We start from the raw sequence: 55,000 nt of genomic DNA, 5'->3' as shown, positions 1-55,000 counted from the left end.
GCTCTCTCTCTCTGAAGCTCCCTGTTAAACCTCTTTAAAATGTCATTAAATTATTCATTCTCATTGCTTCGAAGCTGTGCTGAATTCATCATTCATTGAGTATGCCAAGAGACACTAGAAAAATATTTGCCAATAGTTTTCCAAGTCAGTGAGGCTTTTCATCTGCTCGTGGCTGATTACTGAATTTAGGATAATCATTTGAGATAAATGTCTCAATTTTCGGATGCAAAGTGTCAGATATGGTAATTTGTAGAAAATTCAGTTTGGTGACATCAGCAAGCTAGAATGGAACTTGTTTTCCATCTTCAAACTCTAAAATCATTCAAATGCACACACCTGTCTGACCTTAGTTTTTACCTTCATTTCTCATGAGTGAAATTTCTCATTCAGTATCCTTAGTTGTAAATAAAACAAACTTTCCACCCTTTAGAAGCACTTCATACACATTTCACTGCATGACATGTTTGGTGTCTCTGAAACCTTCTGGGATCTTGACTAGAATTTAAAGTAGCAGTTTGACATTTTGCACTTTTTTTTTTGCCAGGATTTAACTGAGAAGATTTATGCCACTGTCATATACGTCTATTTATGTATGAAGCTACAGAAAAACCAAGAAATGGTTAGCTTAGCTTAGCACAAAACTGGAAACAAGGGGGAAACAGCTAGCCTGGTAAGACCTTTGAACAGAGAAGGTGAATAAATGCTGCACAAAATGTCAAACTATTCCTTTAAAGTAAGCTTAGCTTCCACTATGCTTTAATGATGCGTGACTGTACAACATGACTTTGAAAACTGGACCCACCAAAGGATTGTGGGATAGAAGATGCTGACATTTGCTAAATGCTCTCTCTCTCTCTGATCCACTGTCTTATTTCAAAAAATACATTTTTCCCATTCAAGATTTCTGGGGAAGTTTTCCCTTATTTGAATTGAGGGTCTATGGAGAAAGAATGGCACAGATTGTAAACCCTTCTAAGATAAATGACTTAACTCTTGACTTTTCTCTTCTGACAAGGTTGCTTTACACCCTGGGAGACCTCTGCAATTCCTGCAACATACTAAAAACTGCCAGCACCTGAGTTTCTACAGTAATTTTTTGTGACATTGCAAATATGGATTGGGCCATTCACCTTGTGCTCTTCCTGCAGCACTCCTGCCTGAATTTATCATACTATATGTCATATTCAGGGGTAAATTCTCCAGGAGGAAACCAGATACAACAAAGAACAAGGCTGTGCAGGAAATACTGATACTCTTATGAGTATCAGTGTCATGTTAGAATGATATCTCCTATTCAGCCACTACCACTACGTTACTGAAATGCTGCTCTCCTTCTTCTTTCACTCACCTGTTTTTTCCAGTGCACATCTCCCCATTCACCTCCATTGGAAGGATGGTCACGTTGGGGCCTCCGCTTTGATTTTTCATCAAACGTTCAATTAAGTATCTGTAAAAAGTCAATGCTGTTGCCAGTTGACATTTCAAATCAAGCATTGTGAATAACTGTGCTTTACAAGTGAGTGTGAGAGTTTTCTGGCATGTCGACTGTGCCAAATAAACAGAAAATAACGCACAAAATAGAGATTTTCCAGCTATAACTCAAGATGTATACTTATTTTCACATCTTGATTTTTTTTTTTTTTTAAATAGCATCTTAAGATCCAGTATTAGAGTGTCAACAAATCTGGAAACAAAAATGAAATTGAAAAAACTGTGGACTGTAGATTAACTGTACAATAAAACATTCTTCACGTGTCTGTGCATGTGTTTATTTGCAGAGTTGTGCATTCATTGTGTTTTAAACTGCACATTTCTCAGAGGTGTGTTTTATGAAATCTGAACTCAGTCTTAAGCAGGTGTCACATCGTTTACCAAGAGCCCATCACAATAATGACAGAAAAGTAGTTTTATCACTCACAATCCTCATCTGCTGCTTGAATTGTCTACTGCATATTCATAGATTTAATATCAATACTTTATATCCTCTGAAGTGCAATTTTGTATCATCCAGAGTCCAGTCTTTAAACAGCTGACATTTAAATAGAATTTTTTTAATATATTTTATAGATTATTTGTTTTCATCATAAGTGACAGTCACAGCTGTGAAGGGCAGCAGGTCTGTGTGGCAATTATAGGGAAGGAAGGAAGAAGGAAAAATCAATAAAGGATATTCCTGGACTATTTCAAGTGATGTCCAACTGACATCATCATCAACGTCATCGTCATCACCAGCAAATGTCAAGTGTTTGAAGGCGTGTTTCTTGATGCATAGTTGCACTGTAGATTACAAGTATCAGATGCTCATGTTCCAGCTGACAATAAGAGAGTGTGTGTAAACCACTGGTGTGTTAAAAGTCACACATTATGGTGGTTCAAATTCCCTTCATAGAAATATAAAATTAAGTGGATTAGTTAATTAGAGGAGCTGCTGTTTTCTGTCTGGATACAATCTATACATACAAACACTGGTGCCAAAGTTTGCAAGATTTGATAACAGAACCAAAAGACCTGAACATGCAGAAAACAAATCCTGTGTTGGTGATTCTAACTACAATAAATTCCCTCTGACTTGCTTTATGGAGTCCTTGATAATAATCGAGCCTCATGAAACCCCTGCCCACCCCCACCTGAGTGTTGCTATCCATGACTCATAACAATATCAGTTTCAGTTTCCATGGCTACAAAATCAAACAACAAAAATTTTCAATGGAAATTTCTAGTCCTAAAGACTTTTTAGGACAACATGTCAATAAACCAATAATTGTCTCTTTCCTCTCTCCACCCTCTCCTCCAGCCTATTGCCTTTCCACTTCCTCTTATACTCTGCTTCATATCTAGCCTCTTATCTCCTCTTGTCCCCACCTTAAACCTCTGACACTAATGGCTTGCTCTGGAAATTGATTTCCGGCAGGTTAATATGACCAACTTTTTTGAGAGCCTGAGGTGCTGCGTTGATTTCGTATCCTGGAGATTAAATTATGTAACTGAACTTTACACACTATCCTCTGCATCCCCCAGGCTCTTTTCTACCAAATTAGCTTTAGTTTTGAGTGGAACTACTGTAATCAAAGATGCATCATTAATGGAAGCTGTTGCACAGGGCACGGCAGAGGTAGTAGCAAGATGGCAGATCACATTGTTTACCTGAGAGCTTTTGTTTTATTATGACAGATGCTTGTTTTCATCCAAGCATGGACAAACTATTAATGACGATTTCTCACTTTCTCCATTGTTGCCTTCTCTCCATCCTCTCTTTCCAAACTGTAGGATATGACACACCCACTGATGTTGCTGTGGTTTCCACTTCAGGTCAAGGAAAACCAGCTATTTTTTTTTACTCAGTGTATATAGAACTGGAGGCTTCAGGTTTCCACATCACACTAGTGGAAGTAACACACTGGCTTCTTAACTAGTTGTAATGTCACATGAGTTTACATGTGTTAAACTGAGATTTAAGGAGAGCACAGAAGAACTTTTCCTCTTGTAGCAGATGAATGTGAAAACAGCCTTCTGCTGTCAAAACACTAAAGAGTAAAGAAACAAGAAGTACGATGCATTTCTGGATATAATTTTTATATCCTTTTGTTGTTACATATTTTTTTCATTGAAATCCTTGTTGTTGTATTATTTCTTGTTTTCCAGTGTTACAGTTTCTTCTTTATTCATCGTATACACTACTGCTGCAGAGTATAAATGTACAATAAATACAAAGCCTCAGCTGTGTGCACATTTATATGTGACAATGTGTTTTTTATTTATTCTTTATTTCAGGTAGTTTTTCATTTCTTGTTAGGACAACCTCAACCTCCTACTCATCCCCTTGCACTCTTGCCCTCACCATATACTCGTTCATCTCCTCTTGTCCCTGTGAGTCTTTCATAATCCCTTTTGTCCCTCTCCTCAACGTTCTCCTCCCCCGGCTTCTCCATCCACTTCTAAAACCCACAGAGTAGCTTTTACAGCCTGCTTTCTTAGAAACTAACAATCATTTCTCACATCTAGATGTTCTATAGCTCCCATCTCTGCTTTGCAGTGCTCTATGCGAGCTCATTATTAACACTCCTGCATCACCCACTCCTTACCCTCCTCCTTCAAACCTACTATCTTTTGTCATCCATTTCATTCGACAAACCATAAACTACGCAAAGATCATAACTGGAAATTTTTACTGAGATGACAAAAATATATACATGAAGATAGCTGGTATATTTTTCTCCTCTCCTCCTGGCATCCCTTCACTTCAGTTTCTCACTGCAGATTCTGAAGTAATTCTTATGAATACACAGCCAGGTTAAACACAGTATAATGTGTCAAAAAGGGTTGAAATGTGAAAACCAGGCAGAGGGCCAGAGCACCAGTTGGTGAGAAATAACAGGTGAAATCATGGCATATTGATTACCTCTGAGACTATTCTCACAAGAAATACAATGGAATCAGCAACACCCCTGTGCTTCAGCATCTTTGCTGAGTCATGTAACAATGTCTGAAAGCCTCCAACAATTTTTTGTAACAATCCAACAATCATGCCCACTTTTTTACAGTGACTGGTCAGGTCTGTGGAGGAGTAGAAGTATCCAAGATTTGTGATATTCATATTGGTACAGACATTCAAGCCTCCCGCTGAATAAACTGTAACTTTGCCAATCCCTTAATTTTTCATTTAGCTCCATCATCAGGTCAAAAAATATATTTGTCCAATACCTGCAAAACTAATGACATCTCCATCAGCCTTAAATTTTAACATGCTAACATGCTAAACTAAGATGATGAACAAGGAAAATAAACATCACCATTTTAACATGCTTAAATACATTAGTATTTAGGTCAAAGCACCTCTCTGCAGAGGTACAGTGTCATAGACCAGCTAGCATAGCTGTTAACCTTTACCACACCTACACCACAGCTGAGCAGCACATTCTATAGGGTCATACATTCAGCCCTGAACAACAAAACCTTCACAAATGTACAAATGTGTTATCTCAGTCAACCAATTACACATCCACAGAATTATGGCTAATGTGATCATCATGTTAAACATTGAACCCAGGTCCAACTGAAAGTTAATTAATTCATTGAGTCATTATCTATACTGTTTATCCATTAGGGGTTGTGGAGAGGCTGGAGTCTATCCCAGTTGACATTGGGTGAGATGTGAGTATTGTATGTAATGTATGTAATTTCTGCTATTTCTGATCTGCTGAGATTCAATTACTTGGTTCATTATGGGTACAATGTACCATTTATGTTGAACAAATTGTATGCACAAGTATGACTCATGACACTGCTATTGTTGGTGTTGTTGGAGGAGGGGTTAATTACTTTAGCGCTCAAAGAAGACACGCTCAGGGATTTAGCTTGAATTTTCATTCTGAGACTGGGGGAAGTAAAAACGTATAACATCTTTACATTTCTGCTACCCTAAAAGAACCCTAACTCATCCTAGACCAAATGCAGTGAATCAACTGTTCTACCTTTTTCCCTAAAGGAAACTGGAAAATCTATTCCACCTGCTTCACAAGTCTTTTCAGACAATCTATCTATTAGTTCAAGGGGAATTCAGCTCGGTAGATCTTGAACACTTTGGCACTGACATACTTACCCTCCCTTTGCTGCTGCCTCTGCTCAACTGTTACCTCAGTGCAAGTCTCCGTGAAAAGCATCTCTTCTCTGTAATTAAAAAGCCTAATTAAAACCAGAGGGATGATCTTCTTCCGAGTCCCGTCTGCCCACTCAGAGCAGAGAGAAGGAAGGGGAGAGGCTGAGAGATGCAGCCGTGAGAAACCTCTCATGGCGAGGCTGTCGGCAGCGTGACAGACTGACAATCCACTGGGAGGCTGAGCCGAGGCGGGACCGAGTTGATAGCTGCCATCATGACTGCTTCTGTATTCACTGCAGCAGCCTCTTTATATCCCAACAAACCAAATTAAGCACTTCATGTGGGCAACATCATCTGGAAAGGAAGTTTGTAATGAGTAAATCATGCCTAGAATCCAGCTGTGGCCCTGGGCACTGCAGCCCCTACAGGCCCAATCAGTCAAAACCACGTCTGTACATCAGACCTGTCACACTCCTCCAGCTGAACTGCTGTGTTTGTGAGTTGCAAGTTCAGCATCAAACCTCATTCCTTTACTTGCCAAGAGCTGTGTCCAGCAGTGGAAAACAATGGCAATGTTAACTTTTGTTTTGCTTCTAGTTCTATCACTTCTGCTGAAGTTAGAATGCTAACCAGCTGGCCCTGGCCCAGCTGTTTTGTCTTGTCTTTCTGCTAGCAACTCACTGTAGGATCCAGACTGCTCTGAAGCTATAATGCTGCTGTATATATGCTGTGTATTCTAACCTCTTGTACTGTGAAAGCAAAAATAGCTGACGAGACGGCCAAGAAACAGCTCCCAGTCTGGAGAAGAAAATGAATAAGCATACTTTGTAAAATGATATACTATTGCTTTAAAATTTATAATTGCAGACCTGATAAGTTACTGAAAGAACTATTAATTAATTATGATAACTTCTATAATTACTCGTCCTTGTTTGCTGAAGGCATACTAGAAAGTGGAAAACTCGTGATCATTTATTAATGACTTTATTAGCATATCTAACTGCATCGCTGATGGCTTACTGAAAATTGAGCCATTACACTTTATTAAATGACTTACAAACATTTATAATGACAGTTTTAAAAGACTCAGTCAGAGAGTGGTATTAAAATGTACTTTAAACTGAATTCTCAACATTATTTTACTGATGATGTTGAGGAGGAGCATCCTCATTCACAGAGGGAGCAAATTTACTGAACATCTTTGTGAAATATTAATGTCTGAACTGCACTGCTTGATGCAGCTCTTAAGTAATTTGGGAAAGCATTTTGTCCCAAGGTGCATGCATTCACATAAACACACACACACTGGTGGTATCTTTTTGTATTTTTCCCTTGATGTTTTATGAGTGGATAAAACTATGTTGTTTCTGTTGACATTTAGATTTTGTGATAGATGTAGTTATGTCTTGTCTTGTTGTATCTTTTGATAAGAACCGTTATTAAAGGCTTTTGTTGTGTCCCTATAAAATCTAAATTAAAACTTAAAACATCTGTTTTTCTTCTTCCGACTGCCAACTTCCAGAAATCCTAGACCTAGATAATTCAGAATCTCAGTGTAAATAATTTTTGGGTTTGCACGTTCCAGGGGTTTAGGTGATCAGCCATAGCTCTGTTTCATGCTCATTCACAGAGATCTTAAAAAATCTACATTCAAACAGTGAAAATATACCAAACTGTAAGAAATAATGTGGAGTTTGTTTTCCACCAGCAGAGAAAGTGGAAGTGCCATAACATCATAACAATTATCTCTAAACAGTATAATTAGGTTACGAAAAAAGCAATGCTTATGCAACAGCAAACGAAGGGGGTTTGCTGTGGCAAGCAACTGCTGACAGATTTAAGTGTTTACCTGTTAACTGTTCTATCAATATCACATTATGTTGGTGAAATTAATGAGGCACTGGCTTTGCACTATGTAATTAGGGCTGGACCTCAGTTTGGGTAACTGTTGCAACAAGATGTGGCACAAAAAAGTGATGAAGATAATGCATCATTGATATTTTCAACACAGTTTACTGAGGATTAGACTTGGAAAGGTGTGATTATCTGCACATTCATGGTGTGAAAAGAATTTTTGTCCACATAATCTTGTTTATTTAGGAGCACTTTAATTGGTATCTGGGTCCCAATAATGCAGCCAGTGACACTTGGAAACCCTGAAATAAAAGATTATTACAGAAATCTATTCAGTGGTCTTATGTTTTCACAGATGGGCTTAGCCAACCTGCATTCAGAAGCGTACGTGTTCTGCCTCTCCAGTGTTATTAAATAAGAGAGTACTACTCTTTTATACTGCTTTCTGAAAATATCAATTTAAATGAAAATACGTAACAAAATTTACATGGGAAAGAGATTTATTTATGGGATTCAAACCACTTTGAATCCCATAAATAAATCAAGAAATTCATCTCCGATGCACAAAAATCAAAACCTCATGGTAATGTCTCCCAGCTAAGTTTGAGAGAACTGCCAGCCAGCTCAGTATGTAACATTTGTACTATTGTTATTAATTTTAAGCATGTTTCATATTTGTGATTCACGTTGGTGACTGATGCTGTCATGAGAGTATTGCCTGAGGAGAACATACCTGTAAATATAAAACTTTACCTTAAGTTACCTTCACTGTACAAAATTCGCTCACCTCCAGTTCCCCCTGTAAAGCACACGGTCCGCATCGTCCACACCTCTCCATCGAAGATCTCACCCCTCTGTGTTTTTTTTCTCACCCTTTCAGCATAAATTGCACTGCATATATATATAGTGCAAGCTGCTAGTTCCCATCTGAAATCTCACCCAATTCACACTCACGTCGAGTGCTGCAAAGCCATTGTAGCTGATTATCCATTGTCAACAGGAATTTAATTTTCATGAGCTTTACTTAATTAACCATGTAAGTAGTTTAAAGTGGAAAGTCTGACCTGAATACTCTCAAATCATTCCTGGCATGAAGCAGGCTATTGACAGGATGTTATTGCTGCCATTTGTTTCAGGAATGATGGTGTTGCATTGCTGGAAGTGTAATGTTTGTATTCACAAATAATTCCACAGCAACAGAGATGAAATCCCCTGCACACTTTCAGCTGCACAGGTTGATTAAAGATCAGCAAAGGCAGAAGCAACGACAGAAGAGTTTGTTATTGTGTGTGTGTGTGTGTGTGTGTGTGTGTGTGTGTTTATGAGTTTGTATGTACACTCATCAATAAAATGAGTCAGCATCCTTTGGGGTTTATTACCCTCATCTCTTTTTTGGCTTGGCTGCAGAGGTGATTAGGAAAGACTCCTCCTAGAACACAGTCAGTCCACGTGTGTGTGTGTATGTGTGTGTGTTTGTATGAACACATATCTACTCTGAAGGGTTGTTGTTTGTCCACACAGGGACAACATTATTGTATCTGCCAGGAAAACTCTAGAGCTTACTGAAACATCTGCCTCTCTCACTATTTCTGTCCATCACCATTTTCCCTGAGTGCTCTCTCTCTCTCTCTCTTTCTCTCTCTCTCTCTCCCTCTCTCATTTTTGTTTGCTCTCCACTCTCACCCCTCAGAGACCATGTAATGCTTGTTCTGTAGAAAATGACTGTACACCTGACAACTGCAGCTGATGTTTCTAGTCTGTAATCGTAAAACCAAATGCCACGTTGGTGGAAAGGCTCTCCCACTCAGCTCAAAAAATGCAACATATACATCAAACACATTTTATGACTGAGGCAGGAAGTAGTTATTTACTGTAAGTAATGGAGCAAAGAAAAGGACTCTTATTTTCTACTGCTTTTTATGATTTAATGGCAGGTCTGACTGGTGAAAAAATCTGTATCTACATGTATTTCATGTCTTTTTATTCTTCTTCCATATGTCTGAAATGAATGACTGATTGGCATTAGCTGATATCTTTTGCCACTTGGGAGCAGCACAGCAAGGTGTAAAGACAGCACTGACATATTATCACCTTATGAAGTTTATATAGCAAAAGGGTTAGCAAAAAAAACATTTCTCCAGAGTCATGTTTGTGTCCACTTGATGAATGCAAGTCCAATATTCATTCTCATTGTAGCTCTGTTTTAGTCACCAACTCTGGAAAATATGAGAGAAATATCTCAGTCTTTAGCTGCTAGGTGCTAATTGTGTCTGTGTGCTGTTTGATACTAGGCAGGAAGCATGTAGTGAATTTCTAGAAAAAAAAATTCCACTGAAAACAGCTGCTGTGACAGGTAATGAGGTTGATGAGAGCAGTTAGATTGTAATTAAAGGCTTTGGTCCTGTGACAAGTTCCCCTGATTCAGTCTCATCCCTGCAAGCAGTTTTTGTATTCAGCAGTGCAATCTCTCATCATTATCATCATCAATCATCATTTATGTATTCAAAACACTGGAAGTTGAATGTGAAATACAATTACTGACCTTTCAGTTTGGCTGCTGGCCGGAAAAAGGCTGAAAAACTCATATATCTTATAAATATATGCAAATATGAACCATTGTGCCCTCTGACTACATAAACAAGCCCATTTATCCTGTTTTTTGCACATTAAAAATAAATGAGGGCAATTTGCTTGTTGACCTGGAGGTCACTAATGTACAAACAATTTTATAAAAATGTGCTCAAAATAAATATAATCATTATATAACGGTAAGAAGTAGTGGTCAACATTTTTGCCAGTATCAGAGAAGAACAACCTGACTTCCTGACCTCCAGTTTGTGACATTTTTGCATTAAATTGGGCACATTGTTGGACTTCTGAATTTACAGAAATTTTTAAAGGCTGGAACACGAGGGACACAGGCAGTGGATATTCAGAGACTGTACATATTAATCATATTAATCAAAATGAATCATACACAGGGCAAAAGGTGTTCACTAAGTCCCACCTCTGGCTGGATTTAATCTTACTTCATGTTGTGTTAGATGTTATGGTCATGCAGTATATGATTAGAAAGAGAATGGAACATGCTACTAGAATTACACTATATAGTATACAATGTCATGCAACAAAAAATAATAGTATAATGAAAAATGTATGAGAAAATTCAGCAGTGATTTGAGACACAAGATTTTGATTAACATTTAAATGAAACAACAGTCTTTTCCCAACAGGGGTTTAACTCTAATTCTTACACCTGCCATTCATCCCAACCACCTCCTTATTGACTCCTTTGAAATAGATAAATGCAGCCACTTTATTCACTTTAAAGAATGTTTTCTCTGAACAGATCCAGCCAGTGATTATGTTTGTCACATCAACATAACTGAGTATTCAGTAATATCTAAAAGTAACTTCTAGGAAGACAGGGTTAGATTATTATGTACATGTATTATGTATATTTTGAGGGTGAGTAAGGGTGAGTGCAGCGGTGCATTGTGGTTGACAACAAAATGATACAAGGCGATCCTCACAACAAGAAAAACTAATGAAAAACACATGGAAAGGAAGAGAAAGTGACTAAAGTAATAACAGTTAGATGAAGAACTGTGAGATGTTGAAATTGACTTCTCTACCTGGTGGAATTATCTACCAGGCCCTCTATCTCTCCTCAGTGTCAGCTCCAATCAGCCACAGGACAGACTGACATGTTGACAGATCTGTCAAAATGAGATGATGTGTTGGCAGTGCTTCCTTTGAGCTTTAGCAGAAAACACTATCTGCGAATGTGAGGAACTTGCTGCTGCTGCTGCTGCTGCTGTGTGAGTGTGTGTGTTAAAATAAATATTAAAAAATCTGACATATGTGTATCAAGTGACACACCCCATGACATATATGTACACATAAAGAAAAGCATGGCCTCATACTAGTAGAAGAAAAAAGATGGCAGAGTGTTGTTTCCATGGATACTCAAACATAAAATTCAAAAGGGGTGTTGCTGGAGTGTATGACCCATGTTGGTATGTCTCATTATCTGGAGAGTTTTGGGTTCACAGAGCAGTGAACAGTGTTATCATTAGATATCACAAAGGGACACTGTGCCACAGTGGAGAAGTGCTGGGAATGTAGAGTTAAATAAAACAAACAGTGGAGAGCAGAGGATTTATATACTGTGGGACTCCATTCAAACTGTGTGGAGCTGAGCCAGCCAATTAAATTGGCCTTATTATCTCTGACGACTCTGCCAAAGTGACTCTAATGCAGGTTATAGGTTAGGCTGTGCAGATCTGAATACTAGTGGAAGATTTTGCTCATATGCAGGATACAGTTTGCAAGTGAAGACATCATGTACATGATTAGATTTATCATTATAACCAGAGTGTTGTTTTCTTTCAGGCAATTCAGATGTCTAATGTACAGCATGTTCCTGCAGCTTTAGTGGACTGAGTGGCAAAGCAGAGGCTTTGCAGAGCTTTATATTGAGTTTCAGTTAGTATTTATCTCTTTTGGTTCACTCCCACCACTCTCATACCTTCATTTTTGGCTGCAGCAGGTAGCTCATACAAAAAGCCCTGACAAAAAAAAAAAAAAAAAAAAACACTGTTCAGTACCAAACGGCAGACAGACAGAGTTAGAAACTAGCTGGTGAACATAATGGAGAATTTAGCAAGTAAAGAGCCAGATAGTTCCCTGAAAAGTTGGTGGAGACCAAACACAGAGCTACAAGAGAGTGAATATTGAACTTGCATTCATCAGTTGTCAAACTCCAAATGAATGATAATGTTGCTCCATAACTGCTGCATGAGTAAAATGGCTATTATTTCACCATCACATTTGCCCTCCATAGCTTACTCTACCAAATCCAACAGGCCAAAAGTCTAGCCCTTGAATAAAAGTACTTTTCACCACTACCCGCTACTCTGTGACAGACTGCATTAATGCAGAGGAGATAAGTACAAAATGTGAATTTCTTTTCAGGCACTATCTTCTGTTCTTGGTTTGTGTTCCTGCACCCTGCTACAGCATTGATGTGTCTGTGTCTGTGCACATTCATTATCCAGAAAAGCCTCTCACAATGGCTAAGATAAAGGCACTAAAATAGTTCAATTAGTTGAAAAATACACTTTTTGGCACAGCTGAACTGAATAGTTCATTGTGTGACCTTGTTGAAAGGATGTCCTTAGAAAAATATGTGATTCTTTTCAGAGAGGGGAAACACTGTCCAAACTGCTTCCCTCTTTGCTCTTCTGAAACTAATGTGGAAACACTGTCAAGTTTCTAGAAAACACAGTTCCTTCCAGTGACCTGTGCTGCCACATCACAGATTGCTGAGAGAAAGTATTAATTCACAACTCAGCCCCCCTTATTTCTTGTTTGCTGTTGTAGAAGAATTATGTTGCTTTCCTTGTGTTAGAGACTTAGTACTAAACACTCATTTGTCACATAATCTGTTCAGTTTTGCTCTGTCAGTGTGTCTCTAAGAATTGTATGTTATATACCATATAATACTGTGGATGATTTTACTGAAATTCACTCACCTTGTTATCAGAGCTTTTTTCTAGGACTGCTCTTATGCAGTCATGCTCATGTATGTATAACACCACCCCACTCACACCAAAGGTGTGACATACGACTTGCAATTTCATACTGAAAAATCAGTGTGAAGGAATATCTATAATCAGCTGTACCTTTTTTTTTCCTGTGCAAAGACTGAAATCTCTGGACTATACCTTCAAGCACATGTATTTATTTATCTAATTATCTTTATTTACATGCAATGACCATCAGAGGGGGCTGGAATCAGCATTCAAGTCTATTACACATAGATTATTTAACCAACAAGCAACATCACTGAGCCCAGCCACATTGCAGGAGAACAATCTCAATTTTTTCTGTCTGTGGGAGTTCATACTGTATTCCCTTGACAGGTGTGTGAGATTCCATGATATGCCACGCTTTATATCCAAACAGTGTGCTTTATTTACGAGACCAGTGAATATTGACATTTACCCACAAACAATTACTCACGTTAGTGTCTGATTCTTTTTAAACTTAAAAAAATATCAAGACTGCTTGTGCATTTGCTTACATGCACTGCAACAACCTGAAATGTTATAGTTCTTTTACTGGTCTCTATAGCTGGTCTTGAGTCAAGAAATATTAACAGTATGTCATTTCATACAGTGGCTCTGGCCTGCGCCTATGAGGTAGGCATGTTCGATGAACCATCCCATGTAATTAAGGGGATCCTGACTCACATTCAGTCCCTGGAGACTTAGCTTAACATTAAAGGCCCTACACACCCATGGCACAATCAAAGGTGTTTTCACTTGTGCAGGCTGATTAGACCTCTTCTTAGGACCGTGTGGGTATGTGCAGAGTGTCCTAAACTGGCATCTCTCTCTCACTTTCCTGTCAGCCGTTTTAAGATAAACAGCTCAGGAAGATTAACAGCTCAGTGCTGCTGTGGTAATGGCTGTTTAATAAGCTGCACAAGGGTTTGTCAAGTTCAATGATCAATGCTTTGTTGATCATCTTAAAGTGAGCTTAGAGCTCCAATTTGGGATTGGCAACAGCTGACAGAGGTGCAGAATGATGGCTTTGAATGGAAAATGCATCACACTGTTATGCTTATAATTTTTCAGGGTAAAAAAAAAACAAACAAACAAGTGTACAGTACCTTTGAATGATGCCCTGTAGCTGATTAATAATACTTAAAACTGTTTTAAGTATAATTATCACTGAAGGTTTACCTGCAGAAACTACAGTCATTTAATATTACTACATACAGTATAGGTGTCTAATACAGTTTGATTGCAAACAGCAATTAAATTTCATACATGCTAACGTTACTTATCCAGCTGCTCGTTGATTATCTGGGACGCAGTTAATTTCTCACGACCTGTAAGCTAACTTTGTAAGTCTTGGTTAGCCATTTTCTTTTTATAGCTACCAGCATTTCTCCATTGAATCCCATGGAGAGACAGATATCAAGACATGTACAAAGTTACCTCTAAAAAGTAACTTTTCTGGTTTTCAGCATCCCCTGCAATCATTACAGTACACTGTCTTATACAGTTAGTAAACTGGCATGAAGCAGAGACACAGATAAAAGGTACAAATGTTTTCCTTTTATTAAAAGGCCACGCAAGGAAGGGCTTTTGTGGGGTGAAGGCAGTAGGCAGGCAGTGGTCTGTAAATGGCAGGAAAACAAAAAACAACAGGGAGCAGTAAGAGGTTGGGGTTATTGCAGGGCAGGTGGGAGTGGCTGGGTCTGAAATGACAAGACAGTTAATGAGAAAGGAGAAGGCAGGCAGACAGACAATAAATGACTAACCAATGAAGTGTGACAGTAAATGATAGATGATGACAGATACTTTGTCATTGCACTGAGAAACAATACAACAAATCTTCAGCAACATTCCCATATAGCAGCATATCGAAAAATATATTAAGATATACTAAATAAATCTTAAAATATACTAAATGAAAAACTAAACAACAGCTTATTATAGATGTGCTGTCAGTCATATATTTTGCAGCTATGAGTAGCTCCTCCATGACCTTCATGCATTGTACTGTTAGCTAGGGCTAGCACCCTTTATTCGAAATTCCAATGTTCGATTGTGTAGTGAAAAGCTCGTGTTTGAGCTGTACTGACCTGTTTGAAATGTAGGCTGCTGTCTCTATAAGCTAATCAGACCAATGTGATGTTAGACAGGCTGTTAAGGTTAAAAAAAAAGTAATGAAAATAATGACACGTTGTGGTGTTTTTGGGGGAACGGGTGTGAGCGCACAGGAGAGAAGGACACGTTCAAATTAATTTGAACAAATTGTGGGTCATTTCGAATTTTTCGAAAGTGACAGCCCTATCAACAGCACACTGGAAGACGTATAGTTTGTGGTACAGAATAAGACATTTTGACTTGTCATTGAGGGAGAGGCCCAGGTGTTACTAATAACATTAACGATGCCTCTGTTCTGTGTAAGTGCCCCAATAAGCCATGATAGTGTGACAGTGAGCCAGCATGCGCAATACCAGACAATGACAGTGAAGCAAAATGGGACTCAGCCATCGTTATTTTTTATCATTTACACCTGTGATTTCTCTATTGTGACCTAAGTCTAACTAGCCAAAACAGCCTGTTGGATTTTTTTTTTTTTTCAGGCCTTTTTGTATTACACTTCTACAAACAATACAGCGTGTACACATGCTGTACACACAAGACTTCATGAATATTTAACACTGTAGGCAACTGCTTTGGTGTATAAAGCTTTTCTCTGTTACTATTATCTGTTCACTTCACAAATTGACATGTGCTGAAAGAATTCACTTGATGACATTTGTCTTTGTATAATCAGAATGATTCATGTTTATGAAGCGCGCAACAGCACTTCACATTTGCAGACGCAGCTAGCCTGCAGCGGTAACAGAAAGGCAGGAGTCATTTCTGTCTGGGTTTTTCCAGCCATAATTGGTGACAATACATAGTAGTGAAGTGGAGGAAAAAGCAGATGCCTCATTATAACCTCTCTAGAGAGCTGCAAATGAAGTTTGAGGCACACAGGAGACGAACCAGGCTGCATTTACTGAAAGGAAACTTTGTCATGCAGGTTGAAATAAGCATGTACATTTGGCAAGGGTGATGCATTTATCTGTATGTGAATGCAAAGGCGAAGGCTGTGTTCAAACTGAATTCAGCCCTGTGTGAAAAAATGCAGGTGAATGGGTTCGGTTCGGTGATGCAGCGGGGGTGCCAACGCAGATGGCCCCAGCAAAAAAAGTTGGGGGCAGTAATGAGCCCATTACAGTTAAGTGCACCACAGAGGCGTAGAAGGCACTGTATTACAAAACTTACTTGAAAAAGTGAAATAAAGGTGAGATTTATGCTTTTATCAAAAGTGTATGTTTGAGGTTTGCAAGACAAAGGATAAGGTTGGTTTTGCTGGCTGGCTGTTTCAATGCCAGTCAGTTTGCAGTCCAAATCCCCATTAGCTACTCCACATTCTTATTGTATCCAACCGAACAATGTGGATTTTAAACTGCAAAAATATCTATAGACATTATATCAATAGGAATTATACTGGAAAGGTCTTGTATAATTGGGTCTTCTTCCCTATATTTGCTTTTTGTGTTTAATTGAAAATGTAGCATTATTGGAGGTAATTAACATGTCCACGAATATGTAAGAAATTAGACCCACCCACTGACTCATTATGGCTCTTTTCCATTTGCCTCAGTGCTTGTCCCAGTGATCCACTGGCCACTGCTGTATTTCAATCAGTGTTAAGAGAAATGAATGAATTTTCTTCCGTGATGAATATGATGCTATTTAGTGAACTGTTTTCTGACTGAAGCAACAGCTGAATGCTTGATGAGGCACTGATATTCAGTTTCATACAACATAACAAAGTTTAAAGCTTAGATGGCGCAGACATTAGACTGCAGTTAATTTTTATCAAAAGCTACATACTGGGATCTAAGAATTGTTTAGAACAACATAATTGTCTCATTCTGTGGGTGAGATGAGAATTACAAGGTCGTGCCTCAATTTACCTTGTATGCCACCTGGCAAAAGATTTCCACTTATCTGCTCCACTCTGTGTTATTCACCAGTAAAGGGCGCCTCAGCTCAACAAAGGAGGGTATATTTGTAATTTAGTGCACCAGAGTGGCGTCGTAGGAGACATTTATAAACGCTGTCTCAAAGGAAAGGATAACTGATTATCATTCTTTAACCTTGGTAAGAGAGACAGAGGCATGATCAGAGGGCAATGAATTTGAGACAGAGGGAAAGAAGGTGCTTAGTAGAGGACATTAAATGGCCATGGAAGTTGAAAGAGTGGCAATGACAACCCACAAATTCAGGATAAGATGTGTTTACAGTATGTTTTTTTTTAAAACCCATTAACAATTAATCAACAGAATATCCATGACAAATGATAAAACAGAAAATGGAAGGTTTATATAAAATGAAGAGTAAAATGGCAATGAAAGTGCAAGTGGACTGTAGCTGCACTGTGCTGAGACACATAGCACTCACTAATTAACTCTGTAGTGATAAAGATAGATTACACTCTATATATGTTAACTTTACATTTTTACTGTACATAGCCAAAATGATGCAGACACCTGAACATTACACGGTGAAGACCATGGTGTGAGGACCCCTGGGATTCTCTTGAGGTTTGATCTCGTACTAAGCTGCATCTGTGTTTGCTCTGCAGGTAGCTCATTAGCGTGATCTGGAAAACCTGTGGCATTCAGTGTGTTCTTGGTTACATAAGTCCTGGTTGCAGTGTAACCACTGTCTCTCTGCTCCTCTCCACAGGCTCCTGGCTTAGTGATGTTGCCCTAGTTTGTCTGTATCTGACTTAACTGATTTCCACACCCAATGTTGGTGTCTGTTTTTAACCGTGGTGTGTGTCCCCTTTGTTGTGGCCACGTGAGCCAGGTCATAACACATGGGTTATAATATGTTCCCAAAACATCCTCCACTCCTCTGTGAGGGCTTTCCACAAAATGATGGCTGCTGGGATTTGCTCCAATTCAGCAACAAGAGAGCTAGAGAGGTCCATTTTGACTAGTCACAGAAGGAAAAGCACAGGTGTTACTAATAACATTAACGATGGCTTTGTCCTCTTCAAGTGCCAAAGGAAGATGTGACACTGTGACAGTGAGCTAGCATGCACAATGGAAGGACAATGAAACAGACGCAGCAATTCAGGAATCATTCATTTCTCTTCTTTCTTCCTTTTCTTTCTTTTTCCCCCCCTGTGTTTTTTATTTACCACAACCTGTCAAAATGTCATGCCAGAGTGATGGGATTGAGGTCAGGGCACCGTGCAGGCCAGGCAAGTCCCTCCACTGATTCATACCTTTATTTATGTGCTCCATGCACAAGAGCATGTCATGTTGTTTCAGAGTTGGAGGGACATTATTGTCTAAAATATTATATTCTGTGGGCTATGGTTTGACATTTTGGGAAACACACCATCTGTCCATTCAATATGAAGCTACAGCCAGCAGCTGTCAGCTTACCATAAAGACTGAAAAAAATGGGGAGGGAGCTAGCTTGGCTCTGTCTGGTAACAAAAATGTGCTTATCGTCATCAATACAACACCTCTAAACCTCACAAATCAACATGTTAAATCTTGTTTGGTAAATCTGTATAAAAACTGCAGTGTACAAACAACAAGTTGTGGTGTTAGCAGGCCTTATGCACCAGGCTATTCTAAAAATTGCAAACTATTCCTTTGAGACTTCCATAAACCATTAAGACAGCCTCAAACTAAAAGTATGTGGGCAAAGGGTGTCCAATGCATACTATGTATGTTTTATCCAGTCCAGTATCATTGGATTAAAGTTGTTTATGCTGCAAGGCAGAAAATAAAGGTGAAACTTTGGAATTTGTCATATAAACTAATTCAGGGATTTTCAGAAAATGTCCTGTTTTGATGTACTTCTCTGGTAAATGTTCAGTGTAGCTGTCGGACCTATTAAATAGCTGTAAAAACAACACTAAGATCACAACAAAAACATGTCATGTCTGCTGGTTGTGAAGGCCTTCTGCTTAGGCCTCATTAGGATTATTTAAAAAAAAAATCACCACCAGGCACTTGATTGTTGTTGTGGATAATAATCAGATTACTCTGTGCATAGAAATGGCTGCCAGGCTGCTTGCCAGGCACTCTGTTCCTATTATCTTATTGGCCCAGATGGATATGCCAGTTGGCCAATGGCAGACTGCCTCAAACTGACACATCTAAGCCTTTTTTTTTTTTAAGTCTGTGACTTTCTCCCTTATGCCTTCTCGATGTGTTTTTTCAGACGTGCAAGACATTTTTCCAAAACCATTTTGAAAATCATTTCTCAGACCGACCATGCTGCTAAATTCTGAAATCCCTCAGGGGTCTGTGTGAAGTGTGGTCACTGTCAACCAACGCCTGGTGACAACCCCAACATTAAACTGAATTATGTAATGACCACTAATGAAATGATGAGTTCATAATAAGCTGATATTAATTAACAGCATCCTTCCTGCTCTGTGGACAGTGAGCTCAGGTCTGGGAGGAAGATGCACACTCTCTTAAAGGTTATTAATTAAATCATTAAGTGGTATTGAGCTGGAAACTAATGAGTTACAGGATGCACAGGGAGCGTAGTTCGCATGAGAGTGTGTGTGTGGGTGTGTGATCTAGAGTCAATGAAAAGTCAGGTAGGATACTAAAAGCTGCCAAGTTTTAAGTGTGACAAAATGAACAAGGATGCCAGATGTGTCAGTAGCTGCGATACTGAGCAGATATTTTCCATTTCAAAGAATAAAAAAAAAAGAAATTACAGATGATAATAACAACGAAGTGATAATGATAGCAACTCTGTATGGAGAATTATAAAATACAGACACTGGATGAAGGCCTGGATGTGTATGTGTGTCTGTGTGTGTTTGTGTGTGGGCAGCTTAGTGAGTACTTGCAGTCAAGCTCGCCTGGCTGTTTGAAGCTCTGTCACCGGGTTCACTGTTGTGAGCGAATGACAGACTGACATCAAAGACATAGCACGAAAAGCTGTGGTGAATAATGGCAGAAAGTGAGAGAATCAGGGGCAAATGTGAAGAGATGGAGGCCAGATTGAAGATGATGAATGCTTCAGAAGAGGTGAGAATGGACTGGTTATAGGCAGCAAGAAAGATAGATGACAATATGGCTCAAACAGTGGGGAGAAGGTGAAGAAAAGTGACAGATGAGTGCAAAAAAATGAGTTGTACCATCTCGAGAGAAAAACTATGATATGATGTGTCCAGCACAGACAGTGTTACAGTCATCTACTCTCTGTATCTGTAATCTGTCCTCCCATTTTCTTGTTGACCACAGCTAAGTCTTTACACCCAAACGTAATAATCTAATACATCATTAGCTGTCTGAGGGTCTGCACGGCAAAATGCAGGTGTTTGGCTGCCTTTGGATTGATTCAGTACATCTGTTGTCAGGAAAATGAAGAGTTGGTTCGCTACATGCTTTGTTGTACGAACTTTCTCACCTTTGGGCTTGGGAAAGATCAAGCCATCCCATGTCAAAAGGGTCAAGTGTAAGAAAAGTCATTGATGTGAGGGTCAAAGTCAAGAGTTGTGCATTCTAGTTTGTAGTATTCTAGTTTAGACCTCAGCTACTTTACTAAACTTTATCTTGAAGTGGAGAGTTAGCCATTTTATTTGTTATTAGAAAAGTTTTCTGATGATTTCAAAGGTAGCTGAGGCAACAGGTAGCGGTGTGAAGACTTATCAAAGTGTTCCATCGGCTGAGTGAGAATGGCTGTCCTCTAACAGGGAACAATAAGCGAACTGTGCTTGTGGTACGCTCTCGTACCATTGTGAGGACTTATCAAATTGTCCCCTCTGCTGAGTGAGACTGGCTGTCCTCTAACAGGGAACGTTGAGTGGAGTCTGCTCACATATGCCTTTCAGGATTCTCTTTTACCTGTGACTGGAATTATTACCCCCCCACACACCCACCTTTTCATCCTTTTTTTGTTGTTGTCCCTTTTCCCTTTTGGCTCCACTCAAGTGTCTGAATATATAAAGATGAGAGGCAGAGAGCTGAAGTGATGGAGAGAATACTAAAAAGCACAACAGTACTTCCACACAGTAATGCTATGAATACAGAGAAGGGTGGATGAGATACACTAGATAGGTATTACTAGATGATGTTGTTGATGTGGACATGAATGATGAAAAGGGGGATGGTGGAGGGATGGAGAGATGGTGTAACACTGTGTAACAGTGTTGAGATAAAATGTGGAAAGTTCTGCTTTGTCTCTCAAACTGTTCCTCTGTCTCTTCCTGTCTCTCTGTCCATGTATCTGTCTTTCTCTGACTCTCTTGTTTTCCCAAACGGTAGTCATATGGTTGCCCACAGTACAAACAGTTCTAATCTATAATCTCTGTTATGGTTGCTGTTGTTGTGAAAAAGGGATGGCAACGGGTACATAAAATTGTCAGAGGAGAAGAAATGTTATCATCATACTTAAAAAAATGTCCCAGCCAAACACAGGTATCCCACCATTTAAGGGAGGTTTGCACACAGAGCAATTGATCTAGCTCAGTCGCAATCAATATATCAACAGGTCCTTATAAACAAAATGAGCTATCATGCTTGTTTGTAACCCCTACAGTCGACACATAAGCATCAAGGCTTGGTTGTGCTTGCTCAGTAGTTGGGAGTTGACCATTGACCCTTATGAAGTCAGAAAGGAGTGGTGACAAAACCAAAAATCAACACAAAACAATAAATTCAACCTAATTCTTGAAAAACCAGTATACTCAAATATCATCTATGTCTTGATATTTTTGGATAATCCCAACTCGTTTCAAAGTCTGTGTTTGACACTAACACATCCATCCTTTAACAAAAAATGAATACAATTTCTAGTGGTTCTCTGAGAGCAAATACAATCCAGTAGACTCTACAAATAGCAAAGAACATTTAGTGAATAAAACATGCTTTTGTTGCCAGGAGCTGAGAAAAACAAATTGACAGTGAACAGTCTGAAGATAAGTTCAGTATGAACATTTTGCACTGGTAGAGAAGAGTGGCGTTACATTCCCCATAAAATGCTCATTTGTTTATGCAAATTAGTTGTATATAAACAACATTTTAGGAGACAATGTTTGGTTATACTTGATAATTTTCTATGGCTGTGCTCTGAAAAAACTGTGTCTATAAATTATTCAAAACTACTGAAAGTACTGCTGTCATGCAGAGTTGGATTATTTTTCTTTCCTTTTTTCTTGGTAGACACAGGGGAGCATGTGCAGTTAGAAATGAGCTGAACCAGGAATTGATGATTGCTTGGTTGTTGCACAGAGGAGGATTAATTGGAAAGACAGACAGATGTGGGCTACCAGGCGACGGAAGGGGCTTGTGATGCCCGTCACTGAATGTGTTGAAGGCTACAGTTATTGGTATCGGAAGTAATTAAAACTGAATAATCTCTTGCAGATTACAAAAGATCCCCTCCGTCTTGTGTGGAGCTTTAAAACAAGACTGACGATTCTCAAAAACAGAAATGTTGCTGTTATAGCCACACAAGGTCACAAGGTCCCTGCAATTACAACGCCATAGGAACTCACAAGATGAGTCACTCTGAAGCCGTCATCATGTTGTCTGCCTTCAGGCAACTCTCAGCAAACTGGCTTGCTGGTGAAACTGATTTGGACAGCTTCTGCTGCAACAAAGGACATATTTGTGGAATAAAACTGTGTGCATAGGCTTGCTCATCTAATTTTTCACACCCCAGCCTCCACCATGTGCCTGACTCTCACATAAAACCTCACACAAAAATATCACACATATAGTTGTTGATGTTTGTTTACCTTTTAAAGCAATAGAGCAATGGAGTAGCTAAGCAATGGAGTCAAAAAAAACAAACAAAAAAAAAAAAACAGGGAAAATCTTCAGTTTCTCTCAGTTGTCTTTAACTGCTTCATTGTTGGTGTAATTTTGGTTTCCAAGGATATTGCTGCCTCCTTCTTTATGTGCTGCCTACTGGCTTTGATGCATAAACAAACAAACCTGCACAATCTGCAGTGAGTTCACACAAAATGTTTTAGAGAGAAATAAAAGAAAGTGGTCATGCTACTCTGGGGAGGCTTCAAAGTTACAACAGATATCAGCAGACAGGCAAACAGACTTTTTTTTGTCACTTTTGGGATTGGCAAAGAAAAAATAAAAAACAAAAGGCTGTGAGTTTTACAGGGTGAAATTCAAAACATTTATCAAGGAAACAGGCTTCATCAGGGGCCCCATTATTTCAAAGACAGAAAGCTGCAGCGCAATGACACCTACAGTATGTGCAGTTTAATGAAAAAGCAAACCATAACTCACAGCAAGTAACTTCAAGGTGACCACCTCTCCCTGGATTGTTATATATATATATATATATATATATATATAATATATATATATATATATATATATATATATTGTGTAATTTAGAAGGGAAGCTCTAAATCACGGTCTTATGTCAAAACACACATTTTGCATTTCGCAGCCTCTCGGCTATGGTCGTGTGTCTTCATTTGTTTTGAGACAGGAAGGATCTGACCTCAAGGTGTACTCAAAGGAACGATGCAGGGTGAATAGTATCATAACCTCCCATCAGATTCATTAGATTACATCCATTCATTCATTGGCTGTGAGAGCACTATACTTTTAAAGGTGCCCTCTGTGATCCAGATGTAAACAAAAAGTAACCCCATTTCAAAAAAAGAATGAAGTGGAACATTTTGTTTTTCACTTTTTCTACAGTAATACACACCAAACAAGGTTGTTGAGAGTGGTGACAGTGAAGTAAGACAGTAAAGTTATGAGCTGTAAATTCAAAGCAACAAGCTGAAAGATGCTAAAAGGCTCTGTACAGCTGAGGGATGCTAATTCTCCGTCGCTATGAGCAACCCTTTTGATGTGATTTGATTCACTGTTAAGATAAAAGTATTGATTCGTGCAGCTTTAAGTCTTAATAATCTTTGTAAATATAGCTGAGATTTCTGTAGCTAAAGTGAGCTGAATTGAACATAGCAGAATTAAACTGTGGTAAACTGAGACGAACAGACTGGAACTGCAAATGAATGAAACTCTATTGAAGTGAATAGTTTATGAACTGAGCTGAAGAGGAGCGAAGAGGAGAACAGTGACGAACGCTGTCTTGCTTCAATATTCCTGGAAGAACTACATTGATGGAAAGGGGAGGAAGAGCAACATGTGACCTGTGGTTTGCTCCTCCGGCTATTCCCGCTTTGTTTGACAATATTTACTCCACAGAAAGACAAAGACTCTATACAGGCCGATGTATTCGGCTTCCCCCTGGGGAAAAAAATAAGTACCTGTGTGTCATTTGTTGGAGGAATTGCAGAGGAGGTATTCCTACATATGACTTTAACATACACCATGATCACAGGAAATGCAGGAGTATTATGAATAACATTAGGTTTACATTTGGTAAAAACGGTCTGCGAGGCTGTTATTGAGAATGGTGGTGCAAAAACTGGAGGTATAGGGGGTTGAACATAACATGTATTCAGTGAGCAACACCAAACATGAAGCCTAAATCAATTATTTGGCTTAGCTGTCATATTTTGTTTATTTTCTAGGAGCCATTTAGATGAAATATAACATCCCTTGATTTATTACTTAGCATTCAACATCCTCTCCTTTTACTGTTCACATTACGCTGTCAAAGCCTTACTCATAACGCTTGTCACATACTTTATCTTCAGTGACTATCAGTGTCAAAAAGTTTTGTCACCCTCCTCTCTGAAGAGTGTAATTTATTCCATCAAAGTGACGATCCATAAATCTGTTGAAGGAGGGGAGGAGGTAGTAAGAGCAGCCCGAGGCTAAGAGACAAAGACAGACAGAGACTTCCAAAAGGATTTTAATATCATGGGAATTGCTAATTTTTAAAGAAAATGCTTATCTTCAATGCGCTAAGAGCTACTGTAGTAGAGCATGACAGGTCTATAATGCTACACTATTAATTGTTATTACTTTAATGGAAATCAACTGTTAAAAAAAAAATTTGCCTGAATTTGAAGACAATTTACTCTTTTAACAATCTTTTAATTTTAGGAAAAAGTTGATTATGTCTATGAATGCTTTTTACCCTGAGCAGCATCTGATTCAGTCTTACACTGTTTGTAAGATGTGTCTGAATGATAGACTGTGACTGTAGATAATTGCAGTGTGGAAAGAGAGGTGGGTGGGGGGATCAACTGTATATTCGTTCTCTCTCCTCTTTTTTATGTGTCTCCTTGTTTTCTTATACTGTCTTATACCCTTCTTCTGTGTGAAAGTTGGTGAAAAAAAAAAATTATACTTCATAAAAAGGGACTTAATTTTGATGTAATCAAAATTAAAGCTGCAAACAGGACTACAAAAATGGGTCCTAATTAATGTAAGCTGCAATTGTTAGTATTTGTCAAACCCTTTATGCACTGAGTATATCACATTCACAAAAGCATGGTCTTCACTGCGGTTGCGGGGGTTTGAGTGACTCAGCAAAAATCTCTAAAATCTTTTGTTGTGTTGTTGTCCAGCTGTCATTCTCCAGATGAGAGAAGCGAGGAGCTGATAAAAATGCTAATAATCATCTGGCACTCCATCAGTTATTACTGTGCACTCACTGCAGTAACCTTTATAAGCAGCAGCGAGCAGCTTTGTTACTTTTTTGCCCTGGGTTTTGCATACAGGCTGAATGCGGCTGGGGTATCGCTTGTTGGTGCCACAGCCTGACAAGAAAATACTACAATCTCTTCTGCCAGCACAGTTTACCATATTGCATTAGTCATAAATGTGATTTACCTAACCTTAACTGCACAGATATTGTAGAAAGCCAGAAATGTAAAGTGGTTGGCACAGAATGTAATCCAGGGTTTAGCAGAATCATCAAACACTGAGGTTCTTGTCTGGCAATAGTGTTGTCTCTGCATTTTTTAGGGTAAAACATTCCTTACTTATATTGATTTATATTTCAATTTATACTCCTAAAATGATGCCAGAATTGAACATCATAGAAAGATAAGGTAGTAAAAAGAGTGCCCTCTGTGGTAAAGATACAGATGGAACATTATCATTATGTCATATTCTAGAGCAGGTCTCTGTCAGTGAGACTAAATGTGATTTTAAGTAGTAGTCATCACTTTACTAATGCCCAAACTCACACCCCTCATTTGTGTTATTAACTTGTGACCATTGTTCCTCTCAGTCTTTGTCTAGGTTTCAGATTCAGTCACATTTTTCAATGTTCCTCTTGACATCCACAATAAATCTGCGCTTTTCACAGTGTGAGATCTGCTATTTCAGAAGTTCAGATATCAAGTGCTGTGCTGTGCACCAGACCTTTTTTTTAAATAGCAGACAAATGCAGCTAATTGTCATTTGAGCTGAAATTGTTTGTTCTTTGTCTTGCCTGTTGTCTGTCCTGTTCCTGACATAAAAGGAAAATTATCCACCGTCTAAGCATCCATTGTGATGCTTTGTAGTCGCTCAGAACAAACATGATTCAAATTGAGCCTTTGTTCTGGATGCAAAAAAAAAACGCTCACTTGCGATAACATCACAGAAACCATGCAGTGCTCTGATTCACATGCCTCATGCCTTAAGATGGTTACATAAAGCTCCCCAGATGAAACATATTTCATCAAATACACTATGACAAATAGGTACAGCCAGATAGAATGAATAAATATTTGTCTTGTATAAATAGATTTGAGTCTGAGTAAGGAGATCTATGACAAGAAAACACTGTGAGGCCATTAGGAGAATATTTCTGTTAAAGCAGTGATGCATGTGTCTGTTTCTGTGTTTGGTAACAGACACCAGTCACAGGACGGCTGTGCCTCGCTGAATATTTTCCAGTACTGTTGACGGGTTTAATGATTTACTTATTGTTGTGCATAAAAGTTATCACAGCAGAAAATGTGTTTCTTTTAGGGTGAGGTGAAGAGTGTGCACTTTGAAGTGCCAGGGAAAATGTTTTACTCTTTGAATGCAGTTGCTTGTTTAATGGTAGGTGTATTGTGCTGCTGCCAGTGGAGTTTCCAGCCAAATCTGCTACAAATTTAAACTAAATTTCCAAAAAATCAGCAAAAGAAAATGTGAATGAATGCATGTTCCCATTCATTACTCTTATTTGAAAATTTTAAAAGCGTCAAACCCCAAACAAAAGTGATAGAATTATGATGTTTATGATGTTTTCATCATAAATTATCCTTATGTCCTTAGGTGAAGCCTTCAGTTTGTTTGCTTTGTTTCAGGTTTGTTTGCAATTTAAAAAATGTTTTAATGAAGGCTCTGGTAGGTTTTCTGCCAGTCTGTTTCAGTATGGGTCCCGCGACGATCCCTGTAGTTCACAATCTATAAGTCTATAAACTGTGACTTTACACGATACATTTCATGATCAGCACCTTAAACCCGTAAACAACCAGGGGATAAGTGTCTCACTTTCTTTGCATTCTGTCTTAACCCCCCTTAAGACATGCAGTCTTTTTCTTTTCTTTTCAAAAAAGAAAAAATCGAATCATTTTGATTCTACACCTTCATATTCTATTTGCACAGGCAAGGTGAGGCACTGTGAATTTTATGTTTATAGTCACTAAAAGAAACAGATCCAATATGCTGTAACTGCAGGGTTAATGACCACCTGTGGAGGCTGCAAAGGTGTTGCCTCTCTGAGATGGAATGATCATCCTCACCATGGCAACAGTACAAAGCCCCTACTTCACCCGAGATACACAAATGTGGTGGCAGTGTTTCAGAGGAATAACAATGATATTACAAAGAGTGTGAATTTTACTTTTCCAACACATCCAGCATCAACAGCTTTTCTCTCTTTAAAGCACTTATCTCTGTAGTCATGAGTGAAAATGAGGTAAGAACTAAATAATCCCAGAGCACATATTGAAAATATAAGTAAGCCACAATAAATCTTGGAATACTAAAGTAACTCAGAGCTGTTTTTAAGCTGTTTTTATTTTCCCTTAATTTAGTACTAGATCACATAGCTTTTTCCATAAAACTTCCATTTAAAATGGTCCTATAAAGTGTTACCACAGGTTCACATGTTTAAAGTCTTCTTCATGCTATTCTGATGGAAAAAACATTTTAATTTGGCCTTAACATTGGGAGTTTTTAACTGTAGGTTGTAAGCTCCCCTGAGGTTGCTAAAACCCCCAAATTCCCAGAAACATTACTGAAGCCACGACCTTATTTTTCCTGAAAAGCAACTGCAGCCGTGTTCTTTCCTAAAGTGACTCCGACATAAAACGCAAAGGGACAAACTCCACAGTTCTTACTGGTAGTGTAAAAATGCATCCTAAAGCATCAGTTAAAGTTTATATGCAGAAGTTAGACAAATTAAACTTTTTAAAAATTCCCTCTTGTATAGATGTGAAAAATAAAAACAAATGTATCCTTCAAATATTAACAACCATCGGTGCCCTGCTCGTGTTAACAAAGACTCACACCAGTGAATCATATACCTATCAGCACAAAACACAGCCGAGCTGGGAGGTTGACCTTACTCAAGCATATGCCTAAGGAAAACATTTGGGCCACAGATGTAAACCTACTCAGTGTGATATCAAACTCAGAACTGAAAGGCAATATTTTTTTATGTGAGAACCAAACAGCAGGGCAGCAGAAGTAAAGTATCATCACAACCCAACTAAAAGAAACCCTGGTGTTGGCTGTTTGGTCTCTGTGCACTTAAAGTGATAAAATTCTCTCTCCTTATGAGCCGCAAGAAAGCTCTCTCTATTCTCCCTGATATAATTAGCTGACTTTTTTAATTGTGTGGGTTTTGTTGATCAAAACGACTGCAAAAAAAACAAACTTACAACGATGACATTGAGCACTAGTAATGCTTGTGTTGAACAGTTTTCCTCCAAACGGGCCTCCGGCACTTTTAGTAAATGATCTTTGCCCATTTCGTGCCTCTCTGCAACTGTAATGAGACAAGCAGGGACATTATCTTGATTAAAATCAATCCCTATTGGATTACACCGCGCTGCGTTCCCTCGCTCGGCTTCACTCATTAGAATACAGCACAGAAAAACAGGAATCAGAACTGTGGAGGCTCTACAAAGTGTTACACGTACATGCATGGACAACTTGACAGATAATCCCTGGACTCCTCCTCACCACCCATTACTGTCCTCAGATTTACTGAGGCTACTTGTTGCTGTCATGGTGTTTACTTACCCAACAGGTTTTACATTCTTTTGTATCATCACTGTATTGCTGGTTATTTTGTAAGTGATAATAAGTTATAATGTAAATGATAGAGTATACGTCCTGGGCATTGTCATTTTGTATGGAGTGTGGAAGGAAAGAAGAAAAAGCATGAAGGAAAGATTAAGAGAAAAGAGCAAAGGGGAGAAGAAAGGGATGAAAAAAGAAGTGAAGGAAGTTTAAAAAGGAAAGGATCAAGGGCAGAAGGATGGCTGGAAGAAAAAGAAAGGGGAAGAGAAAATGAAGCTAAGGAAGAAATAAACAAAAATGATAAGGAAAGGGGGGGAAGTACAAGACAGGAGGGGGAAAGAAAGAAAGAGGGGAGGAAGGAAGGATGGAAGGGAGGGAGGAGAAGAGAAAAGGGAGGAAAGAAGGAAGGAAGAAAGGAAGGAGATGAGAAAACAAAAGGAGGACAGAAGGAAGGGATAAACAGATGAAAGAAAGGGGGTGCAAGTTCAGGGAAGAAGGAAGGAGGGAAACAAGAAAGGAAATGTGAGATAAAAGAGATGATGAAAGGACAGAGGGAAGGAGAGGTAGAAAGGAGGTAGAGTATAGGAGGGGAAACAAGAAAGTAAAGTAATAAGGAGAGAAAAGGAAGGAATGAAGGGATGAACAAAGATGTGATGAAAGAAGAAAAATGACCAAGAAAGGAAGAAAAGATGGAAAGGAGAAAATGAAGGGGAGAGAAAAGGAAGGAAAGAAGAAGGAAGAAATGAAGCAAGATGACAAAGGGGGGATGGGAGTGTAGGGAAGAGGGGAGGAAGGTAAAGAGAGAGAAAGGAAGGAGCGTAGGGAGGAAGGAAGAAAGGGAGTGAAGTAATTAATTTTCACGCCGTCGCTTCTGTCCCGTGCAGGCTCGCTGTGCCGCTCGAGGGTCGTCAGTAAACTGAGTCTCGCGCAGGGCTGGCGTTAACCCTCACTACATCACACGCTGACACATTCTTCAACACGGCGAGATTTCGCGGTCCGTCCCGCGATCTGAAACGCAGGTGCTTCTCCGAGCAAACGGCTGACAAGCAAGCACCCGGCGGGGCATCAACATCAACATCACCATCATCTTCAGGCACCATAGTCCGCCGACGGACACCTGAATAGGGGAGAAGGCATAAAGACGCGCGCGCGTTTGTCCTACTGCAAGCGAAGACCATGGAGAGCGCCAGCAACGGCTCGGACGCGGAATACCGGAGCCGTCTCGCCGCGCTTTACAACAACGGCAGCAGCTTCTGTCGGAACTTCACCGACGGTAACAACAGCGCGAGCTACGCGGAGGTGCGGTGCGACGGGGACCAAGGAGTGATCGGCAGCATGGACGACGACGCCAACCCGGTTATCATAGCGATTGTTATCACCGCTCTCTACTCCATAGTGTGCGTGGTGGGGCTGGTTGGAAACGTCCTGGTCATGTACATCATCGTCAGGTAAGACAGTAAAGTACTCACGGGTGTGTGTGGATGTGCTTTATCAGCTGTGTTGCGCATAATCAGGCCTTTTACACTTTTTTAAGCTACCCATCCTTTTCTAACCTAAACTACAAGTGAGGACTCATAACCTGTTGCTGTATTAACCATATTGGGCATTAAAGTGTATGTGTGCGCCCGCGTGCGTGCGTGCGTGTGTCTCAGTACGTGTGTATGTGTTTACGAGGCCGAGTGAGACCATGTGAATACAGTGTTGACAGCGCTGACAGCTCAGCTGCAGTTCGTGCGTAAAATGCCTCCAGCCTCGCAGCGAGTGGCTCCAGCGCGCAAAAAAGAAAAAGAAAAGGCGAGCGAGGGGATGGAGAGGAAAGCAACAGCCAATGTTCTAAACAACAGAGGAATAATATGTATGTAAAGGCCAAAGCGTGTACCCCTGTTCATGTCGGTCTGTTTCATCCACAGTGCCAGAACTGAACTGGTAAATTGCAGCAATGTGACAAAATGCAGCACGTTGAGTCTGCTAAACATAAACATAATGCAGCATGCTGCTGTCTTCACATCAATGTCCTCTCCTCCCTCGTATATGGCTGTTTTTATCCCTAAGAGTCATGTAAATTTGATGAGTTGCCTTCAATAGTTTTGGAAATGCGCTTAAAACAAGCAACTGGCAACACAGTTGGTGTCCTGAAAGTTAGCCCAACAAACTTGGCCTCAGCACTGCTGATTTTAGACAAAAAGGTGAGGAGACCAGGGAGCCTTTCTCTGTCTCTGAAACTCACAGACTTAAGCTAAATGCTCCAACGTGTGCTTTCCACTGCTGGCTCATCCTACACAAATCTTGGGCTGCTTTCATGCCGGATCTGTTCGCTCAGCCAACATGTTGGCATCTCATTAAATAATATTTCAAACTTTGTTTCAAACAAATGTCAGACCTCTCAGAGATCTCATCACAGAAAGAGCTTTTACTCCCTTTAATCACCTGTCACAAAAGGTAAGGCTTAATAATACATTATGGGTCCACAAATGAAAGAAAGGGGTATTTTAGAAACTCAGAGGTACCAACCGACTGAAGACTATTACAGGGGACAAAAGTCTCAAAAAGGCTGGGCATTTCTCTTTTCATATGTCCATATTGTTCTTAGCAAAACTGACATTGACTCATTGATGGAATTGATTAGAATATAAAGCCACTTTTGTGTTAACTTCAATTGCAGTTACTCTGAAAATAACCTATTGTGTTAATGTTATCTTGCCCTCTGAGGTGGATTTCACTATGGCTTTTAATTACACATGAAAATCTGACATTTATGTTCCATCTGGATGAGGCTCTTTCAGGTGATAGAGAAGTGGAGAAGTGGGTGGAGAAGATAGCTAGAGAGAGAAAGAGAGCAAGAGGGAGAGTGGAGAAGGAAATGAGAAAAGGAGAGGTTAGAAATGGACTTGGAAAGGAGCTGGACGTGAGTGGAGAAAGATTGATGGTGAGCAATGAGAAAGTTAAGGAGTGAGAAAAATGGAGATAAAGGTGAGGGTGGTCCATCCTCATTTTTCCACCTTGCAATTATCCACTTCATTGGTCTGATGGAGTTGGTGAAGAGTGGCCGAGCGGAGAATTTGCTGTGCTGAACTTGTCAGACAGGCGCTTTAATGGCTTTGAGACTGAAATGACACCACTTTATCAGAGGAATTAGACTGTAAAATGAGGTGCAGGCTTCTCTATTTGGATGTACTCCTCTATTACAGCTGTAACATGTTATATCATTACTTTGTTTCACCCTTAATTCTCCTCACTTCTCCGCTGTTTCCAGGGCAGATGAAGTATCAAGTGAATGCTCATTTGCCAGACTGCACACATCATCCCCTTCAGTCTGAGTGCTACCCAAAATAGTTCTGTTTTGCTAAAGGATGCGCGCATCTTTACAGGATGTTTTCTGCGTCTCTGCCGTATGTTTTCTACCCCAAATTGCTTTCCACAGATCTGGCCCCTGGCACTTCCACATCAACACAATGAAGCAGAAAAAGAAAGGAGAGCACTGGGCAGATGAGATCTAAATCACCTTTTGAAATATAGTTTAGGAACCAGCATCATTTTCATGATGTCTGCATCTGTCTGGCAAGGGTACAACAGTGGTTATGATGTATGAGCCAGTATACAGGCTTGCATTATGAAGTAGTTTGTCTGCAAAGCTGATGATAGGTGGTGAAGGGCGTGACTCTCACATCCTTGGCTGTTTCCTGGGTACAGATTTAGGATGGCCCGCCTGTCCCACTGCTCTCTCTCCACAGTAATGAGATGGGCATCGGGCCTGATGCTGACAGACAACCAGGAGTATGTACGTACTCAAGTTGTCAGTGTGTTTGTGACTGAGAAAAGTTCTGCAGGTTTCTGTAACTTTTTGAGCTCGACTAATGAGATTTTAAGGGAATTTGGGAGTAAGGTAAAGGATGTATCTCATTCCTCCAAGAACCACAATCCATCAGGCTCATTAACATTCATCAGCCTCTTTGTCATTCTCTCCATCTCTGCCTGTCTCTTGGTCTTTTCTCGCTCTGTTGGCAGAACGAGAGAGAACAGCCATTTAGCTAATGACACACAGTGGATATTTACTTGAAAATGGAAATGTAGTCTTGAAATCTCCGTCCCTGCTTTACAGTCATGGCCTTGAATGCAATTTTACCAGATTAAATAGAGACAGCAGTGGATGAAGGATGTTTTTCCTCCCCTCACTGTCTGAGTAATGATGACCTTAAAGCCATAAACTGCTTCTCTTTCAGTCTTTATCTCTCCGTCCGTTTGCTGTCTCTTCGCCCCTCACCTGCTTGCCCCACACTTAACATCCGCAAACTTCTTGTGAGCAAACAAACACGACCAGAGATCTGCACGCTCGATAGGAAAAATCAATTGCGGTTGAACAGAAACCATTGGGATCCACAAGGAATATGCTGCCAGTGCAGAGTGCTTGCTGTTACCATGGAAACACTGGGAGGCGTTTCGAGTGCGATGAGTGCAAAATGATTCCACCACCTCCCTGAACCCCTGTCTCCTCCAACCCCCCACCCTCATCCAGCCAGAGGAGCCGCTGTGTGCATTTGGTCACATTGAGCAGCCAAGCGTTTCTAAAACTTTGGATACTTTAGTTTAAGAGGCTATTGAACATCTGTGCCCGCTGACCTGGATGCACTAAACTGCTGTTACGTTGTGCTGTGATGTAGCAGTACAACAAATTTTGACCTTCTGCAATTCTGTTGCCGCTTCACATACGGCAAATTTCCTATGACCCTGCTCTCTGGTATCAAAGGAACTTCTAAACATCGTTGTCTGTGCTGTTTATGTGAGAGTGTGAACCCAGTCACATGAAATATGATGTTATGATAAAGAGTCAACGCAATCTGGTTCACAAGACTAATGCCTGGATCCTCACTAATGTTCCTCTCTAATGGGTTTCTTGTAGCTCCCCCACTGCCTTACATGACAAACAACGGGATTTTGAGCTGAGTTTCAAACAACTAACCTGTAGTCTTTTGATGCGCTGTCGACACCTGGCAGCCAGGGTAAAGCCTTTTAGAAAATAATCTTTAGTGCTTTCAGACAATCCAAAGAGGTAAGATATTTGTGACTTTGAAGGATAGGTTCACATTGTTCAAGTGATGACCTTTATGTACATTGAAAGAGTTAATAGTTGCTGTAATTGTTTCATTACTGGCTGATTCCCAAAGTGATTTGAATGTAAGTGATGGGGGATGAAATCCACAGTCCTCACTTTCAACATTAAATTGTGCTTCAATAGGCTGAGTCGAGACAAATCACGTGGATGTCTTTCTTCTTTGTCTTTCCCTCAGTCAGACAACACTGTTCAGGTAAGCAAATGCAACTCAGACCACACAAGCCTCATATTAGGTTTGGCTGAAGTCACTGAGAAAGGGATCTTTTTAAGGCCAGTATAAACTGGAGGAATGATAACAGCAAACAGTGACCCTTTCAATGTACGTGTGGGCATGCCATTATTGTTCTAAGATGGGCTTGGAAAAAAAACAAAACAAAAATGAACACCTCCTTTAAAAAAATTACTTACTAGGCAATTTATTTAAATTTGCAGAATTGTTTCATAGACATTTGTTTTTTAATAATTACCAACTACAGTTATCAGGAGGTGAGTTGAGTGGGATGAAAGAGAATGGCTTCCCTCTCATTAACACAAATTTGTCACTGGGTATGCATGTATGTATTTTTTTTCAACCAAGAAAAAATGCATACAGATCAGCCCCTGTGAGCACTGACTTCATTTATAAATCCTCTCTTTGATGACTGCAAATAAGTCCTGGTTACTTAAGTCTAGATACCTTTTATGTGTATTCATGAACATCCTCATGCATGACAGATGTGCTCATGTGGTTGTTCACATGTAGCGCCTGAGACGGATTATGCTGGAGCCACAAGCATATGGATTTTTTCAGGTATACACAGAAGAGCTTTGAAGGTAAACTGACTGGACCAGTAGGAGATGTTCAGCTGCATTCCTCTGTGTGCGTTTGAGCATAGTGCGCAGCACTTCATACATCCTGCTCTTTCCTCTTCACATCCTGTAAACATCTGAAACTTTGCACTCTGACGTCAGTTTTGTAACCGCTGTATAGCCCTGAACATGCTGCTATTGTGTACTACGACCTTTCCTGGCGTTAACCAAGAGGACAGCTCAAGAACTGCTGTAATTACTTTTTTTTTGTTTTAGAGCACCAACAATCTCACTTGGCACTAAATGAGTCAAGAAAAATGTATTCAGGACCTAACCTCTGCCCTAGCAAAAATAAAACTGTCAGCTCGTAATTAAGATTAACTATTTGACTTGTGTATTTGCCACAAAGCTGCCTGAATTTAAACCATCATGATCATTACCAGTTTGACAGCTCACTGTTTGAGAAAGGAGTTCTTGTATGCTGCTGTTACTAAATATGTGAATTTGTGCACAACAGAATGATACACCGTCTAATTTATTGTTACAGAGACAATTATGGGTAGAGAGTGCAGAGAGGTAATTAGACTGTCCTTCCTGTGTCTATGAGTAATGGCCTTTTTAACACCGCTGGACACTGCTGGAGGATTAGAGCAATGTCAGTCAGGATTGAACAGGAGTTGCTCTGTTGAACGGAGCAAAAGAAAGAATGACTTGGAATAAAAAAAAAACAATAGAATAGTGGGAATGATCACTCACGACCAAGGTTGTAAAACCTTCAGAATTTGACAGACCTTAGCTGTGGAGACTCAAGAGATGTCAAGGAAAAAAGAAAAGGTCATTATTTTTCACATCGGGAAAGCTGGAGAGAGAATGAAGGAAAGATGATTAACTAAAGAGGAGGGAACAAAAGATTTTATCTCCTTCTCTACTTGAAGATATATGGGAGCTCTTGGGCTCTTTTGTCCATCTGTCAGTTACAAAGTGACTCACTTGCTTACCCTGATTCTGCTCTTTATACCATGTGACATGTACTGTTAAACATGTCTTTCTTCGTCACGTCTGGCATTTCAGAGAACCGACAGCATTGGAGATTGGCTCTCAAAATCAACACCCACCCCCCTACTTGTAGCTGTATGAAGCCTCGTGTATGTCCTTTTATCTTTTTGAAAAAGTGATTTACCACAAAAAAGGCTTATTGTTACAAAGGGTGAGCAAACGACACAAGTCAACCAATGATCTCATCTGAATTGAAACTCATTGCTGTTTGAGAGCTGCCAAACCTTTTCACTGCTGCATGCACCAGTTGCACTTACTAAATGTGGATTTAAGACAGGGGCCAAGGACTCAGAGAATCCCTTTCCAGCAGATCTTCAGTACACTCACAACAGTGTTTCTAAGCAACACGCTAATAAACTCTTCTTGAGGGCCCTGTTTCCAATGCCAGCATCACAGCGGATCTGGGTTTGGCCTAAATTGGTTCCCTAGTTCTTTTTTGTCATATTTCCGCAGATGGAAAACCATTATGGCAGTAAATCATGATGAAGTGGGCAGCAATTGTTAAACCCATGATCAGAACACAATACAGGGGTTGTTGAATACATGCAGTTTATGTGATTTATGTCATTGTGATAATATGTAATCCCATTTCTTAACTAGGCCAAGTTTGGATTGTGGTTTTCATTGTAAGGGTGAATAATGTCTTAAAAAATTCATTTATGGGTCTTTATTTTTTCTAATCCCTACAAATAATTAGCAAAACATTGATATTAGGTAATTTTCAGTGCATCTAGAATGTGGGAACAATCTCAGCCATTTTATCTGATTGTTTTGGGTGTTAATTAAATACAAATTAAGAATATTTTATGTTATTGCTGTCAACCTTCTCAAGGGTAGTACTTTTTTTTATTGATTTGGTCCTTGGTTTAAATTGATTTCTCTACAATATGACAATCAGCTTTCAGGGACATGAAATTTGCTTGAAGTAGGTAGTCCATCACACTGCTGCTGTACTCAAGGTTAGTAGTAGTTTAGTATAGTGGAGGAGGGTTGTGTTGTGTGTGTAGATTAATTACATATCTGCTAGGATTCCACCCTTCTTGGGATTGCCTTTGTGTGTCCATGAATATTGATATCCTTGAATCAATTTCAGTCAGGCCAATCAGGAGATCAATGATCACGTGGTGGATCTGCAAAGGATGCAGAGAGGAATAACAATTCTCACAACCTTGCTGTGGATTTATGAAAAATAAAGAAAATCTGTATGTGTTCAGCTCAGACACAGAACTCATATGGTATCATGGTGTTTTTAAGAACTTTTTAAGGCTTCATATATTTATGCTCCATTGAATCCATTTCTGACATTAACTCACTGTGCTAATGAAAGGCCTTAGCTATACTCTGTCTCTTCCTGTCTTCCCACTGGGGATTGCATGTCTACTTAAAACAAATTGCATAGCAAAGTAAGTGGACCCAAGACAGTTTGTCATAGGGTCAGTGGCTCAAAATTACCTAAATTTACCTACGTTACTTACCTATTACCCACTACAAAGCTATTGGTAATGGAAACACAGGGCAGCACAACTCCTTTCTTTTCACTGCTCTGATGCCCTTAGCTTCAGTGTTGAATGTTGAATGGGGTGGGGTGGGGGGGTGAATGGATTAGCGGTGGGGGGCCTGTGCCTCAGTAGAGCTTTGTGCCAAGCAACACCCCTGCCCTTGAGCCAGACACTAGTACAACCTCTGCTTAGGAGAAATGCTATGTGATGAGTTATACAATTTTATAACTGAACTATGACCAGGACACACAATTTATATTTATTGACTGTAGAAATGTGATGTCTTAACATGTCCTAGTTTGTCAGGACCAGTTGGGCTCGTATCAGATATCAGAACTCTACTATTACATGATGATTTCATGATGATACTGAGATTCATTCTTCCCTCTCAGATCCCACATCCCTGACCAACCTGTAGGAGTCACAAGTCCAGCGAAGCAAACACAATCCCTCAGTGGCTTCCCACCATCCATCTAAAAAAGTGTCTTTGATGTGGGTAAACCAGAAGTGCTACAGCTGTCAGAGATTGAAGTGTGCTGATTTGGTCAGGGATGCATTTAAAACACTGATTATATATCAAGTGTTGAAACTGAAACAAAAGGCAAATCTGTACAACCTGTCAAAGATTTCAGGTGATAGACAGGAGCACTCTAATGATGGTTTTGAAAAAGGAAAACTCTCTGAGATCCAGGAAGTCTCTTATAATATCTTCCTACCACTTTTGGTACTATGATACTATTTATTTTGTGTTTTTACACATCTGTTGTTCGGTATGCATGCAGGTAACAGCAGATTATCTGTTATGGCTCAAGAAATGTGTGTTGCTAACCTGCATCCAGGCAGCCTCAGTCAGTTTCAGTACTGATGACCCACACACACACATACAACCACACAAATGTTATACACATGAATGCATAAAGGTCTTATGCAAACACACACTCCTCTGTTTGTTTTGTTTTTTTTTTAATCAGTTAAGTCTATTAGTTTTATCAGCAGATTTGTCTGACATATGTTTCGATTTCTGTTTGTCTCTCTGCTCTCTGTGTTGAGCTTAGGGGTGAAATAAATCAGAGCAGTGGAGATAGGAAAGTCTAACTGGGCATGGGCCAAAGACCTGAAAAGACAGGATGTAGTATGAGAGGGGGTACTCATATTCACTACAACAAAACAATACAACTAACTTTGTTTACAGTTACAGTGTAAGACTTTGCCTGTTACTTGAGTATTTTTGGCTTAGAGGATAATAATTAATCAGTGCAACCTCCTATTTTTGTTCCACTTCAGCCACTGCTTTTGCACACATCACTGGTACTTACATGAATCAAAATAGAAGGTGTGCATGGCAACGCTCTCACTGAGCTTGCACACATGACCTCCTGCTTTGTGCCTGTGACTGTGACCTGTAATTGCTTTGCTTAAATAGAGTGTGATAAAGTTATCAATCATTAAATGCTCCAAACCAAGGGTTCTGGGTGGTATTAATAATCATCTATTGAGAATGTCTATGACAACATGGTACTGTTTGATAACTGAAAATCCAAATATCTCATATCTCAATATCTCATCCAAAAATCCAATTTCTCTAAAAATGAATTTCAGACCTTAATGAGAATTCATTGCCTGTCACTCAACATGGTGCCACAGGAACCCTTCTTTATTCTTTGTAAATATATTTTATGTGCTTTTAATCCTAGCTTTATTTCTATTTTAACTGAGGATCCACTACTGTAAGGTCAAATGTTGAAGCATAGCCTTTGATAAAAAATAGATGTCATCCTATTGACCTCCCTGAACCTCCACTGGAACCAACATATTCACTAGTTTGTATGTTTCCAATATCCTGAGTGTACAGATGGAGAGCAACCAAGCAAATTATGCTGCAGGTGAGATTTGAGATGCTTCTTTGGATACATTTTTCTGATTTTTTTTATTTATTTCTTTTTTTTAATCATCTGTCTCTCCTCATAAAGCTGTGATAATATTTTTTAACCACAGACAGCAGGAAGATTCCAAAAGGAAAATGTTGGCGAGCAACTACAAACCTATTGTTCACAACTTGAGCAAATAGAACAACATGGGCATCACCTTTCTGTCCACCTGTTAGTAGCCAGGAAGTCCTCCATTTAATGAGGTAACAACATTGTAGTTACAGTCTTTTTTAGTTTTTGGGCCTAAATCGAACCAAAATGTGGCCATTCCACAACCTTAATTGTGCTATAATTACCATGATGACAAAGGCTTGGTACACCAGCGTATTATGTCTGACAAAGCTAAAATCTACATAGAGCTGTAGATAGAGGAACTTATTGTTGCAACCCTAGCAAGTGTGGATAATTTGATTCAGTGTTAATGAAAAAAAATTGCATAATACATTTTTAATTTTTCATCATTATCTTTTCAGCTGATTGCTTTCCAAATATTAGCCCTTTGTTGCTTCAGGCTCTGAGCAGTCTGAGCAGTCTTAAGTGTCATCACGATGCATATAAGACACCTCTAAGTGCCTTCATATCAGTGTCAGAATCAATACCATATCTCAGTGTCTGTCAGCCACTGACACTGTGTGCGGGCCCATTTGTCAATGTTTAAGGCTATGCAGGGATCTGTTCGTGCTGCAGCAAGTTCCCAGCGGTACTTACCTAATGACTGCCATTTACTGAAATGATTTTCCAGAGTGTCAAGACCTGAGACAACTATGTTATTATTGTACCTTTCTCTTCTTCTCAGTTCAATGCATCAAGAAAGAGAATAAACCTACTGTCTGACTTTAACACAGAGGTGTTTTTTTTTAACATCTTCAGATTCTTTATGGCTCTGAAGACGAATCATTCTATGGTATAAAGATCAGTATATTTTTAACAGTCAAGAGCTGTGATGTATATTTTATTAAGCATTTTATTACTATACTGTAAATAGAGCATAAATTACTTCAGCCTCAATGATATACCTTAGAAGTCACCTTTAGTGCCTTTAAAATCAAATTAAATTAAACTTGAATGATCCTCTTGAGACCGTCCACAGCAGCTGTAGTCAGCCTGGATTCACAGCAGATACAACAGAACCCAGAGCTGACTCAGATTCATGGCATAATGGACTCGATGTCGATCCATACATATCCATATTTTTCACTAAACTGAAAACTGAAATATTTCAACCGTTATGGGATTGACATATTGCACAATACATACAGTAAGGCAGTATAAACTTATACACTGTTGTACCATGATGACTAGTCTTATTATCTCTGTTTCCTGGCAATATTGGATTTTATGTGAACATCAGTGTATTGGCATATCTTAATTTGTTGGGTATTCATCAGTTGAATCAGTCAAGTCTACTTTGTAAATGTACTATATCATGTATACATCAGTATCTTGATATCAAGTTCCATATACAATGATAGAGAATTTAAACATCAGTACCACATACAGGCAGTCACTGCACAGACAAATTTCAGCTTCCCACCATTGCTCACCACAGAAAACACATGCCCAGCAGTCAGACACACACACAGTCACACCCCGTGTGCCCTAATCCATCATGCTCCTCACAGTGTGCATGGACAATGTTATTGGTCAGAGCCAGAAGCATACAGATGTCTGTTCACATGAGCAGCCTCTGTTTCTGTAACCAGGACTTGATGGTTTATCTACACCCAGCAGTACCCCATGAATCATACACAAGGCTACACACTGGCCAGATTTGCTGCCTAATGATGAATTATGTTTAGCTTGCTGTGTAACTAGAACTAGAGCTTCTGTTCCAAACGGTTGACCCCAAATGTGTAGGTTTCATTTAGACGTTTGTTGAAATACGGTGACAAGTATGTTGATTCACTGCAGGCTTGTTCCAAAAATAAAGCACATACTGGTACTTATATTGTATTTTCAAATGTCCAGTTATTAGTCTTTTGAATTATCAATTTGAACACCCAAGGGCAACAGAAACTAACCAGCTAACTGGCAGTGAGCAAATCAGTAGCTGTAAACTATGATAAATCCTAATCAACCAATTTTATTTTCATAAATGCTTGTGTTTTTTCTATCTTACAGAATTAAAAGTGATTTCTCAAACATTCTTCTTTTATGTTTTATTACAGTGCCATTGACTAAATTGAACTAAGCTGACTGAGGCTTGTTATTAGATACTGAGATTTGAAATTCTTAGAAGCTGTTGCCACTAAATTATACAAGTGTTGAGATAGTATTCACTGGCTGATGTTAAACCCATTAGACAGCATCAGCTAAAAGGAATGAAAGAACATATAAATAAAGAAAAACAAACAAACGCACAAATGTTCAACCAGACCTTCAGAACATCACAACACATATTCTACATGCCGCATGCATTTTCTAGCCTGCAGATGATGTAATGTTTGGCAGCAAAGAAATAAAAGGCTTCTCTTGTTGCTGCCTCATTAAATCTGAGCTGTTAATCCATCCATGGAGAAACATTAAAACCAAGGAAGTTTACAACAAATGTTCACGATCAGAGATGGTTCATTATGTTCTTCTTATGTTACTATAATCATGCCTGCCATATAATTCTCCAATGCCTGGTCACAGTTGTTGCCATGGTGAAGCATGATCCTCACATGTGAAAACAGACGGTTATTGACCAATTAACATTCAAGCACATTTGAGCGGCTCCATGCCGTGTGCCATTTTCATGAACCAGGGACATGCTGTGTGGGCAGACTGCAGTTTCTCTCCTGCCTGGTGGTCCCATGTGTGCACACGTCAGCCACCGTCTCAGTGTTTGTTTAATCGAACCAGAAAACAAAACAAGGCTCGTATTTGCAAGCCAGGAATGACTGGGCGAATGTAGAGGCTTTGTTATTTAGCAGCTGGGGTTCACCTGGATTCATCCCAATTACACACATACAGGTATCGGTGGAGAGGTTTTGTACCTAAACATGTATGTGAATATTGTTGAAGAGATCTTTCTGATCATAATTAAAATGTTAAGATACATGTCCAATCATACACAGTCAATTGGATGAAATATGAGAAAGAGAATGGCTTATTTTGTGAGTGTAACACATTCATGCTGTCCACATTTTCATTCTCTCTCCCATTTTTTTCATTTTTTAAAGCCATACTAGCAGCAATGCTTTAGGAACAGCAGCATCAGTCTTGTGGTCCACCACTTTGATCCAGACTGAAATATCTTGAGAACTTTTGGATGGCTTGCTTCTAATGACTTTGGTGATTCCATTACCTTTCCTCCAGTGCCAACAGCAGGTCAAAGTTTTCCTTTATCCTTATAAAATCTACTATGAAATCTGGTACAGATACTGTTTTTTTCCATTGAGGATTAATTCTAACAGCTTTGGTGATCCCCTGACTTTGTATTCCTCAATCGGCAAATCTATCATAGCAAATCAACATGTTCACATTATTATTTTGAGCATGTTTGCATGCTAACATTAGCATTTAGCTCAGAGCAATGCTGTGCCAAAGTCCCGTTACTTGTTACTTAAACTAAGCTATAAGTCCCTCTTTTGTCTTGCCATATCTGTGTTTGATGGCAGCAAGTTTTACGATTCGAATAGCTTATTGTTATTATTAAACATTTACTTTTAGATGGTTTGGGTTCTTGCAGAAAAACCTCCAGACAGACCAACATAGCAGACTTTAAAAAAAAAAAAAAAAAAAAATCCATGTAAACTAGCTGATTACAAGGTCTAAATATTTTGGCAATAGAATTTTCCTTTTGATCAAAGTCACAAAAGCAACAAGTCCTACAACCTAGAACAGCCCACTACTCTGATATGACCTCAATGAGGCATACAGGACTACATGTTCATGGTTTAGAATGGGAAATAAACAGTGGTCTCCTGTGTGAAAGTGTGTTTTGTCAACCCATCCCTCCACCCCAACCTGCTCAATATACTACATCACCTAACTTCACTTCCCTTGCTCCCATCATAATTACTACTGCCAGGTAGAGGTCACCTAACAAACCACCTATAGTATTTTAGGGGTGGACACTCTCTGCAAGGGCCCAAAACAGGAAAACAGTTCTCATTCAAAAGAATAATGACCAATTAAAAACTTGCATCTGTGTTTGTACAGAGTATCGTTTGTTTCAGCAACAAACGATACTCATAAAGGAGCCAGCCTAGAGGTTATTGTGATTTCCTTTTCAATTATTTATCACACATATAAGATTATTTGGGTCTTAAATCAGTGCTGGGGTAAAATCTAAGTATTTTCTCATGACTATAATTCTGCCAAAATAGTCACATTAAACTGATGAGTTCATGTATATTATAGAATTATTACAGAATATGAAAACAGCAAATCCTCAGCTGTCCTACTCATTCAAGAGCCTTTTTATGGAAATGTATTTGAATGAGGAAATTAACACAGTTGTGTATCTGCATATGTGTCAAATGATTTGTGTGTTTGAATAATGCATCCTTGTGGACAGCCACTGAGATTAGGCTGAAAGTTTCATTTTTGACTAGAAGCATGTGTGATGACTTTGTAGAATCTGTTTCTGGTCAGAATGGCCTCAGGGACAATTTACTGTCATAATCAAATCTGTTTTTACACACTGAAGAAAATGTGAACTATGATCAGATGAGAAACAGGAGCAATTATAAGTTTCTCTCCTTCCCCAGGTGGGAACCACATCTAATGGGTTGATGGAAAGACATGAATTATACATGATTTCAATGGAAGGAGTGTTTTGGATGATTTTAAGGTCCATTACTGCACATCTATCTGCCACCTCTGTGGCTCCAGTGGTCCAAGAAAAAAACAAGTCCAGATAGTTTAGAGCCAGATGGAACAATATCGGTTGTCAGGTCTTGTTTGCTCACAGGAGCAACATAATGAAGATTTAATCTTTTCAGATGGTTACTCATGTCTGAAAATGTCTCACTGTGGCTTCACTGTCGCTTCCTCTTCCACTCAATAATAGGCTGATGGTTTGCTGTAAATGAAATATTACTTGTTGTTTGTTTATTGCCTTGAAATTACATAGTGTTTTTATCTTACATGGGGTGAACAGAGCTTTAATTTTCTTGTCAGAGTTGCGTTCCTAAATGAGAAACTTTCCCTGGAGATCTGTGTCTTCTTTATGAATGATATTTATCAAATGATTGCTGCTGGGATAAAAATTAATTTTACCCCTTATAAAATATTAATGTGTTTGATTTCATCAGTGAATATCAATTTTGTAAGTATTTTGTCAATTAAAATAACACAATAGTCATCCATGCTATGCACAGCTCATGAAAGTCTTTTAAATTTGATGAAGTACCTGCTGGTGCGTAACTGTTTTCAGGGAAAAAATCATTTTATGCACAAGAAGCCCTGTCTCCTTGAAATTCCGATTACAATAATAGTAATATACAACTAATTCACAACAGAAAAAAAAGAAACTCAATGCCACCTTAATTACTTTTTTTTGTTACAGAGCATATCTTCAGTGTTCACTAACAACATATCTTTAATTTGCTTGGCTTCATTAAAATTTTAATGGTTATATTTTGGCTCGCACAATGTTTGGTTAATGTGAGGGAGAAATCGTGGTCTGGGTTAAATACTGGAAAAGTCAACACTTGCTTGAAGCACTAGACAGAATGTGTTTACTTACCTGTGTACCAAAGTGCTAACCACACACAAGTCAAGGCTCATACTCTCCTGTATGAAAATCATGTGATCACTTCCCTAAGGCTTCCATCCCTTGATTTAGAAACCGTTGCCATTAAACATAATTGAAGCAGCAGCTGCAAAATGACATTTCCCTCAAAATATCAAAGAGGAGTCAAAGAATGAAATACACCTCAGAGTCTTGGCCATTTCACTTAATCTGACCTCTCAATTCCAAGTAAAACTCATAGACACTCGTTTTGAACAGCAAAAGCATTTTGTTAAAGAAATCTAATAAATAATAATAATAATAAATGTATTATGTAATAGAAACATATTGTCAATGAATGATCAGTGTGACAAAACCTCAAGGGCGAAGAATAAATTATAGCCAGAAAATCAATATAACACCTCATTAGGTTAATTTAGATGAGGCCATTCACCTCCATGCTGCTCGCTGTACATAGGTTCAGATGGAGAACACACTGGAGAAACATGAGTTATCATCCAGTCCTCAGCCACAAGCTATCATCTGTAGACAGACTCTAAGTCAATAAGGGGATGGTGGAAATTACCTCCAGCTCCGGCACAGTCTTCAGCGTAGGGTGACGGCTTTTACTGCATCTCTAGGTGTCTCATCGGTCCCCGTGCAAATAAAGCCTGTAATGACAAACACACTAAGCTGTCAGTGTTAAAGTTAATCAGAATTTAATGAACTAACTGTCATCGCTGGTAGTTAAGAGGATTTGGGATTGTTGAGGAGAGAGCTAGAACAAAACAGAAGTAAATTACCTCAGTGGTAGAGTGACAGTTTGGGTTTAATAAACTGAAAGCCAGTGGGTGTAATGTATCATTGTCACTTTGTGAGTCTAGATTAATTAAATATCATTACAAGGGGGATGTGTCTAAGTAGTGTTTAAGTGGAATAGTGCAACACCAGTACAATGACTGCTGTGCTTTAGAAATAAAATTACAGGGCTAGTTACACATTTTGGGAAATATGTTCATTCTCTTTCTGGCAGAAATTTTGATGAGAAGATTGATTCTACTCCCATCAATATGAGATATTTTGCACTTTGGTTTTGGAGCATTCATCAAATGAGATATAATGTGTTAATTGGTGAGCTTTAGAAGCACAGGTAGGAAAATTTAGTCACCTTTTGAGAGAGCCAGATGAAGCTGTTTTACCCTGTTTCCAGTCTTTATGCCATGCTAAGTTAACCAGCTGACTCATGTAGTTCATATTAAATGAACAAATAAGAGAATGATATCAATTATCACCTTATACAGTGAAAATAACTATAAAGTGGAAAGAGGTTTAAAGTGTCTCTCACAGGCAAAATTCCTGGGTGGGTTCATTATAGTTTCATTATTGGGGTTGATTAGCTCTTTACTGTGTAATGCCACTCTCTGGAGCTCTGTAATAGCTCACAGGCATATTGACCTCATTGGGCCCACTGGGACCCAGCAGTAGAAATCCTTCTCACATTTAACACTATAAAAAATGAATGGAGCTTGATTAAAATGCCGTACTTCACTCTGACTTTGTCAAATATTGAGATGTGGTCTCAAGCTGCAGGCTGTTGCTGAACTTTTCACTGCATTTTCATCCAGAAATACACATTAATAGAATTTTCCTACATTTTCCTTTTCAACACCGGATGCTACTTAGAAATGTGTGGTCATTATAAGAGTGAAATCAACTATGATTGTTGTTTCGTAAACATTTCAGTTGGGTCTTTTGGTCATGTCATCCAAAATAAATCATTTTAGATTTTTTGATGGGATCCAGCTTCACCCTCAGCAAACATTAAACATAGTATATTTCATTTCTGACAAGAGCTCTAAACAGTTGAGCCATTTCAATCGTCTGCGTTCCATCCTCTTCCCTCTGTGCTAATGGATCCACGACCTTTCGTCTGTTTTCTAAACACTCCACTATCCTCTGTATTCTTTGAGCTACCTTTTATCATTTCTTCAATTTTCCACCATACTGATTGAAAATGACATTTTTGCAATCTACTATAAAAAGAAGGACAAACTTTGACATCCTTTGATCACCCTTCATTCAGATGATGAAAAGCTACTGACTGAGAGGCAGCTTTATTTGAGCGTGGACCTCTTTGTCCCTTCAGTACAAAGGTGATTGATTAAAGTCAGAGAGGAGGTCTTCATCGATGTTACCGCCATCAAAATAAAAGTAAAAATGAACACACATTTCTTTGTTTTGCAATATTCATTGCCAAAACACACATATACGTGAATTAATTAAAGTAATTTTCCATATTGATACTCAGCTTTTCATGAGCAAAGAACAATCTAGTTTTCTGCTTGGTCACAATGCATTTTTCCTATAATCCACTGGATTTAGAGAGTGGCTTATTTAGCTTTAAAGATGGGCGAATTTTCTCATCTCATAAAGAAACACTTAATCCTTCAGTTTATCTGAAATGCGGTAATGGTATCAAAATCCCATTATGTGGTAAGGAGCAAAGGAAGATGGTTTCAAAATGCCATTTCATTTAAGAATACATTTTGCAGGAAGTTGTGTTTATCTTAATATGACTGGATGATTGGAATCAGAGGAGAGGCACAGACTTCTGAAGTGAGCTCTAATCGAAGACTTTTATTTGAAGATGAGAACACTTCAAACTCACCGGATGAACTGAATCTACTCTCCTCTACCCCCCCCCACCCCCTTTTTTTTTTTTTTCTTGAATCAGTGCCCAAGATCTTCTCTTAAAAAACCTGTGCTTTTCTGTGCAGGTACACTAAAATGAAGACAGCTACCAACATCTACATTTTTAACCTTGCCCTGGCTGACGCCCTGGTCACTAGCACACTGCCGTTCCAAAGCGTCAACTACCTGATGGGGACCTGGCCGTTTGGGGACATACTGTGTAAGATGGTGATGTCCATTGACTACTACAACATGTTCACCTCCATCTTCACACTCACCACCATGAGCATCGACCGCTACGTCGCCGTGTGCCACCCAGTCAAAGCGCTTGACTTCAGGACACCACGCAACGCCAAGATCGTCAATGTCTGCAACTGGATCCTCTCTTCGGCCATCGGGTTGCCTGTTATGTTCATGGCCTCCACCGCTGTCACTTGTAAGCACGAACATACACTTGCACCATTATTCCTGATAATTGCTGAGTACGACTGTCCAAATACTTGAATGCTTTTACTATAAATGGAGGAATTATGTTTGGATGTTAGATAGAAGACCTCTAAACACTGAGTATGTGATTTAGAATTAGACATACTGTATATCTGTATGATAACCACAATAGATGGAATTGAGCAGAGAAAGTGATGAGCTCAAAAAGTGGCATTTGACCAACCTTAAAAAAAACTGAACGAGGAGGTGAAAAGCGTTCATGTCTTCCTTAGTCCTTGGTCTATGGTCTAACAGCATAAATACAAACAGAAAAACAGGACAAAAACATGCTCTGTTCATTGTCTGCATTCCAGCTTTTAGAAGCAATTATGTACTCCAGCAGGCTCCATTATAGGAGACAACCCAGAAGAGTTTTTCTGTGTAATTGTACTAAAGAACAAGATTACATTTAGTCATCATTTTGCAACATAAGACTGTGTGTGATTACACATTATTTGGAGGAGAGACAATAATGAAGCTTTAGCTCCACGCTTATGGTGAGATCTCATAAAAAACACATAGACCTCCCTTGTGTTGCTTGACAGTGATAGATTCATCAATTAATAATGTATTTCTAACAACTGTATGTCAGACACATTAATCAACAACAAAAGGAAATTCTGATACATACACATCAATATCCAGTGCATCATTTTAATTTGAAATAAAAAACATCTCAATCGATTTAAATACACACAGCCCCAAACCCTGTTAACACAGGCTGCATGAACACACCAAATACATTTATAATAAGTACCCTTTAATAAGCACTGCACTGGTGGTAGCAGCATAGCCGTGGTGCCTTTGGGGGTGTTTTGTGTCTTTATTAGACATTTGAACGGTAAACAGATGACAGGAAATAAAGGGAGAGAGATGGGGAGTGACAGAAAACAAATGCGCAGACCTGAACCAGGAACATTGTGCCCTGGGTAGCCAGGGCAACAGGCAGAAAAAAAAGCAACTAGCTGGTGAAGAAATTGCAGCAGATATTTCTCTCAGGAGTTGTTGGAGACCTACAACAAGAGTGAATATTGCAGTAAAGTTCATCAGTTGGACACAAACACTCACAAACACAAACATCAAGGAAAACATTGACACATTTGAATGACACAGCAATGAAAATATATACTATTAGCCTATTGGTTGCCTTGTGTACGACCAGATTAAATAAACACACTTCTCTTTACCTGCACAGCTAATAGTATTGTCGACTGCAAGCTAATTTTCCCCCACCCCTCCTGGTACTGGGACACCCTGCTGAAGATCTGTGTGTTCATCTTTGCCTTCATCATGCCCGTGCTCATCATCACCGTCTGCTACGGCCTCATGATCCTGCGGCTCAAGAGCGTGCGCATGCTGTCGGGCTCCCAGGTTAAGAAAACTCTTTTTCTTTTTCTTTTACAAAGATGAACCTTTTTAAAAAAAAAAAAAAAAAAAATCTACATTTGATACAGCTTTTTCATTATATGGGAATGGGAGATTTAGAATTCAAATTTTGTGCATATCATGAGAAAGCAATTAGGGAAAATCACCTTAAGCCCAGTTTTAATTAACTGCAGTAGAAGGTGAAAGAAATGACCCAGCAACAATAATTTACACTTGGTACATGAGAAGATTGTCCAAACACTGGCTGCAACATATGCACATTCAAATGCGGATACACATTGATCAGCCACAGAGTAGTACAGCCACACCAGTAACTGGTTTTAATGTTGTGGCTGATAGGTGTGTATACAGTAAATGGAAAATCAAAGTGACTGTAGAAACAATTTGTTCTTACTCATTGCTTTTCAACCACCACTGCACATTTTTCAACCACTTTTCTTCCCTTCCATCATCCTTTTTCTCTACTCTCTGCCTCTTGATTCACTTCCCTTTATCCCCCACACCCCCGCCCAACAATCTTCTCCCCACTGTTCTCTCGTCCTTCTTTATACACTTTCTAATTCATCTGTCGTTTTCCTTTCCTCCTCCACCTTCCCCACCCACACTTTTCCTTCCTTTTCTTATCCCCGACTCCCATCTCTCCTATATCCACCATTATTATCTACCTCACCCCCTCTCCTGCTTTTCTCTTTGTTCTTCTTCCTCCTTTCACCAATACTGTCACCACCAAACCACCTGCCTCCCTCACACACAGGAGAAGGACAGGAACCTGCGCCGCATCACCCGCATGGTCCTGGTGGTGGTCGCCGTCTTCATCGTCTGCTGGACGCCCATTCACATCTTTGTTATCATCACGGCTCTGATCAACATCCCCAGCTCCACGCTGCAGACTATCACCTGGCATTTCTGCATTGCGCTGGGTTACACCAACAGGTACGCACCTAGCAGTAGCCACAAACAGATTTACTGTAGTACTTAAACTATTAGTCCTAAACAATCAGGCAAAACAATTCAGACAAATCATTTAATTAATTTCTTAAGTAATGTTGCTGACAATTAGCCAGTTATTGTTTCCCTAAATTTTTCTTTTAGGACATTATAAGAAAAATGATGTCTTTTACTCATAAGAGCAAACTGGTATTGACTTTTTGATCACGCACACTCTTTTATACAGTGATCTGAGTTGACTTGTAGCTTTCACACCGCACATTACACTCAATATAAAGGTGAAAATAATGTTGCTGAGTTTAGGGAGAAGCTGATTGTGACCTTGTGTTTGCCCGCTGCAGTAGTCTGAACCCAGTTCTCTATGGCTACCTGGATGAGAACTTCAAGCGTTGTTTCCGTGAGTTCTGTACCCCAAGTCCCTCTGTGCTGGAGATGCAGAACTCGTCCCGGACCGGAGCCACTAGCCGCAAGCTCCCACAGCGCGAACACAACAGTGGAAACACAGGAGAAAGATCTAATCAACAGGTAGTTGGTAGTCTGTGTGTCTACTTAGCAGTATCTGTTTAAAGGAATTTAACTCTTTACTGGTAGACATAACCAAGTTAGCTGTTTTCCCCCTGTTTCCAGTCTTTATGCTAAGCTAAGCTAATCAGCTGCTGGTTGTAGCTACCAAACATTTTTTTTATTTTTTACTTATTTTAGGTACAGTATGTGACTGTGGGTAGACAGTCATGTAAAAGTACATATAAATATACAGTATATGAAGTAAGATAAACATACTTTCACCTCTTGTAACTCTTCTCTCTGTAGGTATGACTAGCCTTGGAGGGGTCGTCGGTGGACTCTCGCTGTTGTGGCGGCGTTGCCAACGACGATCTCAACTCTGAGGTCACGCAGGTCACCACAGGGCTCTGACCACACATACATGCACACACACACACAAACCACGCATCACACAAACAACCCAGGACATGGCTCAGACTCTATAGCACAGACCATTTTGACAGTGTGTTGCAAGCTTAACTATAGCGCTCTATCAGGTCAGGTCATTTACCTCCCAACCAGCCTAACTGTTACTAACTGCATGGCTGTGCAAGGCTTTACAGAAATGGACACACGGGTTAGACTAGAAGTTAGACTAAACAGAAACAAAGAATCATTACTATACCTTATCCTCCCAATTGAAGAAGTAGCATTAATGCACTAAATTGTGCATTAATGCTACTAAAACTAAAGTTTTCAGAGTAAGTAAGTTTTCATTATTATTACTATCATTACAGTGTAGACTATACAGACAGAATAATATGTACAATTAACACAGACAGATGTTTAAACAGATCTATAAAAGCCACTAATATGTTTAATATATTGTTCTGCCTTTACTGCCTCATTGATCTAAGCCTCCTGTCCTAACCCTCATCTTATCACAAATTCGGTTGTAAAAAAACTAAAAAGATCAATTAATTGTTCCATGTTTGCTGATTTCATATGCTTCCATGCCAGTCTGTCACTCTTCCTCCTCTTCTCCTCTGCTTTCTTTTTTTTTTTTAAATTGTTTGCATGTAAGAGGGCAGTGTTAAGTTGTAGGAAATGTGGATTTTGGACTTGTGTTACTGAAAGCTCAAAGGCTGTGCAGCCCTCTCACCACATGAAGACACTTCTGGACAAGAGGTGTTCTATAAAGTCATTCACGGCACCAGCTGTGCTTTTCATCCCCTGTCCGTCTTAATCTTATTAACACTGTTCTCCACTGATTGATTGGGATAGCACCATGCTGGTTTTGGCCACTTCAGGAAGATTGACCGGTGTTCAACTGTGCTCTCTCTTCTCGACCTGCCTAACTCTTCGTTGTCATTAATTACTCTCTCTGACTTCATCCTTTCCTTTCCTTTCCATTCTATTTTGCCTCTGTAAAGACATTTCCTACCCTGTTGCTGGACCATTACATAAACATACAGTAGAGCACTGTATGTTCTCTCTGCTGACAATTTTCTGAATGTACAGAAGAAAAACTAGTTGTGTTTTTCAGTCTGGGTCATTGTGCTGAAGTGCAGGACCTCCAAACCAGCAAAGAAGACACATCAGCCTGTTTGCACAGCGCACAGAGCATGCTGTTGCGGCATACGAACATAATGGCACAACCAGTGTATGATTAACAACAGCTTAACAGCCATTACACCAGGTATGGGCTTAAATGGAGTCACCTCTCCGCTCAAGTACTTAACAAGTAAGCCAAGCAGGATTGTACATCTGTTGTAATCTTTAGAATTGCTTGTGCTTACGTGTTGTGCTGTATGCTACACTTGCCAGTTGCCTTTCTAGTAGCTGTACTCGATATTCTGTGTACCAGTATTTTTTTTTTTCTAAAGATCTGTAAAGATGAAAATGATTGTATTAATCTCCCATGTAAAATACTGTAAGTATTGTGTTGCTTTTTTATGAACATGACATCATGAAATTGTCAGAAAATGATTTCCGATGATGATGGTGGACCAGCACGTCATTGTGCTTCTAAATATAAATTTTATCACACTGAATCTGCCTTGTTTACTGAAGAGGTGTATATTAATCAGAAAACTGTGTGTAAAACCTTAAATTGTGGGTCTGAAAATGTGTACAGAGTTCAACTTAATAGACTATTTCACATATTTAGTTTTTTGTCATTTTGTTTTTTTGACTGAAAATTGATCTAGAATGATGTTATGCCATACATGCAGTCAGTCCATCTTCATCACAAAAAAATATAAAGTAGCCTATTATTATTCTTGGTCAGACCACCGGCTACAAAGGCAGGGAAAAAAGTAAAATGTGGTCAAATCATCAGATTTGTCTGTATGGGCCATCAGTGTGCAGCATGCTGCATTTCATGCACAAAGTGTTTACTGTGACAAAATGTATAGTATATTTATAAGTCAGAAAACACATCATGTGAACAAATACAGTAAATGCTGAGGAACCAAATGTCATCTGCCATGCTATGGAATGAATTTGAGGCATTCTGAAGTATTTTTTGTCCTTCAGTATGTACAGGTGAAGACCTTTAAATGTAGTGAGTATTGTAAGTTTTTCAGTATATGGCACCTTCTGGGACACATGAGTGCAGGCACAATTATGTGATGTGTCTGTATCAAGTGGTATTAAAACAATATTCTCCATTTTCTTTCCAAAATTTGAAGCTGTAGGCTACATCAACTCAACTTACAAAGTTATCAGCTTTATGTAGCAGTGAGTGAATACAGCTACAGCAGGCCCAGAAGTGAAAACATGTCAGCCAATCACTACCTGCAACATACATTGTCTACCACAAAAGGTGACATTGGTATTAATGTAATATATTTTTGCTGCAGGCCACACTTGGTGCACCATACAGAATAAACTCTTGAAGGTAAATTTAAATAAAATGAATCTGATGCATCGCCATTATAGTCTCTTTATTTCGATCATTTGCTCATTTACATGATTTACAACTCAATTATGACTTAACTTGTGTTTTAGTCTTGAAATGGCATTTCTTTTAATCTAATGTACAGACGATAATTTCTTTATGAAGGAAAAGCTGTAACACAGTACATATAATTTTACTGTTCAGTGCGTCATCAGTGCTTTGTCTATGGGATGAAATGTAATTCTAAATATCACTGAATGCCTTTTTCTTGCATCTGAATAAAGCATCTTCTGCACTGTGGTCTGTCCTTTTTTCAAATACATATGTCATCCATTCTCAACCTGAGACAAAGCGCAGGTTGTCTTCTCTGTTCACTTAGAGATGGGGATCACAAATAACAAACAATGAAATTGAATCATGAGGAAATGTGGACTATCACCCTATCACGTGTGTCTACGTGTTTGGCTGTAGCTTGAGATGTCACAGTGGAAATTTTGACTCAGTGCTGTGAAAGCCAGGTGTAACTAATGACGTTAATGATGGCTCTGAACCAGGCCCCTGGAGCTAGTACACCTTAACCTACACAACTGAAGTGTTCACTGTGTCTGTGAGGAAGGTGTAATGGGTACTCACGCACACCTGTGCAGCTTAACGAGTACTAACCCTTTCCCCTGTGGGAAATCCCCTGAAAACTGCTCTGAAAATTCAAGTGGACTTCAAGGGCTAAGGAAATTAGGGAGAAATTATGTGCACTCATGTAATCTTACATTATTTTCTTTGGACAATGGGTAATGGAAAATCAAATAATACTCTACATATTTAGTTTAGCAACTCTGAATTTTCTCTTTCTTTT

The 55,000-nt window shown here is 39.2% G+C and overlaps 1 protein-coding gene across 1 annotated transcript; it reads left to right on the top strand.

The window, feature by feature from the left end:
- The first annotated feature begins 29,620 nt into the window (after positions 1-29,620).
- On the top strand, positions 29,621-54,447 carry oprm1 (opioid receptor, mu 1). Its single transcript, XM_018696991.2, has 6 exons — positions 29,621-30,655; positions 48,029-48,378; positions 49,624-49,799; positions 50,569-50,747; positions 51,104-51,287; positions 51,573-54,447. Exons 1-6 carry the CDS (start codon positions 30,384-30,386, stop codon positions 51,576-51,578), a joined length of 1,167 nt encoding a protein of 388 aa, XP_018552507.1. The 5' UTR covers positions 29,621-30,383; the 3' UTR covers positions 51,579-54,447.
- The last annotated feature ends 553 nt before the right edge of the window (positions 54,448-55,000 follow it).

The sequence above is a fragment of the Lates calcarifer genome, linkage group LG16_LG22 (genome assembly GCF_001640805.2).
Source record: "Lates calcarifer isolate ASB-BC8 linkage group LG16_LG22, TLL_Latcal_v3, whole genome shotgun sequence".
Classification (NCBI taxonomy): Eukaryota; Metazoa; Chordata; class Actinopteri; family Centropomidae; genus Lates; species Lates calcarifer.
The sequence above is the reverse complement of the archived record's forward strand: the minus strand, read 5'-3'. Positions and strand labels throughout refer to the sequence as shown.

Bases quoted from the DNA above. Each gene is read 5' to 3' on its own strand.
- oprm1 (XM_018696991.2), top strand. From the start codon at position 30,384: ATGGAGAGCGCCAGCAACGGCTCGGACGCGGAATACCGGAGCCGTCTC. The intron at 30,656-48,028 runs GTAAGACAGTAA...TTTTCTGTGCAG, and splicing joins GTCATGTACATCATCGTCAG to GTACACTAAAATGAAGACAG. The intron at 50,748-51,103 runs GTACGCACCTAG...TGCCCGCTGCAG, and splicing joins GCGCTGGGTTACACCAACAG to TAGTCTGAACCCAGTTCTCT.